At 44.9% G+C, this 60948-nt stretch overlaps 1 protein-coding gene across 2 annotated transcripts; it reads left to right on the top strand.

The window, feature by feature from the left end:
• The first annotated feature begins 5060 nt into the window (after positions 1-5060).
• On the top strand, positions 5061-47535 carry LOC120398623 (transmembrane protein 68-like). 2 transcript variants are annotated; one of them, XM_039526167.1, is made up of 6 exons: positions 5061-5376; positions 22506-22670; positions 32639-32832; positions 39942-40002; positions 40474-40613; positions 47431-47535. In XM_039526167.1, the coding sequence occupies exons 1-6, from the start codon at positions 5061-5063 to the stop codon at positions 47533-47535; spliced, it is 981 nt and encodes a 326-aa protein (XP_039382101.1). The 2 variants fall into 2 exon arrangements, with proteins under 2 accessions (XP_039382101.1, XP_039382102.1); XM_039526168.1 differs by lacking the exon at positions 5061-5376 and adding an exon at positions 21318-21586.
• Positions 47536-60948: the final 13413 nt, after the last annotated feature.

Here is a 60948-nt window from a genome sequence, read left to right as displayed (position 1 = left end):
GTGCCAAGGGTTGTAATAGATTCTCCATGACTGCTATTTTTAAAATCAAGACTGTATGTTTTTCTAAAATATACACTTTAGGATTTACTTTGGGTTAGTTCTGTGGCCTTTGTTATACAGAGGTCAGACTACATGGTCACAATGGTCCCTTCTGGCCTTGGAATCTATGAAAAGATGAGCAAAGTAACCTAAAAGCTCAGAAACCAGAAGGCAAAAAGAAAGGAACTCACAATACCTTATGTTTTTTAAATCTCATGGACTTTAAGCCAATCATGATTTCAGCATTGCCAACCCCAAATGTTCAAAAATCATGAACCAGGCTCACCAAAAATCATGAGATTGACTTTAAAATTATGTAAAAATAATAGATTTGGTGTTTTTATTTGCCTTCTGCTTGTTGAGACTTTAGGGAATATTGGTGTCACATTCTGAAGCCGTCTTCACAGCCATGAGTACTAGAAATGTATTTTTCTAAGAATGAAGGCTGAAAGCATCACATTTCCACTTGACTCCAGGAGCTGAGGCTTTAACGAAAACAATAATTAGCAAGAGAATCATGACAAAATCATGAGAGTTGGTAACACTGATTTTTGGGGTGTCTGGTTCATTATTTTTGAATGATTAGGGATAGCAATACAGGGGGCCAAGTTTTTATTTAAACAGTTTATTAGCACATTTCAAGAAAATCTAAAGAAAAGCATTTGGGTTTGACACCAAAAGAATAAAATAAATATACAGTCACCCATGCTTTGCAGAATCATCCAGCCAAGGGAGCTTTTACCCAGTCACAGAGGAAGACTCTTGTGATAAAGATGCAAACAGATATCTTATTTCCACTTGTGATCAAATCAAAGCAAGAGCTGAAAAGCAGCTAAGCCCTCAATTTTTGGCTTTATCAGCTAAGGGTATGGCTACACTTGCAGCTGTACAGCACTGTGAGTTAAACCTGTCTTTGTACAGCTGAGTAGGGAAAGCACTGCAGTCTGTCCACGCTGACAGCTACCAGCGCACTGTCGTGGCCACATTTGCAGCATCTGCAGCGGCATTGGGAGCAGTACATTATGGACAGCTATCCCAGCATTCAAGTGGCTGCAATGTGCTTTTCAAAAGGGTGGGGTGGGGTGGGGTGGAATGTGACTGGGAGCATGGGGGAGAAAGAGAGTGGATTTTTGGAGCCGACACTGTGTCAGCAGCTGCCTTGCAAGTTCCGACCCCCTCCCTCACCCCTCTCTCACTCACTGAAAGCAAACAGCAGCTGTTTGTTTTTTCCTCACAGACCAGATAAGCAGCCAACCGCCCTCCAGGCTGCTTCTCTCCTCAAGCCCCCTCCCTCCCCCTCTCTTCAAGCAAACACTAGCTGTGGGCATTCCAAAGGGAGCCCCCCATGCCTCTGCTCATTCATAGCAAACAGGAGATGTGTTTGTGTTTTTGAAAACCAGCTCCGGGAGCCCAGAGTTCACAACAAAACAAAGAGAGTAATCTTCACTTAAAAGGATTATGGGAAGCTTCCGGAGGGCAGTCACAGTGTACTAAGATTATTCCCTGTTTACACTGGCGCCCCAGCGCAGCAGCAGCAGCAACAGCAGCGCTAAACTCTTTATTCCTCTTGGGGAGGTGGAGTACAAGCAGCGCTGTAGCCAGGGAGATACAGCGCTGTATGTGCCTTGCCAGAGTGGAAGGGGAGTGAGTTACAGCGCTATAAAGCCACCAACAGCGCTGTAACTCTCAACTGCAGCCAAGGGCTAAGTCGACAATGTTTCTTTTTTACAAAATGGAAAAGTGCATTTCTCCTATGCCGCTGAGGAATCCAGTTGGTCAAAGAAGCCACTCAGCATTGACAACTTGTTTTCCTTTGGTTTCCCAATGTTAATCATATTGCCAAGGTTCTAGTAGTTCTTAGCCTGTCTCTGGAAATAAATACTGTAGTATGTGACCATTTCCCTCCCTCTCCTTGCTTCAGCCAGAGCTGAGCCATAGAAACAAGATACCCCACGCTGCTATGGCTTATGACCTTCGGGGCCAGTTTTTATCATTGGGGATGGAAGGGAGCGGAATAGTGGTTGTCTACACTAGGACCCTTACAGTGACGCGGCTTTGCCGCTGCAACCACCCCGTTGTAAGGTGCGTGGCCGCTCTTCATCACTGGGCGCGAGCTCGCCCATCCACAAAATAAAACCACAACCAACCAGAGCGGTAGCTCCGTCGAGGCTCCCGCAGACTAAGCTGCTGTCCGCGCCCGCGCTCCTCATCGATAGAACTTTTGTCGTCCCGTTTTTTGTCCCCAATCCCGGCTCAAGGTCGCTTCCAAGGCCAGGAGGGCAGGGCCCAGGATGGGGCGGGCTCCGCTTGTGCCTCTACGACTGGGCGATTTTCCACAAGCACCCGAAACTGGCACCAGCCCTTCTGCCGGGTGCTGCCCTCCCGCCCTGCTACCCCGGCCGGGACCCAGCGGCGCTGGAGACAAAGCGGAGCGCGGAGCTCAGAGCCGGAGCCCGGTGAGCTGCAGGAATCCTTGAGCGCGGGGGACTCTCGGTCCCGGGGGGCGGCTGGGGACTCAGGCGCGGGCTCCACGCGGCGGCTGCTCCGCTGACGCGAGAGCGACAGGGCACAAGGTGGGGAGCGAGCGCAGCCAGCGGAGCAGCCGCAGGGTCCCGGTTCCCCGGGCTGCGGCGCAGCCTCTGCCCTGCGCGGGCGCCTCCTTGCGCCTTCTGCCTGCGCCTGGCGCGGCTCGCGCCAGTGCAGTAGTTACTTTAGTTTAGTTTGTGCATTTGACAGAAGGGGAGGGGGCTCTGCCAGGGGCAACAAACAAAAATGATGCCGAGAAGCAGGAGAAAGCTCGTGTTGGAAGAGAGGTTGGGATGATCGGGACCGTTTAGAGATGGAGAAAAAAGAGGCGATAATTTGCTAAGCTTCTCTCAACCCAATCTTCTCTCATAAGGCAACAATGGGACATTCAAGGAAATTAACAGGCTCACATTTAAAAGGGATAAAAGGATCTTTTACCTAATGCATAAGTAGCATGTGGAAACTGCCACAATATATCATCACAAGAGTTTAGTAGCACACACACACACACACAGTTAGACGTTTATATGAATTCAGGGAACATCTGCAGTAAGGTTAGGTAATATTTAAGAAAAATGGAAGTGATCAACTCTTATTCTTCAGGGATTAACTAACTTCTAATTGATGGGCATTGGATTAGCTCAGGGGTAGGCAACCTATGGCACGGGTGCCGAAGGTGGCACATGAGCTGATTTTCAATGGCACTCACACTGCTCAGGTCCGGGCCACCAGTCCAGGAGGCGCTGCATTTTAATTTAATTTTAAATGAAGCTTTTTAAACATGTTAAAAACCTTATTTACTTTACATACAACAATAGTTTAGTTATATATTATAGACTTATGGAAAGAAACCTAAAAACGTTAAAATGTATTACTGGCACGCAAAACCTGAAATTAGAGTGAATAAATGAAGACTCGGCACAGCCCTTCTGAAAGGTTGCCGACTCCTGGATTAGCTGAATGAAGAGTGTTCTGTAGAGTATAAAGAAGACAGACTAGGAGCAGGTTATTCCATAAATGCCCACTTCAGTGTTTCTTGCATCTTGTAATGGTCACTGATAGAGACAGAACACTGGCACAGATGAAACACTGGCCCATCTGGCAATTCCTACATTCACATGATTGCATTCTGTGTATAGACAGTTTCACCAGTTCCCTTTTGCAGCCAGTCAGGTTCTCTTGGTTGGGTTTTCCATGGAGCAAAGGGAAGAAAATATAGTTAAAGAGTAAAATGTGATTGAAAACCCACAAACACTGGCATATGGGGTCAGGGGCACATATAGGAGCTGAAACTATTTCTAACTGACTATTTTTAAAATTGATTTAACTTAAAGTTGACAGTGTCTGTATAAGGATATTTGTCAAATACCATGGCAGGTTTCCAATGTAAGAGTTGTGGGAGTTGCACTTTTACATCACTTTTTATTTGGCTTATTTATCTTTCAGTTATTAGCATTAGCATTTGTAGAAGCTTCTGACCTTGAATATAAGCTTTCCTGTAGTCTTAATTTTAGAAATATTTCCTATGGCGAGACTATTAAATATTACCAATCCAAAATTGCCAGGGGAGTCCTGCTTAGCCATGCACTGGAGCATGCACAGTGCAGATATTATATTACAGTAATTTAGCTGCTAAATTTGAAATCTCTACTGAGCTTGGATGAACTGTGATTTTTCAAAGGCTTATAACTTCACCAAATTTGGGTGGATTTTCATGGGGATAGCAAAAGGCACATTATTGACACAAAGGCCACACCCTGCCAAATTGTAAACCCTAGCTCAAAAGGTTTAATAATGGCTTCCATTGGGAGGGAGAGAAGCAAGTGGGGAGAGGACTATCTAGGAAGGAGCAGGTTCCTTATTTTGATACCTTGACCACCTTCCTCTCTGATTGCTAGTTTTCCTACTGCCTCTATGCAGTCCTCCTTCATACTCTTTGAATACACCTTCCGTGTCCATGTCTCCTCTGACCCATTAGTTGCTGCCTCGTCAACCTCATTTCCTCATCCTCCCCGCCTCATTTGATCTTCAGCCCTGGAACAGCTCATTTGCTCACCAAGATGATCACTCATTGAATCTTGTTCTGAATAAAAACTCTTGCATCTCAGGCTATTCTTTCAGTGCTCCCTCTCTCTAACCATCACCTAATGCCCATCAGTGCTGCTCCTTACCCCCTTGCACAGGCTTTCCATGACACTTGGTCCATCACTGGCCACTGCCAGGATTCCTCTGCTGTAGTCAGTCCCCTCTTCTGCTGATTTTCCTCTGTCACTACTGCAATGTGTTTAAAAATAATTATATCAAAGTCCTACTTCACATGAGAAAAACAGGATATTAAGAACATAATTTAAATACAACAAAAGCATGTCTGTAACTTCTCTGGTAGTAGTAGGAATAAATGAACAGCGTGTTCTCTCTTTCTAGGGGCAAGGTTAAGAAGCTGCTTTGATTACGAAGAGAGTTTGACTCAGTTTGCCTAATTTTTTTAACAGAAGATGTTAAGTAAAAGTGAATCCCATACTTCATGGCAGGAATCAATGATTAGCTCGACCTGGCTGACTTACATATTAGAAGAATGGACTGGTGTGGCGTACCACTGTTTATACTATATCAGCCTCATCTTGTGTGTGTTGCATCTAATATTGTTTGCACCTAATTTAATTTTTATAATTTTTACTTGCTTTTTAAATCTTCTCCTGCACATTTACAAGAGAAAGAATGGCCTAGATGAGGATTTCTCCAATAAGTCATGGGACAATGGAAGGTTCATGGTGGCATCCATACTTAGTATGTGTGGAAAACTGTGGCATGGTAAGATATTTTTCTCTCTGAACACTATTATATTGTGATATGCTATCATTTGATTATTAAAAACTGGTATCCTGAACTTTTTGTGGCTGAGCTATAGTTACACTCAGATGGAATTCACTGATAGATATGAGAATTTCTTGACATTTCCTGGGCATTTTAAGCCATCATAGATAATAGGAATGATGGAGGCTTTCAGCTAGACCACTGATTCTTATCCAGCCCAAGTTGGTAGTAACAAAAACTTTTATCAGCTGATGCTGTTTCTTACTCTCTGGCTGTGTCTACACTTGACTTCTATGTAAAATTGTTCTTATCATCATTGTGACTCTCCCTCTTGTAGCAGTGGTGGGAAATTTTTAAGAAAAAGCCTACTGTAGAAAATGAACATAAGTACTGGTGTGGGTTTATAAATATTAGAACCGTGAGACACGTGATAGATTGTAGGTTTTTGCTTAAATTAAAATTATAGGCATAGTGAATGAAGTTAATGCAGTAGATACAGAGCCTGAAAAACTCCTCTGATCCAGAAAGTTTCAAATTTCTATGACTTCTGCTATCTAGAGGCTGATATAAAAGATGAAACCCACAGAGACCAGGGTCAGCATCCCAGAAGAAACTTCTGCATCCTCCCCTTTCCCAACAGATTGGGGTTAGGAGGCCTGGCCTTCTCAGTAACACGATAAACAATTTCAAGGCCTGCAATAGGTGCACTGGAACCAAATTCTGCAGTAACAACCCCTAAATTCAGTGCCAATATTAATAATTTATTCACACTAGAAAATACCCTTTATTCTCCATGTTATCCCCTGCCATGGCACACACAAACAGACCCTGTCATTTATAGCTGAAAATACTCCTTGATGTTGAATTGAATAGTGATTATTTGAGGTTGGGATTTTGATTAAGCTCTCCAAGTGACCCAGCTTGATTCCCAGGATTTTGTCTCCTAAAATGTTGGCAAGGCAGTCTGAGGGTATGTCTACACTACAAGAGTAGTTCGATTCAACTTAATTCGAATTTGTGGACTCGACCTTACGAAGTCGAATTTGTGTATCCACACTAAGGACACTAATTCGACTTTGTGATTCCACACTAACGGGGCCAGCGTCGACTTTGGAAGCGGTGCACTGTGGGAAGCTATCCCACACTCCCCGCTGCCCATTGGAATTCTGGGATTTCCCCCCAATGCATGCTGGGGGGAAAACTGTGTCGAGGGTGGTCTTGGGTAACTGTCAGCATTCAACCGTCACTCCCGCCGGCGGGAAATCAGTTCGCGCACTTTTCCTGTTAGTGACAGCGCGGACGCCACAGCACTCCACTGCGATCATGGAGCCTGCTGTGATCATCGCTGCACTTATGGCCGTTGTCAACTCCTCGCACCTTATTGTCCACCTCTTCAACAGTCAGATGCTGAGAAATTGGGCGAGGAGGCTCCGGCAGTGCGGTGAGGACATGAAGTCTCAGAGTGGCACAGACCTCTCAGAAAGCACGGGACGCCGCGCCATGGAGATCATGGTGGCAATGGGTCATGTTCATGCTATGGGACGGCGATTCTGGGCCCGGGAAACAAGCACGGACTGGTGGGACCGCATAGTGCTGCAGGTCTGGGATGAATCACAGTGGCTGCGAAACTTCAGGATGCGTAAGGGCACTTTCCTTGGACTGTGTGACTTGCTGTCCCCTGCCCTGAAGCGCAAGGACACCCACATGCGAGCAGCCCTGAGTGTGCAGAAGCGAGTGGCCATAGCCCTCTGGAAACTTGCCACGCCAGACAGCTACCGGTCAGTAGCGAACCACTTTGGCGTGGGCAAATCTGCCGTGGGGGTTTCTGTGATGCAAGTAGCCAACGCAATCGTTGAGCTACTGCTCTCAAAGGTAGTGACCTTGGGAAACGTCCAGGTCATCATAGATGGCTTTGCCGCGATGGGATTCCCAAACTGCGGTGGGGCTATAGATGGGACTCACATCCCTATCCTGGGACCGGCCCACCAGGCCAGCCAGTATATTAACCGCAAGGGCTACTTTTCAATGGTGCTGCAAGCAGTGGTGGACCATAGGGGATGTTTTACTAACATCAACGTCGGGTGGCCGGGCAAGGTTCATGACGCGCGTGTTTTCAGGAACTCTGGTCTCTTTAGACGCCTGCAGGAAGGTAGTTTCTTCCCAGACCACAAAATAAGTGTTGGGGATGTGGAGATGCCTATAGTGATCCTCGGGGACCCAGCCTACCCGCTAATGCCCTGGCTCATGAAGCCCTATACAGGTGCCTTGGACAGTGACAAGGAGCTCTTCAACTACCGGCTGAGCAAGTGCAGAATGGTGGTGGAGTGTGCTTTCGGACGTCTCAAGGGGAGATGGCGAAGCTTACTGACTCGCTCGGATCTCAGCGAAAGCAATATCCCCATTGTTATTGCAGCTTGCTGTGTGCTCCACAATCTCTGTGAGAGCAAGGGGGAGACCTTTATGGCGGGATGGGAGGTTGAGGCAAATCGCCTGGCTGCTGATTACGCTCAGCCAGACACCCATGCAATTAGAAGAGCCCAGCGGGAAGCGCTGTGCATCCGGGAGGCTTTGAAAGCTAGGTTCCTCAGGGAGCGGGGTAACTGTGACTGTTCAGTTTCTTTACAGAGAAGCTGAACCTGCCCCTGCTTCAGTTACTGTTGACTTTCTTCTGCGGTGACATACCCCGTTCACCACGTTTCCCCCCTTCCAACACACGTTTAAAAATAAAGTTAATGGAATATTTTTAATTAGCAACGTTTTCTTTACTAATGAATTCGCGTTAAAGGGTTGAAACAGGGACGCAGACTGTGGTGGGTAGGGTGTGCAGTGATGTACAGACTGCTTCTACACTCGAGGAATGACAGTCTCCTGCCCCTAGAGCGGTCTGCACTGCCGGACTGGTTGTTTCAACGGAGACTGCCATCCCTCCTTTTCGGGACTCTGTGTGCGGGGGCTATGTGGCCTTGTGGCGGGGGAGGACTGGGGGCAGGACGTTTACAGGTGGGTGTGAAGGAAGGGGTGAGGGATGCAGGCTCTGGACTGGGGGTGGGGGCGTAGGAAGGGGTGAGGGGTGTGTGGGAGGGGGAGGAGGTGTAGGGGGATGAGGGCTCTGGCTGGGGCTGAGGGTTTGGGGCATTGGAGAGGCTCAGGGCTATGGTGAAAGGGCAGGGTAAGGGCAGCCTGCCTTGCCATTTTTGTATGGCAGGCGCTAGGACCCTGGGGCACCAGACAGCATTTCTGCGGGGAGCCGCTCTACTGTCAGGCAGGTACGGAGCGCAGCGGGGCAGGGGGGAGACCCGTGGAGGCCAGGGCCCGATCCAGGCAGGAGCGGGGGAGAGACCCAGCTCCAAATATAGCTGGAGCAGGGCACCTTCCGCCTATGCACAGAACATGAAAAACACCTCCCAGACTGACCAGGGTGCCTAGTGACTGCACTATGTGTGTGTGACCTGCTGTAGATCCTGCCCCCGTGTATGTATCCAGGTAATGGTGACCGTCCTATGCAATTACCAAACCCCTCCCCCCCCTTCACACAAAGTCTTCTGTAAAGAAACATGACGGAAACAGTAATGAACAGCAAACTATTTTTAATAATCAACTACACAGTGAGGGAACGAAACTGGGATTTGGGCTTGGGTGATCCAGGAAGGGAAGGACTTCTCAAAATTTAGCGAATGAGAGCTTTTTGGTAGTTGAGCACTCTGCTGGGGTGGAGTGACAGTTTTCATGGTCCCTAGCGCACCTCCTTCTTGTTATTTTGGGTGAGGGGGGTATGGGACTTTGTGGCGGGGGAGGGCGGTTGCAGATACACTGCAGGGGGGCTCTGTCCTCCTGCCTGCGGTCCTGCAGAACATCCACAAGGCGCCTGAGCATGTCTGTTTGCTCCCTCATTAGTCCAAGCAGCGTTTGAGTTGCCTGCTGGTCCTCCAGACGCCATCTGTCCTCCCGTTCGCTGTGTGAGCGCTGCTGCTGAGAGAGATTCTCCCTCCACTGGCTCTGCTGGGCCGCCTCAGCTCGGGAGCAGCCCATAAGTTCTGCGAACATCTCGTCCCGTGTCTTTTTCTTGTGCTGCCTAATCTGCGCCAGCCTCTTTGAGGGTCATGCTGGAGCAGGTCGGGATACAGGTGCAGCTGTGTGATGGGAAAAAGGGATTGACTTCCTTATAAAGATACATTTCTGCAAAGAGGAAACATAGTCTAGTCAGTCTCTGTGAACAAGACCATGCACAGCACTCACTCAGGGAAAGTTCGAATCTTCGGAATTTGCTTTCATTGCCTGGGGGATTGCACTGCAGACCAGACAAGCGGGGCAGGACAGCAGAATCCGTGGAGCAGCCAGGCATGGTAAGCCAAAAACTTTTGGCTGCTTAAAAGTCAATGTATACCACTGTCCTCTTGCTACAGGCAATCCTGAAAGCATAAACTCTGCCCCTGTTGCACCCCCTCGCGTCTGTTCCCTGTGAAAGATCCCTGTATAATGCCACTCTGCAGCCTCCACCACGTGGCTGTAAAGTGACGCTCATTGTTATGCAAAGGAACAGTGAAGCACTCCCAATACTAATAGTACACAAATTACTGTAATTAAATGCAGGAGTCTCCGAGCGAGATCACCCTGAGGAGGGTCACTGAGGCAGATAGAGAGCGCATGCTGAGTGAAAGCCAGCACAAACCAGGGGCCTATGCAGCCATGCTTGTGGAGGCAATGCTCCCGGAGTACCTGATGATAGCCTGGCGCGGAAAAGTGTGCTATCACGGAGCACCCAATAAGGCAGCTCTCCCCAGGAACCTCATGCGGAGGCTTTTCGATTACCTGCAGGAGAGCTTCTCGGAAATCTCCCAAGAGGATTTCTGTTCCATCCCCATATATATTGACCTTCTTTTCGCATAGTTAATATTCCTGTTCTGTTAGAAAAAATGTTTGCATGTTTAAAGGACTTACCGACTGATCCTTCCCCTGATTCAGGGTCCGGGGTAACGGCTGGGGAGGGTTGGTAGGGGATCTCAGTGAGGGTGATGAAGAGATTCTGGCTGTCAGGGAAATCAGCGTTGTAAGCGCTGTCGACTGCCTCGTCCTCCTCATCTTCCCCGTCCGCGAACATCTCCGAGGAACAGTCCGTCGACAGTATCCCATCCTCAGAGTCCATGCACACCGGTGGGGCAGTGGTGGCAGACCCATCGAGAATAGCATGCAGTGCCTCATAGAACCGGCATGTCTGGGGCTGGGCTCCGGAGCGTCCGTTTGCCGCTCTGATTTTTTGGTAGCCTTGTCTCAGCTCCTTGACTTTCATGCGGCACTGCGTTGTATCCCGGCTGTATCCTCTGAGTGCCATGGCTTTGGAGACCTTCTCGTAGGTCTTTGCATTCCGTTTGTTGGAGTGGAGCTCCGAAAGCACAGACTCATCGCCCCACACAGCAATGAGATCCAAGACTTCCTGGTCAGTCCATGCTGGGGCCCTCTTTCTAGTCTGAGATTGCATGGACACCTCTGCTGGAGAGCTCTGCATCGCTGCCAGTGCTGCTGAGCTCGCCACGACGTCCACACAGGAAATGAGATTCAAACTGGCCAGACAGGAAAAGGAATTCAAATTTCCAAGGGGCTTTTCTTGGTCAGAGCATCCAAGCTTGGACTGCTGTCAAGAGCGTCAACAGAGTGGTGCACTGTGGGATAGCTCCCGGAGCTACTAAGGTTGATTTGCATCCACACCTAGCCTAATTCGACATGGCCATGTCGAATTTAGCGCTACTCCCCTCGTCGGGGAGGAGTACAGAATTCGAACTAAAGAGCCCTCTATGTCGAATTAAATGGCTTCCTGGTGTGGACGGGTGCACGGTTAATTCGAATTAACGCTGCTAAATTCGAATTAAAGTCCTAGTGTGGACCAGGCCTGAGTAAGAATGTCTCTCTTCCACCCCCAGTGTGTATCAGGGAAAGTGGTGCACATAGCTGGCTTCATTGGGCCTTGGCTGTTGTGCCTGGGCAGCCCAGCCCACCATCCTACACTTCTGACTCCTTCCATTCCTTGGCACTCATGGGGAGAGAAGGAGGCAAAGTTCCTGGGGCCCTGATTGAGATGAGCAGAGCAGTTTACACCTCTTACAGGTATTGTTTCAGACTCTCTGTAGACTCAGCCCTGGTCTACACCGGGGGGTGTCGACCTAAGATACACTGACTTCAGCTACGTGAATAGCGTAGCTGAAGTTGACCTATTTAGGTGACGTCTACTTACCGTGGTGTGTGCTTGGCGCTGAGTCCACTGCTGCCACTCCCCGTTGACTCTGCTTCTGCCTTTCGCGGTGGTGGAGTACCGGAATTGACGGGAGAGTGCTTGGGGTTCAATTTCGTCACGTCTACACTAGATGCGATAAATCGATCCCCGATAGATCGATCACTACCCGCCAATCCAGGGGGTACTGTAGACATACCCTCAGAAAGACATTACTGCATTGATTTACTCACTTCACATTGTCAAGGTTATCTCTGCAAACATAAAGGCTAGAAACAATTAAAAAAGAGAGCGCTGGGATTCTGGAGCACAATTGTGTGCCAAGGAGTAAATTCTGCATCAGATTCTCCAATCATGGAATACACTTGACCCTGCTTGAGCGTGAAAGTAGGCAGCATATTTTGGATGTACATTTGTGATACAATATGGCAGCACAAAAGACCAATGCATCACATCTGAAACAGGAAGTTGTTAATAATACATCTCCTACATGGTTTAGTGAGACTATTTATCATGTTACTTGCTGCTCAAAGTGCACAAGTTTTGGTGTGGACCAGAGGGAGTGTTGAAGCTTCCAAGAATTTCCAGACATACGCTAGTTTTGAGAGGTAAAACTAAGACACACAGGCATCAACACTTCATTTAAATGAAGGGGTTCACTTCTTTTGGCATTGAATTCCCTCCCCCCTTCCCTGTCCATGAAAGTGTAATGCCTTTGTAGCAGAATCAGTGTATTTCAGCTTCTCAGAATATGTCTACACTACAGTTAAAAACTTGTAGCAGGCCTGTGTCAGCTGACTTGGGCTCGGGCTCAGTGGCTATTTAATTGCGGTGTAGCCATTTGGGTTTGGGCTGGAGCCTGGGCTCTGGGACCCTGCGAGGGGGAAACCAGTACTTAGGTTCTGTACAAATAGATGGGAAAGCCACTTATTCCTTTTTTCTAGTTTTAATTTGTGAGTAATCTGCTACTTTTATATAGTCTTTTTAGACTAAAATTACACTTTGGGATGAACTGAGATGCTTTTTTAAACAAGTACAAGGAAATAGTTAAGATCATAAATCCATAACTAAAATACACTGTGAAATAACATAGTTGAAAAATCATTTCTTATTTCATTTACTTGACAGGACCTCTGTAATTTTTTTTTATTTTTTATTTTTTTGGCAAACATAACAGTGCAAACATCTACAGCAGAAAAGGGAACTGAAAAATTTAAAGGACTCTTGTTGTGTCACTGTCAGCTCTTGCAGGAGAAATGCAGGACTCTGAACCTACTCTTGGCATGTTAAAACAAGAAAAACTTCCAGCTTGGATTGCATTCCTTTATAAGGAAACCTCCTGTTGCAAGAAACTGCCCCAGAATATCCCCACACTTGGCATATTTCTTTTATTAGGAGACCATCTTTTGTTAAACCAACCAGCTTTTGACAGGTCCATGACTCATCTCTATATCTTTAAACATGTACTTTTTGTAAATTTAAAGTGGTATGGGTATTTTGCTGGTAGTTTAAGTTCTTAAACAATATTTTTTCTTAATTTTCTTTTTAAAAGCCTTGGTTCTTGTTTTTAAAAGCAAATATCACTTCTTAAAGCAGGTAACCCTGATGTCTATTAGGAATAAAATCTAAAGAGATGGTTTTTGACAAACAGCCAGGTGTGAAAGTAAAGTGGTATGGGCCGGTACAGTGTACTGGTAAAAAGTGGCCGGGGTAGTACAGTTCTTCAGATACCTTAAGCACTGAGTGATCACTGAATGCAATACTTGACCACCCAGACTTCTTCTTTGATGGGAGCAGCAACTGATCCTTTCCACCAGTGCTGAGGGCTTTTGGTTCCTTTCCTCCTCCATCAATAGGGTGACCAGATCACCCAGGTCAAATATCGGGACGCGGGGGGGGCGGGGCGGGGGCAGAGGGGGAAAAAATGGCGGCAGAGCAAAAAAAAAATCCCCCACCCCCGATTTCTCCTCCCTCCGCAAGCGCTAGAGGGAGGCCCGGGAGACTCAGGGGAGCACGGGGCCGGGGTGAGTGTGAGTCCAGCCTGGCCCCGAGCAGGCAGGACTCAGGCGCGGTATCTGGAGGGAGAGTACGGGGTGGCCTGCGGGGCCAGGCAGCGGCTGTTCTCCCCACCTGGGCAGCAGGACTCGGGAGAAGCTGCTGCTGCAGCTCCCACTGCCACGGGGGGAGGAAGCGGCCGCTGGCCAACCTCGGCGGCTGCGGCTCTGGCGCCCACGAACCCCCCGAGCCCGGGCCTGCTGCGGGGACCCAGCACGCACCCAGCCCCTGGCTACTCGCATCTGGGCTGGCTGCCCAGCTGGTGCAATCCTGCGGGCGGCCTCGGAGTGGGGGCAGCAGGCCCCAGTCCCCCACATCCCGCTCGGGTTCTGCAGGGGAACGAACGGGACTGGGCTGCCGCTGCCTCCGCCACGGGATTGCACCAGCCGGGCAGCCAGCCCAGACACGACTGGCCAGGGGCTGAGCGCAGTGTGCGCGCTGCCCCACAGCAGGCCCGGGCTCGGGGGGTTCGGGCCCGGGCACCAAAGCCGCAGCCGCCGAGCGCCACGTGCTTGGCCACTTCCTCCCCCCACAGCAGTGGGAGCTGCAGCAGCGGCTGCTCCCGAGTCCCCTGCCCAGGTGGGGAGAACAGCCACCGCCTGGCCCTGCAGGCCGCCCCCCTACTCTCCCTTCAGGTACCGAGTCCTGTCTGCTCGGGGCCAGGCCAGACTCACACTCACCCCGGCCCCGCACTCCCCTGCGTCTCCTGGGCATGGCATGCTTGGCAAGAGGCGGGGATTTGGGGAAGGATCCAATGGGGGAAGGAGGGGGCGGAGTCGGGGCAGGGGAGGGCGCGAGCCCTTCGGGCTCCGGAGCCTTTGCTTGTTTGTCCAGTGTCCCGACCTAACATTGGTCGGGACGCGGGACAAACAAGCAAATATTGGGACAGTCCCGATAAAATCGGGACGTCTGGTCACCCTATCCATCAACCACTATCTTTTCATCCTTTCCCGCTTTCACCCAAAAGAAAAGAGATCCCCCTGCTTGCATTGAAGTTCAATGACTTAGCCATTAAAGAAGATAGTCCCATTTGGCTGAATGAGTGTGTTCTATCCACTCCACCTTGAACATGTCAAAACTCTCTTCTCCACACCTACTTCCCAAATAGCTTCATTTTGAAGGGGGTCTAAGAATGTTTTCTCCTATTACAGCATCATTGGAGAAGACGTGGATTAAATAAATCGAAGATCCTTTAACTGAGCTTTACTATAGTGATACCAAGCCCAATAGGACTCGAAGCTTACACATTTTCTGCAGTTTCAAAGACCAGCTTTTCCTTCCTACACCTCAGCTGATGCAGTAGGAAGTCTATTGGAGTTTCTGATTCGTGGCTGAAAAATTGGAAGTGTGCTCACAAATAAGAGTTTGGATCCTCCTCTCTTCATCTGAGAGCTACCATTGCACATATAGCCATGGTCTGCACTGCCCTCAATGTCATTCCTCAGCCTCAGCCCCAGAAGAAGTCATCAGCTAGGAACCCCCAGTTAGGGTGACCGGATGTCCTGATTTTATAGGGACAGTACTGATATTTGGGGCTTTTTTTATATGGGATCCTATTACCCCTCATACTCTGTCCTGATTTTTCACACTTGTTATCTGGTCACCCTACCCCCAGTGCAGAAAAACATCAGAAGCCAAGCAAAGACAACTCCCAGCTTTGTTATACAGCTTGGCCTGTGTTGTACCCAGATTCTTGGCTAACTCCTATGCAAAATTCTGGAATCTTAAAAACACAGGGCAGGCAGCACCAGATAAAGATCCTACTAGCAGAAACAACCTCATTCAAGCACCCTTTGATGACACTTTATTGTTTGGAGCATCTTTAGGCAGAGCTTTAAATGACTTGGACAGAACTTTTAATGACTTCTTTGGATCTCAGCAAAACATTCTCTCCATTTCCATCATCAGAGAGTTAAGAGGGAAGTTCAGGCCCTTACCAAAACAAAGAAAATTAATTTACATAAAGACTTTGCTGATTTTTAATTTTGAGATGTGAGTTTTTATTTTAGGATTATTTTTATTTTTCGACTCTTTTTCCCCTTGTTCTGCATCTCTGAATTCACAGTGAATTTAGTTTTTGATTTCTTTCTTTCCTTCACGGGAATGTTTGTGCAATTCTTGCTACTGATTCTTGCATAGGCCAAACACAAAATTTAACTTGAATATATTTTTATTTAATATACTTGTGTGATTCAATGCTTCCTGCTGCTCCTTCATGCCAATTATATAGGATATTGAGCCCACTTCCAACCTTTCCTGCCCTGATCCCCACTCCATTAGTGCTATCACTTAAGCACTGACCCATGTCAGACAAGCATAGAGAATTCTGCACAAAGAAATAAACAGTCTGAGCTATGCTGTTCATGCATACAAATAGTTACAACCAATTTAGAAATCATTCAGGAAAAAGATTTAGGTGTAATTGTGGACAACTCAATGGAAATATCTGTGCAGTGTACACAGATTGGATGGCATGCTCTAATTTTGAATATTACATTACATTATGGTTGCCTCTTCTTCTCAAAAATGATATAGGAGAAATAGAAAAGGTACCAAGAAGGCTATTGCAGATGATTAGATGCATAGAAAACTTCAGCATGATGAAAGATTACTCAGATTATATAGTTTTTTGAGTGGCTCTGTATATTCCCACGTATGGGTACTGCTCTGCCTAGTGGTGTCTAAGTAGAACCCTCTCCTGGCAGTGTACCTTAGAGTACACTCACGTGCCCCCTCCCCCGTCAACATCTCCAGCTGTTTTGAGAGTGAGGATATAAGGGGTGGGGTGACCTGAGCTCTTCACCACCTCAGTTCCTTCGAACCGCATGCCTGGATGGTAGTGAACCGCTCCAGTCTCTTTGGATCTGGAGTCCTTTCTGCTTGAAGTGTTCTTTCTTGTAGCTAGTTAGTGTTAGTATAGGTATAGTCAGTGCGTAGCTTGGTTCCAGGTTATGGCAGAGCTGAGGAAGAAGGTGGGATTCAAGAGGTGCACTTTATGCCCCACTGTCTTCCCCATGTCTGAAGACCACATGTGGTACCTCAAGTGCATGGGAAAGGGCTGCTCTCCTTCTAGGTGTTCTATTTGCCAGACTCTTAGACTCAGAGTCTGCAAGGACGGAGAGACTCAATTACAGCTCCTTCTTCTCATCCCTCTGGATATGGACAGTTGTTGGATCCAAGGTCCAAGAGGCCAGTCTTGACTTCTGTGGCTTCCAGTAAGTCAAAACAGTTGAAGTGCTCCAGGAACTGGAGCCCCATGAGGTCCAGCTTTGGTTCCCTCTGCTCCTCCAGTCAAGCCCTCGAAGCTACCTATGTCAGAACTGAGGGCCACGTGGTTGGCTTCAGCTGTCTTGCATCCAGAGAAAAAGTCGAGAGATGAGATGGCCACTCTCAGCTGTGCTGTATCCCATGCATCAGACTTCTTGGATCCATTCAATTCCAACAGAGCCTCCACGGCTTCGAAATCCTGGTTGGTTCCAGTCTCTTCTTCAGAAACTAGCAGGATGGATTTGAGTCTTATATTGGATGTGATTCTGTCCATGTCTTTGTCTCTGGCTGTTACAGTTACAAGCAAAAGAGGCCTAAGGACAAATCAACCACTGTTAGCAGTGCCAGATCCCATGTCTCAGATTTATCAGCTCCAGCCAATATGACAGAACTGCTACGATTCTAAAGTCTAGATCTTTACCTTCAGCTCTGGCAGTTAGGGAGATAGATTGTATCCTGCGTTGGATCTGGTGCCATCTAAGTCTTATGCTCTGGCCACAATTCCAGCTCCATCTTTGGTTCCAAAGGATACACTGATAGTGATAGCTGAAGTTCACTGTTTAGTTTCTGATTGTTCCTTGGATCCAACTGTGAAACAAAAGGTCTCCAGAAAGAGGCAAAAAAAGAGATTTTGAGATCTGCTACTTTTTCATTTGAAAGAAAGAAAAGAACAGAGGACATTGTTACTCTTTCCCCAGAATGTGACTAAGGACTCAGAGCTTCCTTTGATTCCTCGGACTCTGCTGCTAGAACACTGACTCCTGCTATGAGGAGATGTGCTTGGGTTTGCTGCTCTTCTCTAGCTCTGGATACCAGACTTAAACTAGAGAATCTGTCCTTCAAAGGGGATGATCTTCTCAGAGAAAAGGCAGATGAGTTGCTGGAATAGCTAAAGGAGACAAGATCGACAGCCCATTTTCTGGGCTTGATTTCTTCTGATAAGAGGAGACCTTCTACTTCTTCTTTTCGTTATCAGAGGCAATTCTGTCTCAAGTTGTCTTCATCTTATTTTTTGCCTAATCTAAGATGTCAGCAGTACCACTAATTGTCATGCTTCCAGAGCTAACATAAGAAGAGGTCATTTACATCAAGACCTAAATCTAAGTAACTTGCTGCCTCCATCTTTGTCTCGAAACACTGGACCTCAGATTTGAATGCATGATCATTGGAATTATTTTTAGGCAGTGTATTACAACACTAATTTAACCATAAATTACTTTATTAAATTCAGAGGCCAAATGGTATTGATACAATTGCTCTAAGCATGCCTAAAAAGCCTAAATAATAAGCAATTTACTACATCCAAACAGTAACATAACATTTATAAGCACTTAATCAAGATACTTACAAATGGGCAAAACTCAGGGGTGCGTAGATCCATATTGGTTGGCTTCAACATGGTCAGGCAGGTATTGGCAATGAACCCTTTAAGAGTTTACTTTTTTATATCCTTTCACAAACAAGGGATGTCATTGCCAATTACTGACTTCAGCTAAAATCCAGTTTGAGACTGTTCACCCTTATTTCCAGTTTTAATCCAGATAAGATTTACAATTTCCTTTCTCCCTTTCTGTTTCTTCCCTATCTCATCCCCTCCTTCTTGCTGACCAACAGTTTTTCTGCTGTACCTGGTTCACATAGGCCCTAATTTTTTAGATAACACTGGTGTGTTGGGTGGGAAGGTCCATGCTGGCACCTTCTAAAACAGATTCTCTTTGTGTTATTTAAAACTATCTGCAATCACCTCTCTTGATCAGAAGCCTTCTTTTTAGAAACTTCCCTTTATTTCATTAGTTATTCTTTGAACCCTACTTCATTCTGTCTGGCCTTATAACTAATTATTTTCAAGGTCTTTCTTTTACATGCAAATTAGGGCCTTGCTTTACAATACATTCCTTTAACCAAACTTAAGCTGACTTTAATTTTATATTTATTCTACAATGATTGAGTGTCAAGATCCAACCAGTCAGGGCCATTTCCTCCCTCAGTTTGGAGAAAGGCTAGCCCATTTTGTAGACACTTGAAGGCAAATTACATAAAACAGATTGCTTATGGACATTATAGAAAAGGGCTGTGCCATTCAGTTTGACAGACTACACACTTCCAATTTCCCCCCATCCTTCCCTTTTCAGGCAACCTTCTCATGAGGCTATGTTACTTTCAGAAGTAGATAAATTGTTTTTAATGGGGGCAGTCAAGGAGGTGACCAATACACAAGTCAGGGGTGTTATTCCCAGTACTTTCTGGTTGTCTGGGCCGGGGCCTGGGCACAGAGCTGGCACTAAGCATAAGCAGACAAAGCAATTTCTTAGGGCCTCAACCAGCTCAAGGGGGCCCCCTATTCATTCTTTTTTATTAGAACTTAGCTGTTTTAGTATTACAGAGAGGTGCCAAAAATATTCCTGCTTAGGGCCCCCAATGGACTAGCACCAGCAATGCATGGGTGACCTGGCCTCAGGGTTAGCATTGCGTGCAGGCCAAGGGTCCAGGGACCAGGCAGAAATTACCAGGAATCAGGCAAGGTTGGAATGCCAAGAGATCAGAATTGAGAGACAAACTGGAGGACAGGGATCAAGAGACAATTACCAAGGCTCAGGCTGAATCAAGATGCCAGGAAGTCAGGATCAGGTGAGAAACCAGAAAGCAGGAGACAGGTGGCAGTTACTAAGAGTCAGGCCAGATCAGGAGGTCAGGATCAGAAGGCAGGAAGAGATAAATACCAGAGCAGCAGCAGTCCACGGCAGGGTGAAGCGCAATTGTACTTCCTGTTTTCTTCTCTCTCTTAAATAGGGGCTGTGACCCAATCAGGAGCCTTAACCTAACCAGAGCCTAGGGATGTGGTTTATGCCCCAGTTGGGCTTCATGGACCCCAGTCCCAGCTGCTGTCTGTGAGCTTCTAGGTGGAGGACTGGAGTGAGATAACTCCCAGGACTCCTGGCTTCAATACCCATGGGGCCTGACACTGGTGAGGAAAAAGGATGGGGGGTTCCATCCAATTTTTTATTTAAGGAACCTCAACAAATACATTCAGAAGTTTCAGTTCTGCATGTTAACTTTGGCTTCCATAACTCCTTCACTTTTGGTCATGGATTGGTTCACAACTCTTGGTTTAAAAAAACCATAATTTCATATATTGATTCACCACATTCATTGAAAATACCTTCATTTCATATCCATCAGAGAATTAATTTGCTGATATCTTTCCAAAATGCACATTCTAATAAAGAGGAATCTGTTTTACATACTTTGGATGTGAGAAGGGCCCTTGCTGAATCTGGTATATTATTTGTGTCTCATGCTAAGAATCATGTGGGTTTTATGGTTTCTTCTCAGACTATTTCTAGATGGATTGAACAATGTATTATTGAATGTTACATATTAGCAGAAATTCCTGTACCTACTTCAGTACAATCACATTCTACTAGAGCTGTAACAACTTCTTTTGCTTGCCATAAGCAGGTTCTCCTTGTTGAAATTTGAAGAGCTGCAACCTGGAATTCTGTACACACTTTCACCAGGCAATGTGCTCTGGATCTGTTCGCTATGGCTGATGCTACATTCAGGAGGGTGGTGATTCAGTCACTGTTCAATGGGGACTCTGTTCCCACCTCTGGACTATTATCAGCACTGCTTATAAATCAAAACCATAAATGGGAATATAGTAGAGATAGAATAGGTCCAAAAAAGGACACTGCAGATGACGAGAGCCATGGAAAAGCTTGATGAAAAATTTGATGAAAGATTAAAATGATTAAGAGTATGTAGTTTAGAGAGAAACTATTGAACAGTATAGAGAAAATAAATGTTTTTACTCATGATTTCACTTTCAGGTTCTAGATATTTTTCCCCCACTTTAGATTTGCCTTGAGTAGGATATTTTTTTAATCTCATCCATGTGTCTCTCCTCTAGGTCTGAAGTGTTTTTAGTTTTCCGAGCTGTAGCATACACAACTCTAGAAAACTATGAGAAAGCTTATTCATTTGAAGTGGTGCTCAATATTCTGTAGATTCGTTGGTTGCTAATAACTATTCAAGTGTAACATAAACAAAAAAACCCATCAAGTTAGAGAATAGCCTGGATCATTAGTTGAATACTGTGATGGACTGTACTCCTGTACTCACACTATTGTAATAATATTTGTACAAAGTATGCCTTGTGAGGTATCATTTGAAAACCCATAATTTGCTGGTCATTATTGTCCTGGTAAAATATGTGTGGTGATATTGTATGTGAAGTTATAACATTCTACTGTATGATGTCACTGAAACATGTTCCAAGTCTGGGGAGTGGTCAGACCAGTTTCTCAGAGACAAAGGGCAAACTGACACATCAGCCAAGTATAAACAAGGTCAATAGGCCATTACCTGCTAAGTGGCTATTCATTGGCAGGAAAAAGGTTATTGGCAGAAAATGTACATTTTATCAAAGGTTCCTGTGTACATAGTTTTCCCAGCATCATGCTCCCAGGTAGAAATGCTTCTCAAATGGAGGACAGGACTATAAAAAAGAAGGAGGAAGACACCCCACAGGACCCCACCCAACCTCCTCTCTCACTCGCTGTCCATCAATTCACTGCACTAGAAGGAAAAAAGGAAACAGCCATTACACAGAAAGGGTCCTGACCTAAGGAGTTTGGTCAGTAAGACTGTTGAGAACATGTGGTAAGAATAACTTTGCTTTGAATTTAACATAGTTTGTTAAATTAGGCACTAGTTGCATTTTATTTTTCTTCTAACCATTTCTGACTTTTATGCCTTATTCCTTGTATTCACTTAAACTCTGTTTCTTTGTAGTTAATAAGCTTGTTTTATTGTTTTATCGAAACTAGTGTGTTTGAATTGAAGTGTTTGAGAAACTCCACTTGAGATAACAAGATTTGTGCATATCATTCCTGTTAATAGAATGATGGACTTTGTATAAACCTGTATTGTCCAGAGAGAGGCTGGACAGCAGAAGACGTACATTTGTGGGGAAAATCTGGGACTGGGAGTATGCTGGTGTCACCCTACAGTTTAATTCAGGCTGGTAAAAGCCTAGCTGTGGCTGGCAGGCTGCAAGTGCACACAGACATAGCTGGGAGCGACTTCCATGCTGGAGGCTGTTTGTGAGCAGTCCTGATGGGAAGCTACAGCCGCAAAGCAGTGTAAAGGGCACACCAGGCAGGCGTTAAACAGCTACTTGCCAGTCTAGATTGTACTGTGGGAAGGCGACAAATGCCATTTAGAGGTAAGAATTTTCCCCCTGATTTCTGACTCCTCTTAAATCATGGTCACAATTACAAAAATAAGAACAATGACTCAAGACTGCACCAATACTTTAGGCCTCTGTGGGCTGACATATGGTTCAGCAATGCAGGAAATCAAGAATAAGGCTGCCATTTTCTCACTGCATTTTGATTATCAAGTGAAATGTTTGACTATCAGAACCAAGAGTTAATTGTTACGCTAAAACTTACTCCTGGTGCAGCTTCCCCACATATCGTCAAGAGTTTCCACAACTCTAGTAAGGAGTTTATGTTATATCACAGGTTGACTGGTATAAAGCTAGTATTGAAACTATTGTACTTTGTACTCTTGACAGGTTATGAGCTTCATGGTATGGAAAAAATTCCGGAAGGACCGGGGCTTATAGTTTATTACCATGGAGCCCTTCCTATAGACTACAGCTACTTTATCTGTAATCTTTATATACAGACGGGAAGACTCTGTTACTCAGTAGTTGATCACGTCTTTTCTAAGTTACCAGGTAAAGTATTTTTATTGTAAATAAGAGAGTTAGTAATATTTTGAATTCCGAGATATTAATTCATACCATTTTAGAGACACATAGATTATTACAAATATTAAGACTTAAACAAAATGCTTTCCAGGTATACACTACAGAAAATATGATAATTTGAAGCATTTGAGAACCTCTGTGGTCTTTTGAATTTCCTTATAGCTAAAGGTTTCTAGATTTCAAAAAACTTTGTGTGTAGCTTTAACATAAAAATGAACTGTTCTTTCTGTTCTCGTTTTACTGGCATGATTGACTGTTGTAAATTGGAAGACTGCAACATTTAATGAGTATTATTGGCTCTTTTTGAGCAAGTCCTAAAATATAAACTATTCTAATGAACTTATTTTCTCAGGGTGAGAATAGAAATCCTTAAATAGAAATCCTATGAAGCATCCAACTCTCATTAAGGTTGTCATTAGGAACCAGTAACTTGCATTGCACAAGAAAATTTGGACTCGGAACGCAAATCTATCCTTGATGCAATTCCATTGAAGTTAATGAAGTTGTACCAAGGGTGAATTTTGTCTACAGTCTTTGTATGTAGTCTTCCAGCACGTTTTCTTTAATAATTTTGTTTTCCTGGCTTCTTCCAACTGATATTCTGAAAATCAAGATTGGTTACCTTTAACTGAGGTTCTTCAAGATGGGCTCTGCATATTCACATGAGATGTGTGATAAATAGGGTAATCTCCTGAAATATCCTGGATCAACTTTACTGCATCAAGTTTTAAAATCTTTGGAACCTATTGTATTAAATGAATTGTTTATGTATCCTTGCGGGGCAGGGATTGCATGTATTTCCATGGGAAGGGTAAATATTGCTCCCCCAGAATTAAGAACAATATGGGGTGATTAGTCAAAATCTCACAGGTTGCAAAACCTCTAGAGAAGCACCAGCCACTAGCAAGGTTTGCCTAAACTAGTTCAAACTGGATTTTTCAGGGACCAAGAGACATAGGAAGGGTTTTTGGTTAAATGGTCTGGTGGTAAACTGACTCAGGGCCTTCTTTCTGACCCAGCAGTCGGACAGGCTCTGTGCTCCACAGAAGGTCCCAATCCTTAGGGAAGGGTTGGAAGGACTTTGGCCTACTTAGGCCCCAAAAGACTGGGTTCCTGCTCTGAGCAAAGGGTGTTATGAACTTGAAACCATAGGAAAACCCCTGTGTGGGGTTTGAAGGACTTCTCCTGCCAGAGCCCTTATTGGATTTGGAGTGATCTCTAGTAAGCGTATTAGCACGCATGCAGGTCTTTTTCTGTTTTTAATATGTTTTCTCTGTATTGCTTTTGTGTTCAGACTAAAACAAGTTTGTTTAAAAAGAGATGTTTGGTAGATTAATAGTGGTAATTACACTGTTAACCATCTGTGAAGAGAAGGCAAAACAAGCCTGCTTAGGCAGCCTTGGTTTTGTTGGGGATAGTCACAGTAAAGACAAGGAATGGGTCAGCCTGGAAATACCCTGGTCAGAAAGGAGAGAGATGCATGTCTCCTCCCAATGGCTCAATCCAAAGGCAATGGCTGGGGAGCCAGAAGCTCAAGAGTGGGTGCCCTTGCTGGACCACTGAGGGGAAATACAGGTGCCCTGAACTGTGACATATATGATGGCTGTGTGTGTGTGATATCCGTATGAGTGAGAATTGCATAAGTTTCCACAGCAGTGAAACTAAGTACCCTAGAAAGGAGAAGTACAGAGAAAAGTCCCAATCTTTTTGGGAAAGCCTTTGTGAAAAGAGAAGGGGAAGCTGAATTATGAACAGCTGAGGAGACATTAGCTGGTTGAGCTGTGCATAGAAAGGCAGCTCAGTATCGAGGACCTGATGAAAACACAGCTGTTAGGTTTGCTGTATTCTAATGAACAGAAGAGGAATAATGGTCCCGGTCTGCAGGGAACTTCCAGCCCACTGGCAGAGGGTACAGCCGGCAGGGTAAATCTTGGAGCCAGCTCCTTGGAGGGAAGCAGGTAAGTGGCTGGCAGAGGCACTACCTCTTTTCTACCCAGTCTGAGTGCATCACTGCAACTGGGATCAGAGTTGGATCTACAAGTAGATCAGGAGAATCTGCAGCTGGAAAGGGACAAACTGCATCTGGAAATGCAGCAGCTAGCAGACGGGGAGCAAGAGAGAGAAGACTAGGAAAAACAGTGTAAGTACAAGAGAAAAGAAAAGGAGAAGTAGTAAGAGCATGAGGAGAGAAAGAAAGACAAACAGCTTCAAAATCCTTATCCAATAGGCAGAACTAGTCCTCAGGTACTTGTCCTGGTGGGTGGTATAGGCCCCAAATTACTTCCTCATTTTAGGGAGGGGGATGACATAGATGTGTTTCTAAATGCTTTGGAAAGGGGTTGTGAATTGATAGGTCTCAAATGTAATTGTTAACAGGGAATTATCATTGAGTGGTATATTTCCAGTGGGGTCCCACAGGGATCGGTTCTTGGCCCTATATTATTTTACATTTTTATTAGTGACCTGGAAGAAAACATAAAATCATCTGTGATAAAGTTTGCAGATGACACAAATTGGGGGAGTGGTAAATAATGAAAAGAACAGGAGTACTTGTGGCACCTTAGAGACTAACAAATTTATTTCAGCATAAGCTTTCGTGGGCTACAGCTCACTTCTTCGGATGCATAGAATGGAACACACAGACAGGAAGTATTTATACATACAGAGAACATGAAAAGGTGGAAGTACGCATACCAACTGTCTGTGTGTTCCATTCTATGCATCCGAAGAAGTGAGCTGTAGCCCACGAAAGCTTATGCTGAAATAAATTTGTTAGTCTCTAAGGTGCCACAAGTACTCCTGTTCTTTTTGCGGATACAGACTAACACGGCTGCTACTCTGAAACCTGTAAATAATGAAGCGGACAGGTCACTGATTGAGAGCAATGAGGACCACTTCATAAACTGGGCATAAGCAAACAATATGTGTTTTAATATGGCTAAATGTACATGTATAAAGGAACAAAGAACATAGGCTGTACTGACAGGATGGGAGACTCCATCCTGGGAAGCAATGACTCTGAAAAAGATTTTGGGTCATGGTGCATAATCTGCTGATCATGACCTCCCAGTGTGATGCTCTGACCAAAAGGACTAATGTGATCCTTGAATGAATAAACAGGGGAATATTGAGTAGAGAAGCTATTTTTTCTCTGTATTTTGCACTGCTGTCACTGCTGCTGGAGTACTGTGTCCAATTCTGGTGCTCATAATTCAAGAAGGATGTTGATAAATTGGAAAGAGTTCAGAGAAAAGCCACAAGAATTATTAAAGGATTAGACAACATTCCTTATAGAGAAAGTTAAGGGGTAACTTGATTATAATCCATAAGTACCTAGCTGGGGAACATATGTTTAATAATAGGTTCTTCGGTCTAGCAGAGAAAGGTATAACACAATCCAATATCTGGAAGATGAAACTAGACACATTCAGACTGGAAATAAGGTGTAAATTTTTAACAGTGAAGATAATTAACCATTAGAGAAATTTACCAAGGGTTGCAATGGATTCTCCATCACTGACCATTTTAAAATCAAGATTGGGTGTTTTTCTATAATACATGCTCTAGCACAGTGGTTCTCAAACTTTTGTACTAGTGACCCTTTTCACATAGCAAGTCTCTGAGTGACACCCTCCTCCCTCCTTATAAATTAAAACCACTTTTTTATATATTTAACAACATTATAAATGCTCGATGCAAAGTGGGGTTTGGGGTGGAGGCTGAAGCTCGCGACCCCCCATATAATAACCTTGCAACCTCCTAAGGCCTCCCAATCTCAAGTTTGACAACCCCTGCTCTAGCAATTATTTTGGGGAAGTTTGGTGATCTGTGTTCAGTGGCCTGGATCTGAATGTCTTGTATCTGAATATGTTCCTCCTCTTCAGACAAAATGTTTGCTGTCACAGAAGGCAATTGAGAGTGATAATTACCTTCCATAACCAACTCTTAGATCCTCAGATTCAGAAAAGGTAATTGTAGTGAGGGGGCCTGGCCTCCCTCCAAGACTGACAGGGAGGAACCACTCTCCATCCCCTGGTAGGCAGAGCCAGGCAAGCCATGCCCACCCTGCTGGAAGCAGGGGGGTGGGAAAGGAAGTTTAAAAGGTGGGCCCTGCAGCTCAGTTGCGCAAGAGCCAGAGAAGGAAGCAGATGTTGTTTGCTGCCAAGCCCTGTGCTTGAGACGGAGCTCTGCTGCACTGAGGACCCAGAGGAGATGGCAGGACTGCTGACAGACCAGGACTCAGAGGAACTACTGGGACTGCCTCTGGTTGTGTACCTCGGGGAGACGGAGGAATCCCAGGAGACAGAGATACATGCCAAAGGGGTAGTAGGAAGTAGCAGAGAGATGCCAGATGATAGTCCAGTTATGTTGGCAGAATTCAGGTCAGCATGTTTCGGCCAGGTCCTCGCTGACCCAGTGGTTCTGGGCCGTGGGCTAGGACCCTGTGGAGTAGGGTGGGCCTGAGTCCCCCTACCCTCTGCAGCTGCCCTACCCCTGGGGTGGCCACCTACTCAGCTTAGGCCAAGAGGCCTGTGTTTGCCCACTGTCTGCCTGAGCCAGGAGGGTAAGCAATAGACTGCTTACTGCTCTGCGCTGCCCAGCGGGTCAGAGCCACTTTAAAACTGCTTATTGTTCTGCCTTGTCAGAGGGTCAGAGCTCTGAGACTGCTTATTACTCTGCCCCGCCCAGGGGGCCAGAGCCCTGGGGCTGCTTCTTGCTGTGCCCTGCCCAGGGGGCCAGAGCCCTGAGACTGCCTCTTTCTCTGTCCCACCCAGGGGGCCAGAGCCCTGGGGCTGCTTCTTGCTGTGCCCTGCCCAGGGGGCCAGAGCCCTGAGACTGCCTCTTTCTCTGTCCCACCCAGGGGGCCAGAGCCCTGGGGCTGCTTCTTGCTGTGCCCTGCCCAGGGGGCCAGAGCCCTGAGACTGCCTCTTTCTCTGTCCCACCCAGGGGGCCAGAGCCCTGGGGCTGCTTCTTGCTGTGCCCTGCCCAGGGGGCCAGAGCCCTGGGTCTGCGGCTTTCTCTGTCCCACCCAGGGGCCAGAGCCCTGGGGCTGCTTCTTGCTGTGCCCTGCCCAGGGGCCAGAGCCCTGAGACTGCCTCTTTCTCTGTCCCACCCAGGGGGCCAGAGCCCTGGGGCTGCTTCTTGCTGTGCCCTGCCCAGGGAGCCAGAGCCCTGAGACTGCCTCTTTCTCTGTCCCACCCAGGGGGCCAGAGCCCTGGGGCTGCTTCTTGCTGTGCTCTGCCCAGAGGGCCAGAGCCCTGAGACTGCCTCTTTCTCTGTCCCACCCAGGGGGCCAGAGCCCTGGGGCTGCTTCTTGCTGTGCCCTGCCCAGGGGGCCAGAGCCCTGAGACTGCCTCTTTCTCTGTCCCACCCAGGGGGCCAGAGCCCTGGGGCTGCTTCTTGCTGTGCCCCGCCCAGGGGGCCAGAGCCCTGGGGCTGCTTCTTGCTGTGCCCCGCCCAGGGGGCCAGAGCCCTGGGGCTGCTTCTTGCTGTGCCCTGCCCAGGGGGCCAGAGCCCTGAGACTGCTTCTTGCTCTGTCCCACCCACAGGACCAGGGCCCTGAAACTGCTAATTCTCCATTGAATCTTGCCTTTATAGATACGTGGTGGTGAGAGGGTCTGGCCTCCCTCCACGAGTGATGGGGAGGGGTGGTCTACAGTAATTATAGACATCCTTTGTGTGGTCTCTTGAGTTACAAGTAATATGCATAATATGGAGCCAACCAATAGGGCCAATTGAGCCAAAGCCATTCGGGCCAGGATTCAGTCATTGGATCTGATTAATACCCTTGACCGTAATGCTGAAAGGATTTAGGGTTCTGATATCTCTTGTGATGATCAGGTAGTCAAGAACTGGCTGGTGGTATCTGCTGATCTGCCTCTGATAACTTTTCCAATAGAGGTGACTGCAGTGGACTTGGTAGAACTGATCATAGAGATAATACATTCAGAGACCTGAAGGATGTCTCGAGGGGCAGAACCAGCGGTGAAAATAGCCGTTCCTCTCTTCTCTTATCTTCTGGAGATAAAGAAGGGAGCGCTGGAGAAGAGCTCGTCTTATTTTCTGTTGATCTTTTGCTGGATCCAAGACTGATGAGGACTCAAGCAGGGATGGATCTGAGCTATTACTGTGGGATAATGAGTAGGAAGGTGGATTCAGAATGTTGCACAAGAGCAGTTCTTACTGGCTGTGGTTGCACTCCCTAAATTGCAGGTTTAAGAGTCAGTTTTGGTTATGCACTGTTTCTGAGTGGTCTCATATCCGTGTCTTAGCTCTGCTCACAGAACTTCTACATGCCATAATCTTATTGAGATTTGTAAGCGCTGGATCTGATAAAGTTCTCATTCTCGGAATGGTTCTGCTAACAGAGGCCATTTCCAAAGCACATTTATCTCTGGAGACCTTCTTAGCCACATTCTTCCCTTTCTTTGAAGGTAGCACAAAAGAGGCTGCTGGAGTTGAAGGTACCATCAGAATGGACGGAGGTCCATAAGGTTTCTATTTATCCTGACCCAAAGGACCTAGAACTGAGGGTGGTCTCTGCCTATCCCCTGTATCTGATGTCTTTTCAGCTTCTGTGTTAGCTGTTTCTCCTGAAAAAGCAATATATTCTGCCTCTCCTTCTTAGCTCTCAGAATAAACATGACACAGATTGAGCACTTTGATGAAGGACATCCCTTCTGAAAGGAAGCAAGGCATCCAGAATGTGCATCTGATGCTGAAAACCCCTCCGGACAGGAGACATGTTTGAATCCAGGTTTCCTCTTCAGAGCCACCATTTGAATTCTTCCATTAAAATTCTTACTTTAAAACTAAACTACCCTAATGATCTACACTATAAATTAATTGGTATCCTTAGCTCTAGATGCAGAACTATGTGAGGGGTTTTAGCATTGGTATTAAAGGTCCAGGGAGATTCCGAGTCTGTGGCTGCAGGTGTTGAAAGGAAACCAGGTGGCTGTGGATCACTATACCCCCTTTTATAGCCTGACCGTTACACTGTTCAGGAATCAGGGAAGGAAGGCTAAGAAGAGGTGTGTGCACTCTCCAATATCAGAGGGGTAGCCGTGTTAGTCTGGTTCTGTAGAAGCAGCAAAGAATCCTGTGGCACCTTATAGACTAACAGACGTTTTGCAGCATGAGCTTTCGTGGGTGAATACCCACTTCTTCGGATGCAAGTAGTGGAAATTTCCAGGGGCAGGTTTATATATGAAGCAAGCTAACTTCAAGATAACCTCGTTATCTCTAGCTTGCTTCTTGCTTGCATATATAAACCTGCCCCTGGAAATTTCCACTACTTGCATCCGAAGAAGTGGGTATTCACCCACGAAAGCTCATGCTGCAAAACGTCTGTTAGTCTATAAGGTGCCACAGGATTCTTTGCTGCTTCTACACTCTCCAATAGGCACTGCTAGTTGGCCAGCACATTCCATGAGTGGGATATGCAGAGACTACTCGAAGGAGAACTTTTCTTTTCTTTTAGAGATTTATATCTTATTACACTGTACCTCTTTGGTATACAAGAGTTTTTTTCTTTCTCAGGTGTATATTTATGGGTGAATAACCTCACCCTTTGAAGTTTAATGCTTCAAGATTCTTCACGGTCATTTTCCACCCTAATTAGGCTACCTGTGCTAGAGTATACAAATCCCACACTGGGCCGGAAGGGGTTAAAGGACAGTACTGTCCCTCCAGCCTGCAGAGCATGCTCCAACTGGAGAGGGGGTTGAAAACGGAGCAGCACAGCTCAGAAGGGGGAAGACTGGGGAGAAGGATAGACCTACTCTGAAGGCTCCTGACAAGAGTGCCAGAGAAGCTTCCCTGAGGGAAGTGAGAATATATGCTCAACTCGATTGGGACAGATGGTTTGGTTACCCTTTCTTTTTCTTTTCTCCTTATCTGGAACTGAAAGTGAGGAGAGAAAAGCAATGATAGGAAGTGACCCAGGGAGGGTGACTCAGAGGGCACCTTTGGGAGGGCCAGATATTGTTGATCCTCCTTGGGCCCAGACAGGGCTGGGTCTAGAGTTTTTGCCGCCCCAACTGGCAGGAAGGGAAAAAAAACAAAACCGTGATTGTGATCAGTGGCAGCTCCACTGCGCCGCTCTCTTCTTCGGCGGCAATTTGGCGGCAGGTCTTTCCCTCCGAGAGGGACTGAGGAACCTGCCACCGAATTGCTGCCAAAGAGCCCGATGTGCCGCCCCTTCCCCTTGGCCACCCCAAGCACCTGCTTGCTGAGCTGGTGCCTGGAGCCGTCCCTGGGCCCAGGGTTGGTTCCCAGTGGGGTGGGCGGGCCAAGGCTCCCCTACCCCTGCCCTCACTACAGGAGGGACTTGAACCACCGGTGCTCCTCACTGTATCTCTGAGCAAAGGGCAACCAGGACTATGGATGGTGGGGTGGGCCCTAGGTGCACTAACCACTAGGCCACTAACCCACCAAGGACTCTATTACACTACCTTTACTGCACTAGTATCTAGAGGTTTGTTAATTAAATACAGATTTCCCTAGGAGCTAGTGGTTTGTTCACCTATGCTATTATCCTTAGGATCTGTTTACTCCCCATAGTGCTCATTGTGGTATGTATGATTCCACTTTTGTATTCATTTAAAGTTAAGTGTCTTTGTAAGAAGTGTCTTTAAGACAACTGAAAACAGTTGGTGAGGAACATCTCACTTTCAGTAATCTTTATTTCATTTGTAACTCTCAAATTCAAAGACCAAATTGTGAACTCAGAAAGAAAAAAATGGTTGTAAAATTTCCCAGTATACATCTATAGTTTCAAAAATTCTTACTATGCTTAGCATAGTTATGTTATTGAAGCAAATTAGAAAAACAGAAAATCTGTTCATGCTACCATTTTTAATCTGTCTCTGGGTATTCAGATGTATATCATGTTTCCCTGTGTTGTGACTCTTTGCCCCTTGTCCTCAGTCTACAAGACGTTATAGCCTATAATCCAAACAAAAATTATTCATTTCACAATAAAGTAATACACCTCTACCCCGATATAATGCTGTCCTCGGGAGCCAAAAAATCTTACCGTGTTATAGGTGAAACCGCGTTATATCAAACTTGCTTTGATCCGCCGGAGTGTGCATTCCCCCCTCCCCCCAATCCGGAGCACTGCTTTACTGCGTTATATTCGAATTCGTGTTATATCGGGTCACATTATATCGGAATAGAGGTGTAGTAAAGTTAGGCTTATTATCATGTGTTGTGTGTGTATATTTTTCTGGGTGAGCAACTATGTGTGACTTTCTTTTAACTCATTCAAGTCAGGGACGGCATGTACATGAAAGGGCTATTCAAGTTCAAGCTGTAAATTTGTAAAACATTTCTTATTGCCAGTTGAGCCTGATACAAAGTCTCAGAAGTTTTTTAATGTAGCAGTGAAACTATGGACCAAATTCTTCAGCCTTTGTTCAGGCAAGATTCTCAATAAAGTCAAATATTGTCTTTACATTTGTACCCATCAACAGCTACCGAAGCAGTAACTGAAAAATACACAGTCCATTCAGCACAGTCCAGTCACCCTGCAGAAACTCTTCTGGTTTTTTATTCCATCTATTTTGCCAGTTCTTTTCTCCAGTGTTGAGTAAAGGTCTCTTGATACCTTCCTTGTCCATCATATTGATTATTATGACTGGAACTCTGCCACACTTGGAAAGTGCAAGTACATTTCCATGCTACTGTGGATTGAAGCTGTAACCCCTAATTGTAGCTGAATATTTATACTGGATTTGTTACTGATGACTATGAAATCTCCAGTTTTATCAGATATGTAATATGTAGACACACTTAAAATTGCTGAAGGGGTGGGTGGGCGTGTGTGTGTTGGGGAGTTTTTTATTAGATTTTATTTTCAATATGTGCAAGTAATTATGTAATGAGGTTTAATGCACCATATTGATCTCTACTGGTTATGTTTATTGCAGGAATACAACTGTATTTAAACCTGTTACCTGGAGTGCATGGTGGAAGAGATGAAAGTGTTGAAATTCTGAAGAAAGGCAACTTATTGAGTGTCGCACCAGGTGGAGCTCGAGAAGCATTATTTAGTGATGAAAACTACAACCTCCTGTGGGGTAATCGCAAAGGCTTTGCTCAAGTGGCCATAGATGCAAAAGTGGTGAGTGGTTCTTGTATGTGTCTATAAATATGTGTAATCCACTGATCAATGTGTGTTACACATGTATCAGGGGGTAGCTGTATTAGTCTGTATCCACAAAAACAACAAGGAGACCGGTGGCACCCAAATAAATCTGTTAGTCTTTAAAGTGTCACTGGACTCCTTGTTGTTTTTGTGTGTTACATGTCCGTCTCTGTGCCCAAGCCACAAAGAATGTGAGTCTATTACAGCTGCTAGCTACAGAGACTAGCTCTTTAACTGATACTTTCAATATTCATGCTTTTCGCTCTGGAAGGCCCTGATTCAATCCCCTAGATGGTAGCCATCACATTAGCACATATGTATACTCTACAACACAGGGATCCAAAGATGAATCAAGTAATTCTGATTTCAAATATGTTTTGTAAAATGGATTATCTTTCTAGGATTATAAAATGTGACCTAAGAAGGTTCAAAATCAATTATTTTTATATTCACAGGATTATTATAGTCTAATGTCAGATATAAAAATAGCAATCTTGTGAGATTATGTACTTGAGGGATAGTAGAGTACTTTGGTTTTAAGATGAATGGTCTCCAGTTAAGTAGCCTCTTATTTATCTGTAAAAAAACCTATTGCCTTATCAAGACTAAGCTTGATAAGTTTATGGAGGGGATGGTATGATGGGATAGCCTAATGTTGGCAATTAATTGATCTTTGACTATTAGCTGTAAATATGCCCAATGGCCTGTGATGGGATGTTAGATGGGGTGGGATCTGAGTTACTACAGAGAATTCTATCCTGCGTGTCTGGCTGGTGAGTCTTGCCTACATGCTCAGGGTTTAGCTGATCACCATATTTGGGGTTGGGAAGGAATTTCCCCCCAGGGCAGATTGGCAGAGGCCCTGGGGGGGTTTCGCCTTCCTCTGCAGCATGGGGCACGGGTCACTTGCTGGAAGATTCTCTGCACCTTGAAGTCTTTAAACCACGATTTGAGGACTTCAATAGCTCAGTCATAGGTTAGGGATTTGATACGGGAGTGGGTGGATGAGATTCTGAGGCCTGCATTGTGCAGGAGGTCAGACTAGACAATCATAATGGTAGGGAAATATGAAAAAGAATACCCAAAGCTAGCACTGAATTACAATTAATGATGGTATGGTGCAAGCTACATTCTAGAGAGAGATTATAAATTTACTGAGATAGATTCTATTCATGCTCCAGAGCAGAGAACAGAAGGGTGTGCTGTCTGCTGTGTGCTAAGATACGGGATGTGGACCTGAGGCTGAAAAGGATCCTAACGGGAGCGGGAAAGAATCCGTTGATTATCCTTCATGTGGGAACAAATGATACGGCTAGATTCGCGCTGGAACGTATCAAGGGAGACTATGCCAGACTGGGGAAGACACTTAAGGAAATCGAGGCTCAGGTGATCTTCAGTGGGATTCTGCCTGTTCCTAGAGAAGGGCAACAAAGGTGTGACAAGATTATGGCGATCAACAGATGGCTCAGGCAGTGGTGCTATAAGGAGGGCTTTGGGATGTACGGCCACTGGGAAGCATTCATGGACAGAGGACTGTTCTCTCGGGATGGACTTCACCTGAGTAAGGAGGGAAATAGACTTCTAGGATGGAGGCTCGCCCAACTGATTAAGAGAGCTTTAAACTAGGAATTTGGGGGAGATGGTTGGGAGATGTCCAGGTAATCTCCACGCTGGAATTTAACATTGAGAGGGAAGAAAACAAAGTAAGAGAGGATACAGCTGTGGGCAGAAGAATGGACATAAGGAGGAAGGGTAGTGTAGATACCAGTCTAATAGGTGATACTGGTGGTAGAATGTCTGTGCCTAACCGGGCAAAGAATGTCAGTGAAACCAAATGGCAAAAATTAAGATGTTTGTACACTAATGCGAGGAGCCTAGGTAACAAAATGGAGAAACTAGAGCTACTGGTGCAGGAAGTGAACCCATATATTATAGAGATAACAGAAACATGGTGGAATAGTAGTCATGACTGGAGTACAAGTATTGAAGGCGATGTGCTGTTTAGGAAAGACAGAAATAAAGGCAAAGGTGGTGGAGTAGCATTGTATATCAATGATGAGGTAGACTGTAAAGAAATAAGAAGGGATGGAATGGATAAGACAGAGTCTGTCTGGGCAAAAATCACATTGGGAAAGAAACCTACTAGAGCCTCCCCTGAGATAGTGCTTGGGGTGTGCTACAGACCGCCGGGATCTGATTTGGATATGGATAGAGACCTCTTTAATGTTTTTTTAATGAAGTAAACACTAATGGGAATTGTGTGATCATGGGAAACTTTAACTTCCCAAACATAGACTTGAGGACAAGTGCTAGTAACAATAATAGGTCTCAGATTTTTCTGGCTGTGATAGCTGATGGATTTCTTCACCAAGTAGTTGAAGAACCAACAAGAGGAGATGCCTTTTTAGATTTGGTTTTGGTGAGTAGTGAGGACCTCATAGAAGAAATGGTTGTAGGGGACAACCTTGGTTCGAGTGATCATGAGCTAATTCAGTTCAAACTAGATGGAAGGATAAACAAAAATAGATCTGGGACTAGGGTTTTTGATTTCAAAAGGGCTAACTTTAAAGAATTAAGGAAATTAGTTAGGGAAGTGGATTGGACTGAAGAACTTGTGGATCTAAAGGCGGAGGAGGCCTGGAATTACTTCAAGTCAAAGTTGCAGAAACTATCAGAAACCTGCATCCCAAGAAAAGGGAAAAAAATCATAGGCAGGAGTTGTAGACCCAGCTGGATGAGCAAGCATCTCAGAGAGGTGATTAAGAAAAAGCAGAAAGCCTACAAGGAGTGGAAGATGGGCGGGATTAGCAAGGAAAGCTACCTTATTGAGGTCAGAACATGTAGGGATGAAGTGAGAAATGCTAAAAGGCGTGTAGAGTTGGACTTTGCAAAGGGAATTAAAACCAATAGTAAAAGGTTCTATAGCCATATAAATAAGAAGAAAACAAAGAAAGAAGAAGTGGGACCGCTAAACACTGAGGATGGAATGGAGGTTAAGGATAATCTAGGCATGGCCCAATATCTAAATAAATATTTTGCCTCAGTCTTTAATAAGGCTAATGAGGAGCTTAGGGATAATGGAAGGATGACAAATGGGAATGAGGACATGGAGGTAGATATTACCACATCTGAGGTAGAAACCAAACTCGAACAGCTTAATGGGACAAAATTGGAGGGCCCAGATAATCTTCATCCAAGAATATTAAAGGAATTGGCACATGAAATTGCAAGCCCATTAGCAAGAATTTTTAATGAATCAGTAAACTCAGGGGTTGTACCGTATGACTGGAGAATTGCTAACATAGTTCCTATTTTTAAGAAAGGGAAAAAAAGTGATCCAAGTAACTATAGGCCTGTTAGTTTGACATCTGTAGTATGTAAGGTCTTGGAAAACATTTTGAAGGAGAAAGTAGTTAAGGACATTGAAGTCAATGGTAATTGGGAGAAAATACAACATGGTTTTACAAAAGGTAGATCGTGCCAAACCAACCTGATCTCCTTTTTTGAGAAGGTAACAGATTTTTTAGACAAAGGAAATGCAGTGGATCTAATTTACCTCGATTTCAGTAAGGCATTTGACACAGTTCCACATAGGGAATTATTAGTTAAATTGGAAAAGATGGGGATCAGTATGGAAATTGAAAGGTGGATAAGGAACTGGTTAAAGGGGAGACTACAATGGGTCGTACTGAAAGGTGAACTGTCAGGCTGGAAGGAGGTTACTAGTGGAGTTCCTCAGGGATCAGTTTTGGGACCAATCTTATTTAACCTTTTTATTACTGACCTTGGCACAAAAAGCGTGAATGTGCTAATAAAGTTTGTGGATGACACAAAGCTGGGAGGTATTGCTAACACAGAGAAGGACCGGGATATCATACAGGAAGATCTGGATGACCTTGTAAACTGGAGTAATAGTAATAAGATGAAATTTAATAGTGAAAAGTGCAAGGTCATGCATTTAGGGATTAATAACAAGAATTTTAGTTATAAATTGGGGACACATCAGTTGGAAGTAACGGAGAAGGAGAAGGACCTCGGAGTATTGGTTGATCACAGGATGACTATGAGCCGCCAATGTGATATGGCCGTTAAAAAAGCTAATGCAGTTTTAGGATGCATCAGGCGAGGTATTTCCAGCAAAGATAAGGAGGTGTTAGTACCATTATACAAGGCACTGGTGAGACCTCATCTGGAATACTGTGTGCAGTTCTGGTCTCCAATGTTTAAGAAGGATGAATTCAAACTGGAACAGGTTCAGAGACGGGCTACTAGGATGATCCGAGGAATGGAAAACCTGTCTTATGAAAGGAGACTCAAAGAGCTTGGCTTGTTTAGCCTAACCAAAAGAAGGTTGATTGCTCTTTATAAATATGATATGATTGCTCTTTATAAATATATCAGAGGGATTAATATCAGGGAAGGAGAGGAATTATTTAAGCTTAGTACCAATGTGGACACAAGAACAAATGGATATAAACTGGACACTAGGAAGTTTAGACTTGAAATTAGACGAAGGTTTGATAAGTTTATGGAGGGGATGGGATAGCCTAATTTTGGGGTCAGGAAGGAATTTTCCTCTGGGGCAGATTGGCAGAGGCCCTGGAGGTTTTTTGCCTTCCTCTGCAGCATGGGGCATGGGTCACTTGCTGGAGGATTCTCTGCAGCTTGAGGTCTTCACACGACATAGGTTAGGGGTTTGTTATAGAAGTGGATGGGTGAGATTCTGTGGCCTGCATTGTGCAGGAGGTCAGACTAGATGATCATAATGGTCCCTTCTGACCTTAAAGTCTATGAGTCTATGAGTTTATGTATACATACTCTGAGAGTGAGTGTGTGTGTCTGTGTATAAAAATATGATGTATAAGGTTGGTATTGACAATATTATTCTATCGAAACATGCCCTTGTGTGGGCTGTTGTAGAAGCAGTCGAGAGCTTCATCATTGAGAATTCTTGTTTTTCCATCTCAAAAATTTAAAGGATTAATATTGACACATTTTTTAGTGGAAGGGACTAAAATAATAATTTCTTAAAAGGACCAATTTTAATTAAGTTCTCATTTTATAAATTATCCAGAATGGGTTTTCTGAGTCTTCAAGTCAATCTTTCGTCACAGTTACATGCTGTAAATTTGGGAGTTCTTCATACAAAGCATACAGGTTGAATCCTTGCTTTAAGTGGAAAACTGAGTAGATGCCCTACTGTCTGTGTCTCCATAATATACCCTTGTAAGACTGTTGTCCCTGAAATTACTGCCACATAAGTAGTGCAGTGTGGAAGGAGACTTAGAAAATATAATTTAGCATTACCTGAAAATACAGAATTATTGACAGAAAATTATAAATGATACCAAAAACATTAATGGACTGAGAAATGGTAAGTTCTCCCTGCAGGAGGCACGTGTAGGAATAAACAATAGCAACTTAAATGCAAAATCTCAAAACCTTTCTTAAAAATTTTGGCCCAGATCTTGGGCTCTTTCTGATCTGTGCTCAGTGCATCTCAACATGAGAGAGGCAAAGGTAGATTTGTCACCTTTGCACTCTCCTGACCCTGGGGCTACTGGGCCTCAGTGTTGGTGACGCTTTGAGTATGCTCTATTTTAAATAGGCAGCCCTTGGCCTCAAAGGACCATAATGGCAACCATGGATCTCCAGGACGTAGACACCTGCTGGTCATGCTTCCTTTTTCCCAGCTACCCCTCCTCCCCCATGCTGGGGGTTGAAGGAGAAGGTGTAATGAGAGCTGCTCTGATGTCTCTGGGTCACCCAAGAACTCCTCATAGGCAGAGGAACTCCACATGTGATTGGTTAAGCCAGCTTTAGGAAGAACTGGTGCAAAAGAGGATTGGGCTGTTTTTTCTAGCAGGCAAATATACTATAGTAAGAACATGGAAGTTATGAGTCTCCCCCCATCTTGTAGTGACTGGTTATGCAGCATAGGGCATGAGATGGAAATGGAGCATTGGACTTTTAACTTTAAATTTTAAAAAAGATTGTAGATTCCCTTCTTAAATTATGTGGTAGAAAATCCGCAAACCCCAAAAGAGGGAAGGGGACAAAGTGACTATTTTAACCGGAAATTGGACTAATTTAAATTCAATGTTAAATCAGTGGAGTAGAGTGAAGAATTCTTCAGGTGTACTGTTGACGTGTTGTAGGGATGCTGCACAAGAAATACACTCTCTGTTAAGATGCGGTCTACGCTATAAAAAAGTTTAAGAAGCCCCTGCTCTAATTCATATCTCTGATAAACCTCTTGGGATAGGAACTGAAGGGGAAGCAAAGTTCTATGCTATGCCACGTACATAGTTGGCACTCAATCTATAACAACAGTAATGAAGACACTGTCACCACATAAGATTTAGGAAGAACCTCTGCTGTGAGGTAATGTGACCTATACTAGCTCAATATGTGCTTTAGAAAGACAATAATCTGCATCATATTTGAGGAAAAATTATTTTCTGAGAAATTACAACTTAAAACTATTTAGTATTAAAGGCATTAGAAAGGAAACATTAGTTATGCATTATCATCCTTTCTTGTTCTCTCCACAACATTTGCAGGCATTTCATAGTAAAAATGGGACTCTTACACTGCATAGTCTGTTTTCTATAGGACTTTTGCAAGATTTTGTTACCAAAATAATATATGTCTGGATGATTTTTTGTCTAACTCACTAACTCTGACTTCTTAGGCACTGAAAAAAATTGCTGAACAAACTCATGAAGCTGAAAATTCTGTGGAATTTTTTTTTCTGCTTCTAAATGTTATCCTGTCAGTGTTGTTTTGGTGTTCATCCTTTTAACAGCAACATGTGACATAGGTTCTAAGAACCCTCAGAAAATGAAGTCTCACCTGGTACATAACTAGCTGTAGTTTTTCCTGACAAACATGTGACTCCTTTTGAGTTTCTAGTCATGATAACTTATCAGTTTCATTTTGATTTAGTGGGATGGTAAAGTTGCCTATAACCACATGATATAGATGAAGAATGTCTCTCTACAGAGATGATGAAATATTTAAAACAAAAACTGAGGTTGAACTATTGTCCAAAGTCTTACAACTTCTTTTTCCTTAATTCTTAGCCCATCATCCCTTTGTTTACACAGAATATTCGGGAAGGATGTGGGACACTTGGAAAAATAGGTGAGATTTACTTCATATGTAGCTTTTCACGTTCTTAGAGTTTTCTTTTATTTATATTTTCAAAATCAACTGTTTCTGGGAAATACTAGTCTTGGGAATTTCTTTAGACTATTTTGTTCTCTTTCAATTCTGGAACTGTTTCTTTGTGATGTAAACCGAAGTGCACACTGGTTAGCTAATCTGAATACAGTATGCATTTATTGGACTAAGCATTAATTGTTCTCTACATGGTGACCCATCTTAACCTGGTAATGAATATGCAGGAGGTAATGTAAGAGTAGATAAATATTTTCAAGATTATGTGCCCTGCATATTGTTTGACCTACTTTATGTAGCCTTTCATCAAACCCCTATCATTTAAAATTTGTTAGTTGCAATCCAGAACCATTGTGATTCAGGGACTCTGCTGGCTTCTATGGTTCTCTCTCAAAATGTAACACCACCCCGTCCCACCTTTTTTCTAATTCACAGGGTTTTTTAGGTGGTTCTATGAACGTTCTCGATTGCCACTCATTCCTGTATATGGAGGGTTCCCAGTCAAACTTTGCACATATGTTGGAGATCCCATTCCATATGATCCAAATATAACAGCTACGGAACTAGTTGAAAAGGTAAGTTGGGTGTTCTCTTTGAAACTTTTGGGAGCCTACAGTCTTAGTTTAAATGATGTTGAAATGGCCCATTTCAGACAGTTAACACTACTCATGACCACTTTCAAAGTTATTTTTCCTCCCTTGGTATCCTGCTGTTAATTGAATTGTCTCGTTAGACTGACCTCACACTTGGTAAGGCAACTCACATCCTTTCATGTATTTATACCTGCTCCTGTATTTTCCACTTGATGAAGTGGGTTCTAGCCCACGAAAGCTTTGCCCAAATACATTTTTTAGTCTCTAAGGTGCCACAAGGACTCCTCATTGTTTTTGTTGATACAGACTAACACGGCTACCACTCTGACTCCTAGGTTGTAAACCCTGTGAAGATGTACTCCATCAGTCAAAGAAATGAAAATACTTCTGTGAAGTTAGTTTTCAATGTAAGCAATCAGTTTAGTTGCCACTGCGATATTATCTGGATCATCCCTAAAGGGGAGGTGGTCCATTAAATAAATTGTCTCCTCGGGTGTATCCTACCTTATGAAAAACATTGGGGACCCACCATCTCTTGAATAAAAAAAAAAGGCAAAAAAACTTGTGTGGCACAAAGTGTGTTGAATTTAGGTATCTTGATTATAATACTTCTCATTTTATTTTGATCTGAGTGAAAATACTTCTTAGGTTCCAATATCAGACCCCAGTCCAAACACATCTATAGTCATCTGAGCTGTGCCGCTCCTTAAAGACTGTGGGTCTGAATGACCCAGGAGAGACTCATCAAGTTAGCATGAAGTTTTTCCTCTGGGAGATCCAAAGGGGAGAGGAGAAAAGGATTTACTGCTGCAAACTGTGGAACACAGTGGGAAGTGGAGAGCTAACACAAATTTCCTATCTCCAACCACCTGCTCTTATTCCCATTAGACTCTTCACCTATGCTCTGCCACATACAGTTCTTCATCTCCAAATATGAACAGCACTACTGTGTGGTCAGGGATAGGCAGACAACCTCAGTAGACTGGTTTTATTTTTGTGGTGATGTTAATATAAAAAATGCCTTGCAGTGCTTTGGGGCATGAGAAGGGGCATAGTTAATATGTGATGTATTTATTTCTTTTTTGGTTGCAAGTGATTAAATTTGGAGGTCAGATACAGTTCCCTCACTGCACTTTCTTGATTAGTAGCTCATTCAGGAAGTCGTTCAGGGCAAACAGTGAGCACGACCTCCCCAGCAATACTATAGGAGTTTTTAATGGTCCATGGCTGTCAAGTCTCCTCTTTAACATCTTAGAGAATGAGTGTAAAAACCTGAATAGAACAGTGCTCCTGTATTCTTCCCTCCCAGACTTTGCCTCTCCCAGCCCCCCACCCCCACCCCGTCTCTCCCCAGCCCCACCCAAATTATAATCAATACAATAGGGAAGAAAAGACTTACCCTGTTGGGTTGTCTGGAATCTGGAAACTATGTGGCAAGTGTATTAATGCAAGGAGGAAGTGCAGAATAGCTATATAGGCATTCCACAGCCATCAAGAAGGGATAAGCTTCCCTGTAGCCTACACCCCAAACCACAGATTACCTTGAAAAGCCTTTGTCTGCTTCGCTTCATCAGAGGCAAGTCATTAGCCACAAGGCTTGGGGGCAGCAGAGGTGATGTCTTGCATCATAGCTCCTTGCCCTCAGGCAGCTCCTGTAATCTTTTTCGGTGGGGGCTAGAAGGACTGTACAATTATTGCCTCTTTCCTCCTGTTTTTTTTACCCTTTTCTATTTTGTGGTATCTTTTGATTCTGTGGTGATAAGTGCAGCATAAATGCTTACATGGATAGAAGACAGTTGAGGAACTGCACAAAGCAGTTTCTAAAACCAAAAATTAATTCAAATGTAGTCAAGCCCTGCCTGACTTTCTGAAGGAGCAAAATACCTTTTCTGCTCCCAGATTTCAGGAGCAGATAGTGTCCCCCACCAGCATAAACATGATTTCAGCCACTTACAAGTTCAGAGAAGCATTTGTTTCCCCTTAGATTCACATAATCAACATCCTGTCTCCCCTTCCCCACACCACCACCACCACCACAGAGGGGAAGGGCATCCTGAGTGTACAATGGGAAAAGCCAGGGACCTGAAGGAAACCAAATATATTAGAGTCTCCCTTCTCTCTGCAGCACCTGCCCTACCTCAACACACATTGACATTCCAGTGTCCCTCAGCTGCAGGCCTGGACACCTGGCAGGGGCGGCAGGTTATATGGGCTCGTGGTGCCCAAGCACCAGGAATATTCAAGGCTGGAGGCTATGCTCCACCAATATTTGGAGCTGGGTTTCTCCCCTGGCCCTGCCTGGAGCAGTCGCCAGGCCCACACCGCCCCAGAGCATCCCCTCCCCCCCACCCCCAGCCTCGGAACTTCCCTGCCTGAAAGAAAACAGCCTGTGCCTCTCCCTTGCTTGTGCTGCCGGCTGCCTGCTGCTACTTCTGCCTAAGGGCTATAGAAAGCAGCGGCTGGCAGACTGTTGTGGGGCACCTCAGGAGGGTGAAGGGGAGGGGGGGGAGGAGGCACACATGTGCTTGGGAGCCCTTTCTCCTGTCCCCCGGCACCCACCTGGAGGAGACGCCAAGGGGACGTCCGGCCAGGAGATGGACATCTGGAGTGGACCTCGCTCACCTGAGCAGCTGCTGGGGCTTACAATGTAAATTTGTAATACTTTAACTTTGGGCAGAGGCAGGGGAATATCTTAATGGTTCTCTGCATAGCATAGGCAACTATTTGTTTTGCCCTCTACTGATCCCTCCTGACTTGGAGGGATTACCTCACCATTTTTTTCCAAGGACATTTTTCTGTGGCATGTTAAGTTTGTTTTGCAACAGAAATGACAGGTATCTTTAGCCTTCAATTCCCTTTCTTTGGTATTGGAACTGACTAGTGATGTCTCACAAGGCTGTATCCTAAACTGAAACTCTTCAAACACAATCCCAATTTATCTAAAAAAAATATAAAAATCTAGCCTTTCTTTGATTTATGGGCGAGAGGAACAGCGGGAATAACAATTTGTGGGTAGTCTCGGGGACTGTTTGGAGATAAACAGAGATTTATCTCAGGATATCACATAAGGCTGCAATACTAATTTAATCTTACAGTGATTTTATCAAGTTCTCCTGTAAAGAAGAATAGAAAAGTCTATTTCTAATGATAAATATATGGAAATAAAATCCCTGAGGCCAGCAATGCTCTGTTCCCGTCCTCTGTTGCCCCAGAAATTGGTCACACCCACTTTCGTTTAGAGTTCAATCTATATTTTATTACAAACCCTTCTCCCACACCAGTACAGTGCAACATCACAGTTTTTAACTCCTACAGTTTTTAGTCCCTCTTTACCAAGACCTTAGGAAATGAGATCTCCCTGTTTTGAAGCTGTTTCAGTCTCGCTCAGCTAGTCCAGTCTTCCCCTCTTGTAACACTTCCTTCCTGGTTTAGCAGGTTAGTCAGCTGAGGCCTAATTAGTTCCTTATCTCTGCAGCATTGCTTTTTGATTAGCTACTTGCTCAATCAGCCATCACTGGGAAACTAATTCAGGCTAATTCACCCATCAGGCCTCAGCACTCTGTCACAAGAAACTAATAGCAAAATGGTTTCACATTTCAGGCCATCTTGAAATATGTAAACTCAGAGATAGTTTCTCTTGATTTTTTTTAAAATGGAAAATAAATCAAAGAAAATATATTAATACAACATGAAATTAAAGACAGAAAAGGTCAATATTTGCACAGTGACTTGAGGAGATCTTCCAAGAGACAAAAGGGAATTAGATGCCAGTTCCCACTGACTTCCATTGACTGCCCTTTGTGCCTTTTGAGTCTGTCCCTGAACCTGTACTACACACATTATAGTCAAGTTCTACTCTTCAGCCTACTAAACACTAAATACAGAGCAGAGCAGAAATACTTCAAAATGAGTAACAAGGAACCACACTCCAGTCACTTTATCCCTTGCAAGGACACATAAAATAGAGACAAGGTGGGTGAGGTAATATCATTTATTGGACCAACCTCTGCAGGTGAAAGAGACAAGCTTCTGAGCTACACACAGCTCTTCGTCAGTTTGGGAAAGGTACACAGAGTATCACTGCCTAATACAAGGTGGAGCAGATTGTTAAGCATAAGAAGTTAACATATGTTGCAAGAGACCATTCAAGATGAGGTGGACAATTACCACATCGGCAGTCTTAGGACAAAGGAGAGTTAGTGGGTCATAGATTGTGTTAATGAGACATAAAACCAGCATCTGTATTGAGGCCATGATTTTTAGTGTCTAGCAAGGTTATGAATTTAAGCTCCCAGTCTTGTCTTTTGAAGATGTTATGCAGGTTTTCCTTTGATTACAAGGACAGAGAGGTCAGATATGGAGTTGATCATTTCAGGAAAAGTGTTCGCCCACTGGTGATTAGGGTATTTGTTCTTTTATTATTGGGACCAACAGTTACAACAACACTACATATAAGATATATAGTTACACATCTGCAAATGATAAATGTTATGAGACAGATTCTCAGCTGGTATGAATTGGCTGAGGTTCTGGCCTTACTGGAGCACTGTGGGGGGGTTAATTCTACTATCAGAAATGTTTTTCATTTCCTGACTCCCATCCATTTCTATAATTTAGAAAATCTTGGTCAATATATGTGCCTAATCTTAGGCTCACTAATCCATAGTTAGGTGTCTAAATAAATAGTCTGATTCTTTCCACAAGTGGTGAACACCCAAGAGCTCCCACTGATCTCTTTAACTAAAACATTTTTTGAATGCTAAGGGGAAGCAGTTGTATCACTTTGGGTGGAATAAGTGGGCCCAAAGAACTGGAGGTGTTTACATGACTGTTGTTATACAACATGAACCATTTTAAACAAGGTTTGGGGTCCTGAGTACAGAGACCTCAGGCTGCTTAGTTATTATGGCAAACACATGAGAAAACTCATGGCAAAAGCTGAAATGTATTGACAGAGATACACGAAAGGAAAAGAATCAAAACAAGGCAAAAAGCACTGAAATTAAGTGATTATGCAAAACAAACAATCCCTTTTACAGAGATAAAGAATATGGGTTAGAGTCTCCTGCTCTGTCAAGCAGCCCATCTTGGTGGGGAAGAGTTAGTTTTGCTGTTCAATTTTGAATCAGGAATGATAGTCATTTTCCTGCTTTTGACAAAATAGACACAGGAGATGAGACAGAGTAGTAAAAGTTGAGGGAAATATGGCTTTTGTTGATGTTCTCAGGACACAAAGAGGCTAGTCAGGAATATCATCTGGTTGGTCTGGTCAGGTCCCTTATCTCTGCCAGTCCTTCTCTGACTGGCAGAGCTGGATGGACTTGTTATGCTGGGGCCGTATGGTAGTTTTGGTCTCCGGATTAGGCAGAAAGCTGAGAAAGAAAGGACAATAGTTAGATAGTGAGGGACAGGAAGGGACACACAAGAGAGAGGAGGACAGAGTTGGACCTCATATGTATCAAGTTGGGGTCTTTACTGGGGCAGTGGTGTTGGTTAGGCCTCCCCACTGGTGTGCCAAGGTCCACATGTCACAATGAAAACCCCCCAGTGGCAGTGGCAGTAGTACAAATGGTTTTTCCTTTCCCTCACAAAGTCGCTCTTTAAAAGGATCCCCAAAGGGGGTGATGGGCAGAATAGCCCATCCTTTTTTTATTTTGTCCGCCAGTTAGGACTAATTTCTGAAGTACCAATTTTGGTCCATTGAGTTCCAGTTCCATACTCCTCTTGTTTACCAGACATGATTTTAAGCACAATCCTTGGGTGGTAGCAGTAGATCCTCTCGGTTTAATTCAGATGTCTCCTTTTTACTTCTTAAATAATGTTCTATAGAAGGTGACTGTGACAATTATGAACTTTTACCCACTTTCCATAAGTTAAGCTCATAATCAGAGAAGGCCCTCTGGGCCCTAATCATTACAAGAGAGCAAGGGAAAGGTCTAGGGTGAATATTTATCAGATTTTAGTCTAAGCAAAAATTACAGTGGATGTGATTTAACATGCCTGAAAAAACAGGGTTTTACATCCTAGACCTCTCATTGTATTTAATGATTTGATGCATATTTTAATGAATGGTAAACATTTAAAATAGGGTTTGAAAAAGGTAATAGCTGTTTTTGAAGGGGGAAACTGCCTTCTCCATCTTGCGGCAGAGGTTTTGCTGCGGAAAGCCTATTCCGATGCTTAGTTAAAAGATCTTTACCACAACTCCAGTTGAAAAAAAACCTGTCAAACTTAAATATTAAATTATATCAAGTCACACTTACAGTTTAAGGGCTCAAACCTGCAAATACAATTGAATAATTTCAATCAAATATGTAGTCCTATTGAAGCTAATGAAACACATGCATCTGACAAAGTGGATATTCACCCACGAAAGCTTATGCTCCAAAACATCTGTCAGTCTATAAAGGTGCTACAGGCCTCTTTGTTGCTTTTCACAGATCCAGACTAACACGGCTACCCCTCTGATTCTAATCTCCTGAGTTATTCATGTGCCTCAGGGTTTGCAAGATGGGGTGGTAGTGAGCTAACATTTCCATGGCACTATTGCATATGTAGATCTAGCTGTTTTGTATGCTTGGTTATCACAAGGAAAAATACACTGGTGGGTGGGAATGAGACTATCCCTCAGCATGAGATCTTGTGAAGGATTTACCCTTCCTGCCCTCTCCTCCCACAACATTTTCCACAGAGTTTTATATATACCTGTAGCATCCTTGGGAAAACTAGAAGAGAATGATGATTGAAGTGGTGATTCTTGAAATATAAAAGGTTTCCCCCTCTTTCTTTCTCTTAACAGACAAAGATTGCCATTGAAAAACTAAGAGACAGACACCAAAAACTACCAGGAAGTATACTAAGAGCTCTGTTGGAACGATTTGATAAACATCAGAAAGAAGACTAATGTATTTAAATATTGTTAAATATTCAAAACTGTTATTGTAACTTGTGGGAAGAAAAACTGTAGTTTTCTTAAAAGTACAAGAGACTGCAAACTACATGTATCAATCATTCAGTCATATCACTGCCTTAAAATCTCTCTCTCATCTGGTCTGGCAACTTCAATCCAAATAATAAAAGAAAAGGAAATTAAGAGGTTCATTATCCTGAGAGAAATTGATTAGAGATTGTTAAACCAGATGACAGCAGACATTATTCTGACATAAAAGTTAGAGCTTGTGTAGCATTAGGAGCAAACTGTGGGGAGCTGATTATAGAGGGCGTCACCATTAGAAAAGGTTGGTGTTTGGTCTGTTTCCAATTGTTGATAGGAGAAAGACAGCCCATGTCCACACCAGATGAGAGAGATGAGGAGACATTTTGGCTATAACACACTTAACTGTATTTTAATATTTAATAAAGGTGCAAATAAATTTAGAAATAGCAAAAAAAGTTATGATTTTATCAATATTGCCTTTGCATTAATGTTGAGATTTTTCCCTTACAGTTTTTTCTTTGAAAAAAAAGCATTTTATTAATTTTAAAAAACTGCAATTGAATTATTGAGATAAATTATCTGTACATATTCAGTAACTCCTCACTTAACGTTGTAGTTATGTTCCTTAAAAATGACTTTAAACAAAACGATGTTAAGTGACTCCAATTTCCGCATAAGAATTAATGTAAATGGGGTGGAAGGGGATGTTAGATTCCAGGGAAAAAAATTTCACCAGGTCGAAGATTTTTTTTTTTTTACACACACACACACTTACTTTTAAATAATTTAATACCGTACACAGCAATGATGATTGTGAAGCTTGGCTGAGGTGGTGGAGTCAGAAGGTGGGATATTTCCCAGGGAATGCCTTACTGCTAAATGATGAACTACTACTAGACTGAGCCCTCAAGGCTTAACACCTTGTGCTAATGTAGCCTCACACTCTTCAAGTGGAGGGAGGGAGGGAAGACAGCATGGCAGACAGACACACACTCTGTGAGAGAGAGAGAGATGCGTATTGTCCCTTTAAGTACGCTGACCCCACTTTAAGTACGTTGCCATTTTAAGTAGATCAGCAAGTGGAGACAGCAGCTGTTGCCAGCAAACGCCCTCTGTCCTGAGCCCTGTTGTGTCTCCCTCCCCACCATGGAGATGGAGTAAGTGGGGGGCAGGAGCAGGGGGACACCCTGACAATAGCCCTCCTCTTCCCCTCCCCCCCCACAGAAAGCAGGAGGCTCCTGGGAGCAGCTCCAAGGCAGAGGGCAGGAGCAGCACATGGCAGTGCGGGGAGAGGGACAGTTGAACTGCCAGCAATTTATATCCTGCTGGGCAGCTGCTGCACAGGGAACTTAGGGGAGTCGGGAGCTGATGGGGGGCTGTCGATCCACCCTGGTTCCAAGCCCCCACCAGCTTGCTCCAATGGGCTGTTTTCCTGCAAGCGGTGGACAAAGCAGGCAGCTGCCAAACAATGTTATAAGGGAACGTTGCACAACTTTAAACAAGCATGTTCTCTAATTGTTTCATTGCTATGTTGCTGATCAATGTTAACTGGGACGACTTTAAAGCCTGGTCTACACTACGAGTTTATCTCAAATTTAGCAACATTAAACTGAATTAACCATGCACCTGTCCACACAATGAAGCATTTTATTTCAGTATAAAGGGCTCTTAATATCGATATCTGTACTCCTCCCGCTGAAATCGGTATTGCCATTTCGAATTAGGGTTAGTGTGGCCACAATTTGACGGTATTGGCCTCCGGGAGCTATCCCACAGTGCACCATTGTGACCGCTCTGGAAAGCGATCTAAACTTGGATGCACTGGCCAGGTAGACAGGAAAAGCCCTGCAAACTTTTGAATTTCATATCCTGTTTGCCCAGCATGGAGAGCTGATCAGCACAGGTGACCATGCAGTCCCAGAATCAAAAAAAGAGTTCCAGCATGGACCGTATGGGAAATACTGAATCTGATCTCTGTATGGAGATATGAATCTGTTCTATCAGAACTCCGTTCCAATAGACGAAATGCCAAAACATTTGAAAAAAATCTCCAAGGCTATGATGGACAGAGGCCACAACAGGGACTCGACACAGTGCTGCGTGAAACTTAAGGAGCTGAGACAAGAGTACCAGAAATCCAAAGAATCAAATGGACGCTCACAGAGGGAGGGGTGACTGACGACTGTAGCTATCCCAGTTTCTGCACTCTCCAAAAACCATTTGAATTCTTGGCTGAGCTCCCAAAGCCTGAAGGGTCAAAAATATTGTCACAGGTGGTTCAGGGTATATGTCGTCAGCCCCCCCGTGAAAGCAAAGGGGAAAAATCATTTCTCGCCTTTTTTCGATGGCACCGTGTGTTCTGGATGCTGCTGGCAGACACGGTGCTGTAGCACTACACAGCAGCATCCCCTTCCCTTCCCTTGCGGATGGAAGATGGTACAGTAGGACTGGTATCCGTCATCATCATCCCATGAGTGCTCCTGACTGGCCTCGGTGAGATCGGCCGGGGGTGCCTGGGAAAAAATGGGAATGACTCCAGGTCATTTTCTTTAAGTTTTGTCTAATGGAGATTCAGTCCTGCCTGGACTATCATGCCAGCTGGAGGCTTCTGCCTCAGGCTGCTCTCCCCAGTCAGCAGCACCGCGCGGTTGCGCCTACTCCTTGTTACCAGGGCTCACAATCACAATCAGATACTTAGACCTCTACATTTTGCTGCAAATAAAAAAATGAAGCTGCCGTTTAGAACTGTCCCCCAACATACATATCCTGGGACATTTTGTATTTTACCAGTGTCAACCAAAGGCCCACACACAAATGGAGATTCAGTCCTGCCTGTGGTTCTATCCTAGTGCTTGTCAGAGATTCCCTGTTTCAGCTATAGGCTGAGCAGGGGTGAAAGTAACTCGCAGGACTTACCGGTACGGCTGGAGGGGGCGGGGGCTCATCCGGTAGAGGCGTGGCCTCAAGATTTAAAGGCCCTGGGACACCAGCTGTGGCTGGGAGTCCCAGGGCCTTTAAATCACCCAGGGGGCTCCCAGCTGCAGAGGTGGCTGGTAGCCCCCAGGGCCAACTAAAGGGCCTGAGGCTCCAGCCGCCGTGGAGCTCCGGGTCCTTTAAATGCCGGCCCCAGCCCAGCTGCCAAAGCAGCGGGTGGGACTTAAAGGTCTCCTCCAAGCTCCCCACTACAGCAGGGAGCCTGGAGGAGCCCTTTAAATGCCGGCCCCGGCTCAGCCGCTGGAGCTGCAGGCCATGATTTAAAGGGCTCGGGGCTCCCCGCAGAGCCCTTTAAATCCCCGCTGCAGAAGCTGATGCGGTCCGGCACGGCGTACTGGCTCTTGCCGGTACGCCATACTGGACTGTAACAACTTACTTTCACCTCTGAGGCTGAGTCAGTACAGAATGGTGGTTCACTCTACTTTGCTGTAAGCCAACTGCCCTCCCTCCCACCCTTTGCATTCTTTATTACTTCATCACACAAATGGGGGGATAACTGCCACGGTAGCCCAGGAGGGGTCGGGGAGGAGAGAAGCAACGGGTGGGGTTGTTGCAGGGGCACCACCTAGAATGGCATGCAGCTCATCATTTCTGTGGGACGTCTGGGGCTCTGACCCGGAGCGTCCGTTTGCCTCTCTGGTTCTTTAGTAGGCTTGCCTGATATTCTAGGCAGGACTGACTTGCCATTAGACAAAACTTAAAGAAGAGAATAACCAGAGGAGTCATAACCATTTGTGTCCAGGCGCCCCTGACCGACCTCACCGAGGCCGGCCAGGAGCACCCATGACAGCAGCAGATGGTACAGTATGACTGGTAACCGTCATTGTCAACTTGCAAAGCAGCAGATGGTACAGTGGAGCTGGTAACTGTCTTTGCTAACTTGCAAAGGCAAGGGGATGCTGCTGTGTAGCACTGCAGTACTGCGTCTGTCAGCAGCATCCAGTAGACATACGGTGACAGTGAAAAAAGGCTGAATGGGCTCCATGGTTGCCGTGCTATGGTGTCTGCCTGGGCAATCCAGGGAAAAGGGCGCGAAATGATTGTCCGCCGTTGCTTTCACGGAGGGAGGATTGACTGACGACATTTACCCATAACCACTCGTGACAAATTTTTGGCCCCATCAGGCATTGGGATCTCAACCCAGAATTCCAATGGGCGGGGGAGACTGCGGGAACTATGGGATAGCTACCCACCGTTCAATGCTCTGGATGTCGACGCTAGCCTCGGTACATTGATGCACATCGCTGCATTAATGTGCTTAGTATGGCTGCGTGCCCTCGACTTTATACAGTCTGTTTCCAAAAATCAGCTTCTGTAATATCTGAATAATCCCATAGTGTAGACATACCCTAAGTGAGGAATTACTGTATTTATATCTGAGGCCTTTTTGAGCTCTGCAAAAAAAAAAAAAAAGTGTGGTATTATGGTTACAACCCAACCATAATATTTGAATAGTGTGATACCACTCATTATAGTCAATTATAATTTATTTGTAAAGTTGACTTTTGTTGCAAATAAAAACAAATTAGTCATGTGACACAGAACACAAGACAACGTACATGACATAGGACAAACTTACAATTAAAGAAGAATGGTGTCAAAATAGTATTTAAGCTCTTAATACCTTATCTTGTATAGTTAAAATTATTATAGGAAAGTATTTTGGAAAACAAAAAAGTAAACAAAATAATTAAATATTTAATGAGTCAAGTTTATTTATTTAAAACTTGATAAAATCCTTATTATTTGCCTACCTTGTTATATTAAGATTGTTTCTATTACTTTATATTATTTTTATCTCAAGAATACTACTATATAAGAAATAAGAAAGCCATATTTCACGTATTAGGGAAATATATAACATTTTTATCTCATGTTAACCAACTTAAGCTGTTTAAGGGGGCATCCCACAGAATGGAGACACCAGAATATATCAATACACAGTGAAGAAACCTCTGAGCATCTGAAGAAGAAAAGAAACTGTGTTATACATAACAGACCAGTCAACAATACTTCAACCTACCATATATGGATAATTGAGTATGCGATTGACTAGAGAGACATTATAAAGACCATTAGCCTGGCCAGGTCTAACCTGTATATTAAATATATACATGTGGTTTTAAATATCTCATTGGGATATGGATGAATTTTATTGTTATGAAAGAGGAAATGTATCATTACTGTATACATCTTTGTTAATTGACATAATAGCATCTGTTATTTTGACAACACAAATATGGAGAATTTTGTATAATTTTCAAATTTTAAAACATTTGGCATCAAATTTTTAATGCAGAATTCTCTCACAAGTACCACAATCTGTGGCACAATCTGGGTGCAGGCATCTCAGTGGGGGGGCCTGGATGGGGGAGGGGATCTGGATGCACAAGCGTTCGCTGGGGATTCTGGCTGCAACGGGAAGGGACTCTGCAGTGGAGTCTGTGAAGGTGGTTAGGGGTCAGCAGGGGGAGGGTTTGGGTGCAGGGGGACTCAGCAGGGGGGCAGCTGGTTGGGGGTATGGGTGTGGGGGCTCCCAATGCAGGGGGTGAGGCTTGGGGTGTGTGTTTTAGGTGGCTCAGTGGGGGGTTCTGGTTGCGGAGAGGTGAGGCTCAGCGGGGGGGATGGGTGCAAGGAGTGGGATCCAGATGCATGGGGCTGGGTGGACAGGGGGAACAGCTCCCCATACAGTGTCCCCTCCCCCCGAGGCTGAGGAGCAATGGGACCAGGAAGTGGGGGGGAGGGGTCAGGATGCAGGGAATGGCTCTCCTTGTCTGCCCAACAACCATACCTCTGGACCCCATACTGCCTCAATCCCACTCCCATAACCCCGACCCCAACAAGCCTCACACCCTGCACCCAGACCCCCTTGTAAAACCCCCTCCCACCATGGTTCAGAGTTTCCTGCAGCCGGGGGAGGTTTCTGGCGATTGATCTGACCCAGCTCCAGCTGCTCTGTGCAGGGGAGAGGGAGGAGGAAATCTGTCTGTCATCCTCCTCCTCGCCAAGTTGGGACTAATGTCCCTGGGAAGTTAGGGTACCCCAGCTTCCCCCCCAACCCCCCGCAGTGACTTCCCTCTCCCCTGGCTGCTCTGGGTGTTAGGGTTGCCAGCTTTGGTTGGATGAATTCCTGGAGATTTCATCACATGACAATCTTTAATTAAAGATTCATCTTTAATTCCTGGAGACTGCAGAACAATCCTGGTGGGTTGGCAACCCTTCCAGGTGCCCAAACGTGAGTGAGCAGTGGTGCAGCTTCTCTTTGTTTCCCCACAGAAACCATTTTTCTGCAGGAAAGCAAAGGGAATCTGCAGGGGGCGGGAAGGGCATGTTTCTGCACAGATGCAGTGGTGCAAAATTCTTCTAGGAGTAAAATCCAGCTGAAAATCCAGTCTAAAGTAAAAAACAATCTGGAGACAGACAAAGAACCAAAGGGCTTAGAGAAAAATGTGATGACCCCAGGGAATGAACTGGAAGTATCCCAGGAAGAGGAGGATGGCTGCATCTGTTGGTGATTTTAAATGTTTAGGATAAGGTTTTTATATCGTTTCCCCCCTCATTGATATGGACTTTGGTACTTTTCAAAATGGAGTCAAATCTCCATTTTGTCCCTAGAGGTGGGGAAATTAAGGTGCCAAAGCTGTGGTGCAAACAGCTGGTTCAGAGCAGTTGGAACTAGCTTGTAACTGCCAACCCCTCAGAATTTTCCCGCCATTCTTTATCAGGAACTGTGCCACGTCATCACGGCGCTGTCCGTTCAGGAGGCAGCAGTGTGCAGTCAGGCTTTTCTGTGGGTCTCCAGATCAAGAGCTGTGAAGGATCCTGTGACACCAACAACTTACCTGCCATCCAGGATCCTTTGGTCCATCAGCAGCTTCGGTCCTAGTAGCTTGTCAACATCCAGCAGCCGAGATCCAGTGTTCCTCCCCAAAGGCCAGCATTTGGTCCGAGGGTAGAAGGTCCTGGACCCACCACTCACTACCATCTGACCTGCCCACGGATGACATCGGATTAGCAGTGGGCTATATAGGGGATTTGATTGGTTTTGTTCTTGTTGCCAAGGGAGGGGTATATTGGGCCTGAGCTTCAAGCTATATTGGGCCTTTGTTGCAGTCCACTTTTTGTGGAGGGTTTATGTGGTTGCTTATGGTTTTCCCCTTACCCTTTTTATGTAATCAATCCTTAATACAATACTTACCTGTTTCAACATAATTTGTGTCTCTCCTCTTCTTTCTTACACCATACTTGTGGGGTGGGGGGGCACAGGAGCTGCTTCCTAAGGTGATGGACTTGCTATCAGAGTCTAAGAACCTGTACAAGGGAAACAGAGGCATATTGGGGTGCATTTAAATTTGATTTTTCCCTGGTTACACATCAGCAAAAGAATCAGTGGGACACCAAGCTGTGCCAGTCAGCTGAGGACAAGGACAGCATAACAGTGGCTGCAGAAACACCAAGTCATCAAGAATCAGAATGTGTAAAAGTGAAGGTAACAGAAAAGGTCTTGCTGATTGGAGACTTCAAAGAGACTGTGCAAAGCCCCAGTCAGGACACAACGGAGTGGAAGACATCTACTCCAAGGAGGGGAAGGGCGGGGGGAGAAAAGTATCCCTGCTGAGCTGAACATCATTCACAAAGTAGTGGAGGTACAAAAGGAATGAAAATGAGTGTTGCTGGATGAGCTACTACAAGCTTTGGGCAACACCGTAGAGTTATTAGTCTTTGGGGATCCTGTAAGGAAATGGAACAGAGATGACAACATCCTTAATTCAGAGGGATGCATATGCGTGTGCCTACCAGGGGGATCTTCTCCATAAGATCAGAAAGTAGCCTTAAAGTTTAAGCAGGGTGAAGTCCTAGTTTTGCTAACTACTCTAGACATGGCTATAGTACTAGATGGTCTGGAGGCTTTCCACATGTTGTAAATTATGGTTATGACACTGCACCCAATATTCTTCTTGGTGATATTATGGTGATATGGTTATAGCATAATTATGATGCATTTTATACAAGACAGGTTATGTGTGATGTCCTTCAAAAGGTTATGATTTGCTGAATATGATTATCCTATTTGTATGCATGTATCATTTTTGTATCTGAAGTTATAAATATTATGCATCTATACTTCAAATGTAGTTACACCTGGATAACACCCACTAAACAAGATGCTTTCTATCTAAATAGCTGGTTGAAAAGGGCCTATTCAGGGTAATGGACCATTAGAAAGGACAATAGTCCTTAGGAGAAGCTCATCTCCCACCTAGTGAACCTTCCTGAAAACACTACGGACAGCCTGTGAGTGATGGCTACTATGACTCTACAAGGACACGATGCTTTACTCAATCTTGGGATGTCAGTATTTTTCCCCACAGACAGGTCTGGGAACCAAGATTTGGAACAAAGGGTTCCCCACCATATGCAACAGCTATATAAGGCAGGAAGTGACATTATCTGGGGTTCTTCACTCCCCAGAGAAGACTCCTGGAAACCCCTGAGGAACAAAGACTGAACTGGGGGAAGTGCTAGACTCAGGCTAAAGGGATTTCTAGCCTGCATTTGAAACACTTGAGGATTCCAAGCTGTAAAACAAGTGCAACTTGCTCCTTAAGTATTTGCAGCCTGCTTGTATCATCTCTTAAGGTGAGAATCTGCTAATTCATATCCAATGTAGTATAATGAGCTTATTTTGTGCTTTGTTTATTTGCTAGGTAATCTGCTTTGAACTGTTTGCTATTCCTTATAATCACTATAAATCAGTTGTAACCCAGTTCCAGGTTGTACCCTGCAGGGAACCCATAATAATGGTGTGCCAAGAACTACGTGAAACTATATTCACAGGACTCTGTACTTGCAATGGAGGTGAACCCAAAGCTTGGTTTTCTCATATTTTTGTGAAAATGACCAGATCATTAATAGGGAGCTAATAGACTATCTTGCAGCAGCTAGGCAGGTGTACCCCCTGAGTGGAGGCCATGGCCAGGTATTAACTTTGGTTGAGCCTACCTTTTCAATATGTAAAAGCAGCAAAGAATCCTGTGGCACCTTACAGACTTAACAGACGTTTTGCAGCATGAGCTTTCATGGGTGAATACCCACTTCTTCGGATGCAAGTAGTGGAAATTTCCAGGGGCAGGTTTATATATGCAAGCAAGAAGCAAGCTAGAGATAACGAGGTTAGTTCAATCAGGGATGATGAGTCCCTGTTCTAGCAGTTGAGTGAAAGCCAAGGGAGGAGAAACTGGTTCTGTAGTTGGCAAGCCATTCACAGTCTTTGTTTAATCCTGAGCTGGTGGTGTCAAATTTGCAGATGAACTGGAGCTCAGCAGTTTCTCTTTGAAGTCTGGTCCTGAAGTTTTTTTGCTGCAGGATGGCCACCTTAAGATCTGCTATTGTGTGGCCAGGGAGGTTGAAGTGTTCTCCTACAGGTTTTTGTATATTGCCATTCCTAATATCTGATTTGTGTCCATTTATCCTTTTCCTTAGAGACTGTCCAGTTTGGCCGATGTACATAGCAGAGGGGCATTGCTGGCATATGATGGCATATATTACATTGGTGGACGTGCAGGTGAATGAACCGGTGATGGTGTGGCTGATCTGGTTAGGTCCTGTGATGGTGTTGCTGGTGTAGATATGTGGGCAGAGTTGGCATCGAGGTTTGTTGCATGGATTGGTTCCTGAGCTAGAGTTACTATGGTGCGGTGTGCAGTTACTGGTGAGAATATGCTTCAGGTTGGCAGGTTGTCTGTGGGCGAGGACTGGTCTGCCACCCAAGGCCTGCCTGTCGTGTCTTTTCTTCCACCACGATTTCAACGGCTTCCACCCCACCATCAACCTCAGCCTGGACCAATCTACACGGGAGATCCACTTCCTAGACACTACGGTGCAAATTTCCACTACTTGCATCCGAAGAAGTGGGTATTCACCCATGAAAGCTCATGCTGCAAAACGTCTGTTAGTCTGTAAGGTGCCACAGGATTCTTTGCTGCTTTTACAGATCCAGACTAACACGGCTACCCCTCTGATACTTTTCAATATGGTTGGCTGAGCAGGGGGATGTGTCTGTTTAGCTTAGTGGTTAGCCTTCCTCGTCACATGGGATGGGCCTTTCAAGGCCCAAGAGACATATGTTAGGACCTAAGGGGAAATGTGCATAGAGAGGAAGCAGTCCTGGAAATGAATAGTGCTTGGAAGGAAATCCTGCCTCTGCATCTTTAAGGGCCTGGGGCCAGGAGTCTTGGAGAGGGTAGGGCAAAACTCTCTTAACCTGCAGGGATCATCTAATTTGACTCCCTACCAAGATGCAGAATTTGTTGCATCTAAACCATCCAGGACAGATGGCCATCCAGCCTCCTTTTGAAAGCCTCCAGTGAAGAAGCTTCCACACAGGGCCGGCTCCAGACCCCAGTGCGCCAAGCGCGCGTGTGGGGCGGCATTTTGTCGGGAGGGCGGCAGGCGGGTCCGGCGGACCTTCCGCAGTCATGCCTGCGGGAGGTCCACCGGAGCCGCGGGTCCAGCGGACCTCCCGCAGGCATGACTGCGGACGGTTCGCTGGTCCCACAGCTCGGGTGTACCTCCTGCAGGCATGCCTGCGGATGCTCCACCAGAGCCGCAGGACCAGTGAACCCTCCGCAGCTGCAGGAGGTCCACTGGAGCCGCGGGACAAGCGGACCCTCCGCAGTCATGCCTGCGGGAGGGGAGGTCCACTGGTCCCGCGGCTCTGGTGCACCTCCCGCAGGCATGACTGCTTGGGGCGGCCAAATTCCTAGAGCTGCCCCTGCTTCCACAAACCTCCCTAGACCAGCTGTTCCATTGTCCTACTGTTCTTACAATTAGAAAGTTTTTCCTGAGATTTAATCTAAATCTGCTATGCTGTAGTTTGAACCCATTGTCTCTTGTCCTGCCCTCTGTGGACAAACAACAACTTTCATCCATCTTTTTATGCAGCTTTCAAGTATTTGAAGACCGCTATCATATCCCCCTCTTAATATTGTGAGGGAAAATCTGATGGGTTTACAACTTTGGCCAGGCTTTTAGGCCTAAACTTTGGATAAGCTTGTTTCTAGGCTGTGTTGAACTTTGGTTCAGCTTGTCTCTGTGTATAAAGGGCAGAGAGGACGGGGACAGAGTGATGAAAAGTTGCTTCTGTGCGTCAAGGGGTAAAAGGAGTCACCGTGGAAAGTTCCCAAAAGTGAACAATGGTTTGTGTGTATGAAGGGCATGAGGGGGCAGAGTGATAAAGTCCCCAAGTAGCATAATTTGCAATGGCCAGGCTTAATATATATAACCACAGTAGTTGTCTTAGAAAGGTCACTGACCGCAAAAGAACAGATAGTGAGTAATGGGGGGCGGGGTTTGTGGGTGAGACTCTTGTTTTTGCTTTTGTCCTATATTAATTTTGCAATGTATTCCAAATAAGGTAATTAATACAGAAGTATGTGTAATTTGTCTGTGGTTTTAATCTTTATAAGCTAGCTAAAATTTAAGGAGGGCAGAGCAGCTTGCCACCTTTCAAGGGGCTATGCTGACTCTCCTTGCATATATGCTTGTATAAAATAAAGGAGCCTCCGTCTGTCTAATCCAAAAAGCAATTGTGTTGTCAATTTTCCACAACAATCTCCTCTTTTCCAAACTAAATATACCTCGTTCCTTCAGCCTTTGCTCATATGGCTTGCATTCCATCCCTTTGGACATCTTTGTCTCTCACTTCACACCTGACAGAAAGGGGGTGCACCAGTGTGATCTCCATGCCATCACATGGAAGTAAAAATAGCAAGTAGAAGTTTAAAAATATACTTGTAATGCAATATTAAGTCTCTAAATTTAAATACTTAAGTCATAAAATAGGCTGAGTTGCTGTAATAATCTTAGCTATCTGGCACATATCATACACTTCTATCCTTCCTCTAAATTGCCTCTCACCCTTCAAAATGTGTAGCAAAGGACTAGTATCCATATACACTTTTTTCTTCAATATATCAAAAATATTTATATCACTCTGTAACCATGCGGGACTCACCCTTGCAGTGCCTCCTGCTGATCATCTCAGGAATTAGCTCTCCAGCCTCCAGAGCACCCTTTGCAGGCCAGTGTCCCGCTGCCGCTTGGCCCCCTGTGTCCCTCCCAGACTCCAGATGACCCTTTCTCTGGGTGCTGACCGCAGGCAGTACCCCCATAGTTTCTGTGGATCTCCCCACTTAGGGGAACCCCCACTCACTATCCCCACCTTGCCTCAGTGTTTGGCCACTGCCAGTCACCAACTAGCCCCCCACTCCCTGGGGCAGACTGTCGTGTCTCAGCCATTCATCACAGGCAAGGGGGGTTTTGCCTCAGCCTACCCATGGGCTGCCTCTTCTGCGAGGGACACCTGAATTTCTGTGTGTCCTCCAAATGCAACACTGGGGCCAAAAGAGCCCAGAGTCTGCATTCTGTGTGTCCTCATGCTCTGGGCTCTTTTGGCTGAGAGAATTAAAAGGTCTATCTACACTGGCACTTTACAACGCTGAAACTTGCAGTGCTCAGGGATGTGTTTTTTCACACCACCTGAGCGAGAAAGTTGCAGCACTGTAAAGTGCCAGAGTAGAAAAGCCCCCAGGGGCAATGACAGGGTTAAAGTGTGACAAAAGCATTACAGAGAAAACATATCTTAAAAATAGAAACTGTTTATACATGTCTGGCTTATCAGGTGTCACACAATCACCGGTTCATTCACCTGTACGTCCACCAATGTAATATACGCCATCATATGCCAGCAATGCCCCTCTGCTATGTACATCGGCCAAACTGGACGGTCTCTACGGAAAAGGATAAATGGGCACAAATCAGATATTAGGAATGGCAATATACAAAAACCTGTAGGAGAACACTTAAAACTCCCTGGCCACACAATAGCAGATCTTAATGTGGCCATCCTACAGCAAAAAAACTTCAGGACCAGACTTCAGAGAGAAACTGCTGAGCTTCAGTTCATCTGCAAATTTGACACCATCAGCTCAGGATTAAACAAAGACTGTGAATGGCTTGCCAACTACAGAACCAGTTTATCCTCCCTTGGTTTTCACTCAACTGCTAGAACAGGGACTCATCCTCCCTGATTGAACTAACCTCATTATCTCTAGCTTGCTTCTTGCTTGCATATATATACCTGCCCCTGGAAATTTCCACTGCTTGCATCCGACGAAGTGGGTATTCACCCACGAAAGCTCATGCTTCAAAACGTCTGTTAGTCTATAAGGTGCCACAGGATTCTTTGCTGCTTTTACAGATCCAGACTAACACGGCTACCCCTCTGATACTTGACATCTTCCATGTGTAAACCAGGTTCCAAAGTATTTCATACCCTCTCACAGTGCCTGGCCTGCTTAGTCACAGTCTCATGTCAGTTCTTAG

The sequence above is a fragment of the Mauremys reevesii genome, linkage group 2 (genome assembly GCF_016161935.1).
Source record: "Mauremys reevesii isolate NIE-2019 linkage group 2, ASM1616193v1, whole genome shotgun sequence".
Taxonomy (NCBI): Eukaryota; Metazoa; Chordata; order Testudines; family Geoemydidae; genus Mauremys; species Mauremys reevesii.
Note: the sequence above shows the minus strand (reverse complement) of the source record. Positions and strands in the feature narration are given on the sequence as shown.

Bases quoted from the DNA above. Each gene is read 5' to 3' on its own strand.
- LOC120398623 (XM_039526167.1), top strand. From the start codon at position 5,061: ATGTTAAGTAAAAGTGAATCCCATACTTCATGGCAGGAATCAATGATT. The intron at 22,671-32,638 runs GTAAAGTATTTT...TGTTTATTGCAG, and splicing joins CGTCTTTTCTAAGTTACCAG to GAATACAACTGTATTTAAAC. The intron at 32,833-39,941 runs GTGAGTGGTTCT...CTTAATTCTTAG, and splicing joins TGGCCATAGATGCAAAAGTG to CCCATCATCCCTTTGTTTAC.